Source organism: Mustela nivalis (genome assembly GCF_964662115.1).
Source record: "Mustela nivalis genome assembly, chromosome: 3".
NCBI classification, from domain to species: domain Eukaryota; kingdom Metazoa; phylum Chordata; class Mammalia; order Carnivora; family Mustelidae; genus Mustela; species Mustela nivalis.
The window spans coordinates 61,915,265-61,987,353 of NC_139022.1; the positions used below are offsets into that span (position 1 = coordinate 61,915,265).

A 72,089-nucleotide genomic window follows, 5' to 3' on the forward strand; every position below is an offset into this window, starting at 1 on the left:
ATCTAAAAAATATAAATTTGGATATTATTAATATACTGTGGCTCTTCCCATCATCGCTTCGACAATTACTGGTATTTTTATATTGAGCACAGAAAAGAGATCTTTTTCTCCTTGTGTTATCAACTGGAAAGCACCTGATCCCAGAAGCACCAATAGTCATGTATTCACCCTACGGAAGAGCCTGAGAAATGAGAGCTACAAAGATGTAGAAACTGAGAAATGAGGAAGAGAAAGAGAGAGAGAATGGAAGAAGGAAAGAGAGAGATACTCGCTAATGCTGCTTAAGTCTCTGGGTATACTGTCCTTGGCCAGCTCTTTCTTCAAGCTTCCATTACACAAACCGATATATCTCTTTTTTTCCTGCTTACGCTAGTTTCAGCTAGGATTCACCTATTTTCTTTTAAAACCAAAATAATTTTGATTCCAACAAGATGACTTTTGTTTTGATAGATGAAAATGTTGTATGTACCAGGTGATACTGTTATACTACTACGACTTGCAGCTGATTCAAGAGGAGGAGGTAAGTAATATGGGTAAATTTCAATTCAAGAATTAATACATTCAAATAGGGAGACACCTGAACTTGGTGTCAGAGATCACTGAGGAATATTAGAAAGCAGAATAAGGATCAGTACTGAAAGAGGGGAGATGCTCAAAAAGTCTCAGTTTCAAGAATAAAAAGAAGGAAAATTCCATGAACTCGATCAGTGGACTACCATTAATTTCAAAGCAAATTATTAAAATTTTGGCTTCTATGACTCACAACATAAATATTGATCACTGGCACCTAGCATCACATAGAGCAAGTTGTACTAATGCCAGTGAGAATTAGTCCTGCAGTTGCTATATATGGACCAGCCTATCATGTGACAAGGTCTTTCTGCTAGCCTTTTGATATTTTAATTAGGTAAATTAGTAACTGTCTCTAATGCATAATAATTATTAAGTAAGTTAACTTTTAGGGAAGTTTCTGGTGGCTCTATCTTCTGTCCTGTCTGCAAATCTTTTTATTAACAGCCTGAATGAAGACACCAATGGGAAACTGACTGTATCTGTATATAGCATAAAGCTAGGAGAGAATAACTGGATGATGAAATCAAGATTCAAAATATCCGGGTGCCTGGGTGGCTCAGTCAATTAAGCATCTGCCTTCAGCTCAGGTCATGATTCCAGGGTCCTGGAATTGAGTCCTGCACATGGGGCTCCCTGCTCAGTGGGGAGTCCGCTTCTTCCTCTCCCTCTGCCTGCTGTTCCCCCTCCTTGTGTGTGTACGCTCTGTGTCAATAAATAAATAAAATCTTTTCAAAAAGAAGATTCAAAATATCTTGAAAGGCTGAAATGAGTCTTATGCTTAGACCTCTGCCCCATACATACAGATAACAAAAAACACAAAAATTGTTCAAGTCTGGTGAAAATGTGACTCAGCAGCACATGTGACTATGAATAAAGATCCTAGTCGACTCTAAGTTCAGTAAGAAAAAATAAAGCACACTCAATTTTAGGCTCTAGTGGCAGAAGGATAGTTTCCAAAAAGAGGTGAGATTCTTGCTGTAATCGGCATGGATTTAGCCAACAGTACTACATCACACTTCACATGCCATGTATCAAAAAGTACATACAAAGAGATCCTATCCAGAGAAGACCAACTGGGATGCAAAATCGGTAAAAAAAACAAAAACAAAAATCCCTGAGGGTGTTTAACCTAGAGTAGAAAAATGTTAGGCAAGATATAATAATCTGTCTTCAAAGTCTGAAGAGCTGTCATATATAAAAGAGATTGAGACTTATCCGCGTGGTGTTATAGGGCAAAATTAGTATGCTTGACTGGAAGTAGGTAATGAGGGACGATTTATGTCGTTACAAGGAAGGACTCTGTAATCACTTGAGCCAGATCAAACCAAAGAAAGGACTGTTTTGGGAGACCATGAATTACCTCGCTCTTGACAGGAATATTCCCAAGGAATGTCATATATCGGGGTGGGGGGTGTTCAACTAGATCAATGCTTCTCAGAATTTAATTGCATATGAATCACCAAGGACTTATTAAAAATGCAAATTCTGATTCAGAAGTTCTGGGATGGGGGCCGAGAGACGGAATTTCTAACAAGCTCCAAAGCAATGCCTATCATGCTGGTATGTGGACCGCACTCTGAGAACAGAGGAACTCGATAATTTTTCAGAACATTTTACACTACTGAAAGTTTACAATTCTCGTCAAAAAAATGCACTTTAGGAACCAAGAAAGCAGTTACATCTTGGACTTTCCATAGGAAAATGTCAGTGTTTGAGAGCATAAAGGAAGTAGGAGTATGCTTGGAAATGGAAGCAGGAATGCTCCAAAACTCAGTCAGTAAATGCACATTTTAAAAGAACGGTTCTAGGGGCACCTGGGTGGCTCAGTGGGTTAAAGCCTCTGCCTTCGGCTCAGGTCATGATCCCAGGGTCCTGGGATTGAGCCCCGCATCGGGCTCTCTGCTCAACGGGGAGCCTGCTTTCCCGCCTCTCTCCTGACTACCTTTCTGCCTACTTGTGATCTCTGTCAAATAAATAAAATAAAAATCTTTAAAAAAAATAAAAGAACTGTTCGAAAGAAAGATTGCTGATAAACAATCTTGTATATAACTACGTTTAATTATTAACTTTCACTAGAAACAACTGATAGTTTTTTAATAATTAGAATTAATAGCGCTTATTTCTTCAATTTTAATAATTCAATTCTATATCAAAATCAAAACTCTGTCTAGTTTATTCAACAAAAGTCCTTCGTAATTATCCATCCACTTCAAAGTCTTTCAGTGTACAGGCTGCTTTATTTTTCTCTTATCTCCGTTTCTGTAGATCAGAGCTTTCCAAATGGAATTACAGATGTCCCTCAAGATATTTATCTTCTCAACCATTGGAAAGTCCAGGCATATAGCTTTATCCTGGGCTCCTGAGAAAAAGACCCAACTAGATTGGCATTTAGGCAATCGTGATTATCACTCATTGGTCTGGCCTTAGGGCAGTGAGCTCAACCTAGCTGAGTGTCTATGGCCTTGATAACTACTTCAGCAACTTGCTGCGAGCATGTCCCTTTTCATCATGAGAAAAGGATCTGTGGATTTGCTAAAGGAGTTTATGTTCGAAGTGCTTAATTAGCATAACATGCCCACCAAAATTTGGCCATAGGAGAATAGATAATGAGAAAGAAAACCAAGAGTTCTTGGTAGGTGTATCTTTAGGTATCTTCCCGTACATTAAATACTTTTACCCATTTGTGGCAATGTTGATGCATGATAGCATCTTTAAAGGACATGTATTTTCTAATTTAGAATTTCAATATTATTTTGTAATACTTGACATATAAAATTTAGGCAAATTTTAAACATCCAGAATCCCCATGAAATTCCAATGGTAAATTTGGAGAGGAAATAAAAGAATTGCTATATTTAAAATCAAATGTTGAAAAATTTTTAATGGTTGTAAAAGTTGTTTCAAAAATTTTATTCCCTATTTGTACAAATACAATTTCTTGTTGACAGCAGCCATGAACAAATTTGAAAAGATCATTGATAAAGTGTTTTGATTAGAAGTTATATATAAACTTTCAAACATAAAAACTGAGAAAAATGCTATATTGATGGAAGTATATTCATATTCCTAAATTTAAGGTTATCTACATTCACTTTTATATCTTTCCTTAAACATCCCATTTTATTTCTTTAACAAAATTGTATCCCTGGAAGGTAATGTAATGAATCATTACATTATTATGATTCTACAGAATCCCATACATTTGCCTCCAAATCTACTTTAGTTTACTCCAGTTTGTCATACAAATATTGTTATTTTCTATATTGGGAAACACTGAAATAGGTAGATTTAGTTCCATAACATGTTCTTTTACCAAATATCTTTTACTTAATTTACAGGCTAATTAATTACAAACTTGTCATAATATACAGTTAGTGTTACTCAAAGGAAACAAGTAAGTATACATAACAACTAAATAAATGTTAAACCTAAGTTATTTCCTTGCTCCTCCTATGCTGCTTGAAACTGAATTAGGATATTGTTCAGAGGGCTAGAAATGTTCTTTTTCTTGACCTGAATGGTTACATAGTGTTCACTTTGTGATAAATCATTGCACACATTATTTTGTGCCCTTTAGTGTACATATTTTATTTCATAGTAACAAAAGTTTAAAAATTTTTTCTTTTTTTTTTAAGATTATTTATTTATTTATTTGACAGAGAGAGATTACAAGTAGGCAGAGAGGCAGGCAGAGAGATGGTGGGGAAGCAGGCTCCCTGCTGAGCAGAGAGCCCAATGCGGGGCTCCATCCCAGGGCCCTGAGATCATGACCTGAGCTGAAGGCAGAGGCTTAAACCACTGAGCCACCCAGGCGCCCCCAAATTCTTGTTTTCTAATACTAAAAAGATATGGTGATTATAGATCTCTGAGTATATTCTTACTTGCTGTTTATACTAGCCTTGGTTTTATTATTCTCCAAGAAAACTTAATAAATGATTAACCTTATCACTTGGCAGTTGGAAGCAGTCATGAAAGGCATAACACTCACGTGATAATTCATAATAGAAACAGAATTTTCTTCAGTTTATAAATCATCCTGCTTTCTATATAAATTAATCAGATGACTCCAGTGCTATTCAAACCAACTTAAAGGTGATAATTGGCTCCTTTAATTCATGGTACAAAATATTACACCGATGGGCCTGGAGGTTATTACTATGATGCACATAGTAGAATAGGGCTAGCCTTTGATATGACAAAGATGAATTCTATGTCTATTTGCATCTTCAGATTTGGCAAACATTCATTTCTTCTGTATCCCAGAAATTGTGGCAAATAAAGTCCATAAGATAAATTGAGACAATTTCAAAATAAATTACTGAGATTATATATATAGTTTGGATGAGAATATTCTGCTTTTGCTGTCAAAATTTAGTTTAACCTATTAGGCATATCAGTCAAACGTTTACTCCAGGTTTGTATAGTGCTCCATTTAACACAAACGCCTCACTAATGAGACACTCATTGCCAACACTCTGCAAACTGATTTACTTGAAAATATATTCTTGCTCTAGCCATACTTACCGTTATTAAATATGTGCCATGAACTTCTTTTGTCTTCTAGCACACAGTTAGCATCTGTCTGCTGTGAGAATGAAGCACTCTAGAGAACTTGAGGCCACAACTCAGGCTGAGACACGAATGGGAATAAATGAAAGTTCATCCAGCCATCAACACTCACACATGCTAATTTACATGCGAATTTACAGAGCAAACAGAAGAGCCGTTAATCTCAACCAATTCCACAACATCTCAGGGATCATGTGGCTTATTAACAGTGACATTTGTTTTTGTTAAGAAGATTCATGTTTCGGGGTGCCTGGGTGGCTCAGTGGGTTGAAGCCTCTGCCTTTGGCTTGGGTCATGATCACAGGGTCCAGCGATAGAGCCCCAAAGGCTCTCTGCTCAGCAGGGAGCCTGCTTCCCTTTCTCTCTCTCTGCCTGTCTCTCTGCCTACTTGTGATCTTTCTCTGTCAAATAAATAAAATAAAATAAAAGATTCATGTTTAAAGAAATTATCAATCTAGTCTACACTTCTGCAAACATGAAAGCAAATGAAGAATTAGCACTACTCAGTCTCATCCTCCACCAAGTCTTATTTGCTTCCTGTATATCTCTCGCTTCCTTTCTCCCCAATCTCTTATGCCTTCTTTTCCAATCTTAGCCTCCTTCTTTCTCTATAATAGTCTGCGCCCCCCGGTGGTTTGAAGCTTAAAAAAAAAAAAAAAAAAAAAAAGAAGAAGAAAGGAAGGAAGGAAGGAAGGAAAGAAGGAAGAGGGAAAAAGAAGAAAGAAAAGAGAAGAGAAGAAAAATCTTCACAGACAAGACTTTTAAGCCTCCGCAATTTCACTTTTGGGTTGAGTCCAACACGCTCCTGGGAGCTCGACGCCAGTAGTCACGATCAAGAACGTAACCACAGTTCCTCCCAGCAGCAGTCAATCCCCAACCCCCCACCTTTTTTAAAAGAGGGGAAAGACACAGATCAAATGAGAAACAGCTCGGTTAGCTGCAAAAAGAGAGCAGTTTCTGAGATTCAAATGGAAGGGCAGCTCTGGCTGCCGCCGCGTGTGGCGCTGTCCATTCTTTGGTGCTGAATACTATACACTGGGGCTTTTCCAGCCAGGTTCAACTCTTGAGGATCCTGATAGCCTCAGTCAGCCAAGGTAGACTGAATCCATTTTTGGGTCTGTGTGGGGGTGGGTGGGAAGTGCGGGGGAGGGGCATTTAGACTTTTTGCTAATTCTATTCCCACGGGGGGAAAACATTCTTCCACAGAGTGACGCTGTGCATTTTATGGAAAAATAATGGTACAGCTTCAGCTCAAAATCCAAGAGAGGAGCTCTACTGAATTAAAAAATGTAAAGTTCAAAATTAATAAAAGCCACCCTTTCTCTCCCTGATCTAACACAAGAGTGTTTGGGTTCCAAGACTCCCTTGTTGATGATTAAAGAAAGTAATTTTCTTTTAAAAAATCATGTGATTGGGGCACCTGGGTCGCTGGCTCAGTCGTTAAGTGTCTGCCTTGGACTCAGGTCATGATCCTGGGGTCCTGGGATGGAACCCTGCGTTGGGCTCCCTGCGCTGTGGGAAGCCTGTTTCTCCCTCTCCCACTCCCTGTGCTTGTGTTCCCTCTCAGGCGCTCTCTCCCTCTCTGTCAAATAAATTTTAAAAAATCTTAAAAAAATTAAAAATGATTATTTTTCAGATAAACACAGTAAGGGGGTGACACTAGGCTTTGCAATATCTAGAATAAAATTTTAGATATTGTTTTACTAAGTTGAGAGACACAAGGAACTAAACTTATTTCTTTAAGGTGGTTTCAATGTTAGTTGAGAATACATTTTTTAAAAGTATCGCTTTAACAATGTCTTCCAGAGGAGCTTACTTTCTGAGGCAATTTAGATCAGGATCTGGGCAATAGACGTTTCTCTCCTCTCTGCTCAGCCTCTGTCCGATTTCAGACTTAAGACCCCTGTTCTTCACAGCAGGTGCTCATCTCCACAGGGCTCTTACAAAAATTCATCCCCTTCCCGCCCCCCAAACCACGAGATAACTAAGTAAATGAAAAGAATGCGGACAGAAGTGCAGCAAAGTGTGTGGTAACTCCCAGCCTTCGATTCTTGGTAGTAATATTCAAATAGGGGCACTTCTCTTTGAGAAGTGAAGGTGTTTCTCATGGCTACAGAATTTACAGTCAGTCAGGGAGCAGACTTAACTGATCCCCGCAATCGATTCCTTCCTTTCCTTAATCCTTCCCTGCTTATTTTAGCCGCTTCTCCACCCCGCCGGGAATACCATCCAGATCTTAGTCCAGGTAGATCTGACGTCAAGAGATGGCTTTCGTCGATTTGACGTGTAAACACTCATTTCCATTCCGGCTTGGAAGGGCTGGGGCTCCACTCAGCCGGGAGACCAAAGAGCGCTCGCCACCGCCCAGCCTCTCCTCGCGCGCCTCCTATCTCAGCAGAGCCACCGGGAGCGAGAAGTGGTCCAGAGTCCGTGGGAGAAAAGGGCTAGTGTTTCTGGCTTTTCTCCTTTCTTGCATCTTTTCTTGCTTCTTTCCCCCATCTCCTTCCGACTTGTGTGCAAGCGAGTGTGTGAGCCATGGAGCGAAGAGGCTGGACTCTGCAGTGTACTGCTTTCGCTCTCTTTTGCGCTTGGTGTGCACTGAGCAGTGTAAAAGCGAAGAGGCAATTTGTGAATGAATGGGCGGCAGAAATCCCCGGGGGACCGGAGGCAGCTTCGGCCATAGCGGAGGAGCTGGGCTATGACCTTTTGGGTCAGGTAAGAGTTTACACTTTACAGAAACTTTCTGGGGCCCATGGGGACTGGCGGGATTGACGCGCGATCTCCCAAGTGGGAGCCCCAGGTCGCACTCTCCTAAGCCCAGTGGCAAAGAGCAGAAGCTTCTGCAGCTCTTGCTCCTGGCGCGCTTGGAGAAAGAAGGCTTGCATTATTTATTGTTTGGGCTGGAAGCAGCTAGGCAGAACGAAGCCGCTGCAGCTGGGTAAAGCTTATTCTTGCTGTCGTCCGCGTTGGCATTTAAATCCATTCCCGCGTGGTTTGGGAGAAAAATCCCTCCACGCTTGTTCACCGAACTTGAGATGCATGCAGGATCGTACCAACCAAGAGCCCCCGGGAGAGGCACTGCGTTCTCTCCCCTGGGACTCAGCTGGTCTCTGCGTCAGGAGCCGGCTGTTTCCTTTTTTTTTTTTTTTTTTTTTTCAATATGGCAGCATCAGATCTAAGTCCTGATGCAAGGAGTCAGAGAGGCTTGGTGATGTCCGCCCTCAGCCTTTCGGGCACGCCCAGGGCATTGGAAGAGCGCCAGAGGCCAGGCTCACGATCTAGAGGCTGGGGGCCCGCCGAGTGGCCTGGGGAGCGGGCGGGGAAGAGGTGAGCAGAAACACGCGGGAACACTCCCCTCGTCTCTACCGGGACGTTCGGGTCTTCATCGGGAACTTGCAAAGTCTGAGCTTCACAACTTTGCTGGGTCAGTCCCCCTGAAGGGTCAAGGGGCTGGAATGACTGTGGGGAAAGCTTTTCTTTCTTTTTTGTTCTCCAGCCAAATGCCTAATAGCTTCCCCAAGGGTGTCAGCTTGTGATAAAAACTTGTCTGTGCAAGGGAGAGCTGGTTTCATAGATAGCTGGGAGAAGGGTGTTAAAGCATTACTAGAATGACAGCTTAGGTGTGCGATTCCCGGGGGAACCCCAGGGGGTGTGATTTCTAATCTAAGCTTTCATTTTCCTTGGCTCAGAATCAAGCCCTCGCCCCTCGCCTTGGAACTGTGCCTCAAAGCGGGGGAGGAGGGAGTTGTAAAACATTTTGGCGGGTTTTTTCTGGAGGTGGTTGTAGAGATGCAGCTGAAGTCACAGATGAGTAATCGGCGTGGGCGTTGGCGATTCCATAGATCGAATCCTCTGGGGAATACGCCTCTCCTTGCCAGAGGCTTCATTCCCCAACTTGATGAGCCAAATTGCCTTTAAATGCCCAGCATAAAAATCAATACGCAGTTTGACTTCTCCGTGTCCCAGGAGCCGACTAAGACTTTTTGCTTTGCCCATATGTTGTTCTGTGCCAGGCTCCCTGTTAGGGGCTGAGGACTAATAGGAGGAAAAGAAACTTTCAGGGAATCAAGAATTTAGAGGAGATTGGTTTAGTAACAAATAATTGGAATTGCAGGTAATTTGGTGTAATAGAAGTTGCACCTGGATTCTCAATATTTGTTGATTGAGGGATTGAAGAGGGACAGGAATTGAGGAGTGTAAAAAGACAGCCCAGTGAAGGGAACATTTGTAGAGGGTTTAGGAAGAAGAGTCAAGTTGCCAGGAGAACTTGGTGAGATTGTAGAAGGCACTCAAGGCACAGAAAACATTGTAGGAAACAAAGAAGATACAAAGAAAGGAATTTAGAAGAAACTGTAAGGAATTGTTGGGATCTGAGCAAAATGTCAGCTGTAGGTGGAATTGTACTGGTAGCTACTGTAGGCATCATGGAAATCTTGTGTATACTATGGGGGAATAACTGGGGACTTAATCCTATAACCTTTGGGTAGCTAAATAGCACTGGTAACTATGTGGAAAGAGATTGGGTAAGAGAGCAAAAATATTCCTTTTTCTTTTTCTCACCTGTTAGCCCCAGGCATATTTCCAAACCTGGCAATTCGTTATGGGAATTGCTTTTAAAATCACAAATCCCTTTGGGCTCCTGGATGGCTCAGTGGATTAAGACTCTGCTTTCCACATAGGTCATGATCTCAGGGTCCTGGGATTGAGCCCCGCACTGGGTTTTTTGCTCAGCAGGGAGTCTTCTTCCCCCTCTCTCTCTCTGCCTGCTGCTCTGCCTACTTGTGATTTCTCTCTCTGTGTCAAAGAAATAAATAAAATCTTAAAAAAAATAACAAATCCCAAACCAAAAAACAATAATTCAGTTTTCCTGATAAGATCTTCAAATAAGGGTTGGAATGGTCACAGGAAGCTTTAAGAAATAGTGGGGTGGGGGTGGGGGGAATCTATATTTACATATGATTTGCATATGCTATATTTTCTCCAGCTATTTCCAGTTAAAATGGCATTACTATAGAGGGCACAGATTGCATGGAGCACTGGTGTGGTGAAAAAATAATGAATACTGTTATGCCAAAAATAAATTAAAAAAAAAAAAAAAAGAAAGTTGGTACAAAACAATAAAAACTGTAGTTTACCCAGGGGGGAAAATGGCATTACTAACAAATATTTTAAAATAGTAATTCTTAGTAAAAGATTGATAGTGTTTTCTTGATTCTGTTTATTTCTCCCTTTGTTTACAGTGATTTAGCTTCACTACCCTGAGCTTCTGAAGGCCTCAGGGTAAAGACAGAATTAGAGAGGTGACCAGAAGCAAAACCAATTGAAAGCAGAGGAAGAGCTAAGCATTGATGACCTTTTCCCTCTCCCCAGCTCCATGTATGGAAAGTCTTGAACTAGTGGAAAGTCGAATGGTCTCTACTAGTAGCTTATAAAAATTATCACCATTGAGTCAATGGCTGTATTTTATAACAATGATAAATCATTATAGCTGAATGTAATGTTGACCATAGAGACTACCCAAAGGGTTTGCCAGCTTTCCACAAATTATTATTCTCTGACAAGATAAATTTGATGAAGTGGATATTTTTTTAAAGAAATGTCTACCTACACAATATTGTCACACAGAAACAAACTTAGTTCCTCTGAAATCTGAAAAAGAGGTATCATTAGCCCCCAAGTATACAATGAGCCCAAGTGATAAAATTGTAAGCTCAACTTACTCAATATAGTGACAAGAGAGCAAGGGCTTCCATCGGTCTCTTCCTTATAAAGAATGGGCTTAATAAAAATTGCCTGCCTCTAAGTTACATGGGTTTCAGTCTAACAACCCATATAAATTTATTTTGCATAAAGTGGGTTTTTATTTTAATATTTTTTCTTTTATAGATTGGATCACTTGAAAATCACTATTTATTCAAACATAAAAACCATCCCCGAAGGTCTCGAAGGAGTGCTCTTCATATTACTAAGAGATTATCTGATGATGATCGTGTAAGTGTTGTGCATTTGTCTTCAAACCAATAACCTGACTTATCTGACTTATGATTTCCAGCAAGAGCAAAAAGCACTTTGCAAATATGATTATTTTTTATTGTGGTCACAACTATCTGTCTGTAGTATTTCTTGTTATTTCTATAGGATTACAATTGCACATAATAACTGGATTGGAGTAGATAGATTGAGTTAAATAAATTTTACATATAATATATATATAAGTATATGTTTAAAATACTAGCTCACAAATCCAGCTGAAGAGCACAAAAACAAATATTAAAAATTAAATTGCAGCTCTATTAAAAATGCCAATACAATCAACTAACAACCTTTTTTATACGCCTATTATTTATCAGCATTTTAATGTCTAGTGTGAGGATGCCAAAGAAATTTACATGTGAACATTGATTTTAATAAATTTCAACATAACTGAAAACACCTTTTTGCATTTCTGTTTGGTTTAGTTATATGGGAAATTAGTATTTATGATTGAGTTTTAAATCTACATCTTTATGAGCCAAATGTTTCCATAAGTATTGTATTATTTTGAAAGTATAGTAATGTTTGAAAGCATATGATCTCTTTTTATACTTGTTTGTATACATATTTAATGGTGAGACAAGAGCAGGAAATGTCTTGAATGAATATAGGCAAATAGTGTGAGGACAATTTGAATGTATATCTAGTGTACCTATTAATTTTTGAAGTCTGTTTTCAAGATCAGCAAACATATTAATAGAAATGTTGACTATATTGGGAGTATTGATATTTGTATACACAATGTTGGCTTTTCTCAAGAATGTGATATACTGTTTGAAATTTATTGTGGCTGGCCTGTTTTCTGTTATCATGATTTCTGTTGCCTAGGACACTCCAGAGATTATAGAAGCTTTGTGAGAAATAGAATACATCCTTTCAACTTGCTAGAAAGAAAATATAAGTGACAGAAAGGTGATAAAACTATTGAAAGTACATGGAATTCATAAACCCTGTGAAATAATTTGTTATTTATATTATTTGTTCTGAAACTGATAGAATTTTAAAGTAAATTGGTAGAATTTTAAAAGCTGAAAGGAAAAATAAAAAGGCAAATTATCAGAGTAGGGAATGACTGGGCCTTGGTTACCAGCAATCACACCTAGGCAAGAAACACTATATCAGGACCATGGACAGCAGAACAACAACTCCGAGGCATCCATGGCTACCTTTACTCAGGTCAATGATTAGATATGTGAGACCAAATCAGACTCAACATTATTTGAAAGGTTTCTTGTCCAGTGAAATCTTCCTTTTGCCATCCCAAAGCAGATGACTCATTGTATGGTCTGTGTAAACTAGGACAACTTCCAAGACTCTGGCTAGGCTTAGTCCTTGAGCAAAGCAAGAAAGAGATTTCCTTGTCTGCCTAAATGCATGCCTGACATTAATGCACAAGGAAGTCAAACTGTCCTCTCTTATCATCTTCAGAAGAAAACTGGACAGAGTGGAGAAATACCTGTTATTATTACTAAAAGTATCTCACTAAAGTGAACAAATGACCCAGTTCTATTCTTTAGAGAGTTCTTGGATAGTTGATTTGGGAGCAAATATCTCAAGTGATAATGAAGAAAGACTAAGAATTTAATCCCTAACATAACTCATAAAAAAAGAGTCCATATAATCTTATGAAAAATTTATTTTAGAAAAATTTACTTTTCTAAACTTTATTTTTATTTTGTTTTAGAAAACATCCTAGAACCCATAGAAGGTAGCAGTGGGAAGTTGAGCTAGATGATCTTTAATGCTCTTCCCAAATCAAAAGGATTATTTACATTTAAGTACATACCTATTATATACATAAAAGAAGGATAGTCCTAATTTCCTCTATTCTATTTGGTCTGCTCTTAATAGAGATTAATGTGGGATTTGGAGTTAATGACATTAATCATAACACTGTTTCCAACAACTGAATGTTTATCTGATCAGATGGAGGAGTGCCTCTTCTTATATTCCATTTTTAAAAAATTGCTTTTGATTTTCACTTTTTTCTTTTCTTTTCTTTTCTTTTTTTGGATGGGGGATAATACTCTTTCAAAATAGCCTTCTGAAATGCAGCAATAGGCTATCTTTACAAGTATGTTAATGAAATCTCCAACTGTAAGTGACTCTATCAAGGATTAATACTTGTTCCCTAGCAGCCAGCTTCCAAAGACCAACTCAGAGGACAGGCAGTATATTCCAAGCATTGAGGTACTTTAAGCCAAAACAATTAAGCTTGAACATACATGGTCTTTAAAAATAAATTATAGTGACTAATGTCTAGGGTTTCAAGTCCCTCCCAATATTTATAATAGGTTTGCCATAAATTTTCTAATTGAAAATTCAGGACACTCTTAGTGGATGGTTTTATCCTTTAGTAACAAATTATTTTTTAGTTTTTATTTTTGGATCTGACTCATGAGTATTCTCACATTAACAACATCCCACCAGACACTGGACTGTCATCACATGTACAACAGAGAGAATATGTTTTGGGTAGGAAAGAGCCATGTTGCCCAGTGAAATAAGAGCATAGTATTATTTCACAATGAATATAACCACAAGGCAGTCCCTCACCCTCTCAGGGTCTCAAGTATAATAGGATTATGCCATCAATGTGGGAAAGGTAATTTTTGTATTGTCAGATCTCTCTGCATAATACATGAGACTAAATTAATGGTAAGTGTGCATGGTCAGTAGTACTCATTCATCACCCTGGATCTGTTTCTCATATTAAATACTCTTAAGCAGGAGCTTGAAGCACAGGGGAGTCAGAGTTTTCGACTTACAAAGACACAGCACCTCTCTTGTATGGCATAACATTTGCAATTTCTACCTTTTGCATGAAAAGAAAGAGAAATTAAGCTAAAAGAGCACCATAACAGCAGTCTCTGGAATATCCCAGCTTGTTGACTCATTCCATGAAAATGGACAAATTTTCAGTTACAAAACCCTAAGATGGCAAGAAAAAATCAGTCTTATGGTCCATAGGCTGATGAAAGGAGACTAAACTTTTACTTCCACTGGAATCATAGTATAAATAATTTGAGGGAATCATCACTTCACTGACTCCTTCTCCTCCCCCTAAAGGTACAGTTTACTGTAATAGAGGAAATGTTCATCTCCCCAGTGGGTAGTCCCTGCTTCTCACTGAGCTGTCAGTTTGATCTGCAGTCAAACAAAAACATTTTGAACTGCCTCAACTGTGATGGGGAGGGTACTGGAGCTAGTTAGAGGGAAGATGGTTAAACAGAGGTGACTTTCTGACTGCTGATTTTCTTGCTATAAAACTCCTTGTAGGTTATATGGGCTGAACAACAGTATGAAAAGGAGAGAAGTAAACGTTCAGTTTTAAGAGACTCAGCGCTAAACCTCTTCAACGATCCAATGTGGAATCAGCAGTGGTACTTGGTAAGTACTTACAGAAGGACTGAAAAGGATCTGGGCTATTATTTTGTTACATCTGCAAAATAGATTTCTTAAAAAGAGACAATTCGGTAGAAGGCCAATTTACCTGGAGATTAGAGCTGATGGGAACTTCCATGATCTGGATCTCCTGTTTCACTAGGTGGAAGTGTCTGAAACACAGCTATTAACTGGTATGAGAGGAAGGATTGTGACTTTTCTTTTCTAAAGCTTATCTGGAGCAAAGGCAGAAGAATCATGTCTTGCAAGAGTTCCAAAACAGTAATCATCGCAAAAATCACATTTGGTCAGTTACTCTTGAGAACCTTTAAATCATCCAAAGGGCACAGTGAACATGATTCAATATATACAGCCCTGAGTGGCAATTCTTACATGCCAACAAGTGAGAATTTCTGAACCAAGGAACACAAGGAGAGACAAAAGTCATCTACATCGCAGATTTGTAGACTTGCAAACTGCTTTACTTTTAAGATACCAAATCCTCATTGATATGTGGACATTGAGTAGAGAAATTTTTTTAAAAAGATTATTTATTTGAGAGAGACACACACACACACACACAGAGAGAGAGAGAGAGAGAGAGAGAGCACAAGAGGGGAGGAGGGTCAGAGGGATAGAGAGAAGTAGACTCCCTGCTGAGCAGGGAGCCTGATGTGGGGCTCTACCCCAGGACCTTGAGATCATGACTTAAGCTGAAGGCAGATGTTTAACCGACTGAGCCACCCAGGTGCCCCTGAGTAGAGAAATTTTAAATGCTCTTTCTTGCCTGCAGAGCCTTGCTCCATGCCTGTCTTCCTTCCATTTTAATATGAAGCTTCTATGTCAGTAATACATGTTGATGGAAGTGGTATTTTTGTTGAGAGTACTATAAAAGATAAATTTTCATGACAACCATGAGCTAAGGCTTAGATATCTTTGTTGCTTAAAGGACGGGAAAAGGGATCAATTCCTCTTGACATTCTCTTAACCTAGGCAATACTCACTCATTGCAGTAGAAGAGACTCATTAACATTTGTGTATTGACTGTATGTCAAATACTCTTCTAAGTGTTTGACATGAATGAACTCATTTAGTCTCACATCATATTGTAGATGCAATGATTATACCCATTTGGTAGATGAAGAGACAGAGACATGGGCAAGTTTAGTAACTTGCCAAAGTCATCTGGTTACCCATGGAAGGGCCATAATTCATGGCTCCAGAGGTCATACTCTTAACCACCACATTGTGTGATTGTTCTTGCAACTGACACAGAAGCCTTCTCTGGCTTTGGCCAGAAATCCATGTGTAGTTCCTACCTCCTAAATCAGTTAGTTTCATGTTGGCGTAGTAAGTTCTTTTAAGAGTTTTCACCTACTGGGGCACCTTGGTGGCTCAGTCTGTTGAGCACCCAATTTTTGGTTTCAGGTCAGATCAAGATCTTATGAGTTGTAGGATCAGCCCCACGTTGGGCTCTGTGTCCAGTCGAGAGCCTGCTTGAAGATTCTCTCCCTCTCTACCTTCCCTCATTTTTATGTGCTCTCTCTCTAAAGTGAATGAAGACGTCTTTAAAAAAAAAAAAAGAGTTTTCCCCTACTTTTTGAGGAGAATCAGTCAGGGGAAATTCATTCATTGATACTTTAAGCTGTTATTATTAATAAATTTCTTACTGTCCCTTTCACCAGATACTGGCACTTTTCTCCCTCAAACACTTGGAAATGTGCTCACCTCTCTATTTCCTTGCTGTCCAGCTCTTCTCCCTTAGAGTCCCACACACTGTAACTGTCAGAAAATTTATCTGAGAAAGAAAATTTCAAATCCCCTCTCATAGATACTTACTCTCTTGAATCACTCATACTTGGAAAAAAAAATACATCACTCATACTTGGAAATAGGCAATTAAATTGCAAGTCCTGGTGAAAAGTCATCCTCCTGAGCCTTCCAGGTTCTGCTTTTAGAAAAGTTTTTAAAACATCCATGAATGACTACGGACCAGACAATGTAAAGTAGGCTCAGTGTGGCAAGGGTGGCTCAGGATTTGGGGAGAGATGGGAACATGCAACGCCAAATAAAACTTTGGTAGATAAAAAGCTTGAGCATGTCATTATAAATGAATGAAACTTAGGGATGAACTTCTTAGAAGCTATGTAACTCAGTGAGAAGGGGCACAGAGTGATTCATCCTTTCAAGTGATTTTCCATTGGAACAACTGGGAAGAGAACAGCACTCTGATGAATCACTTGGCTTTACCATCAACTTTGTTTTTTATTTCACCTAATTGCTTTCTTCTAAAAGTAGAGTGACCCTGGGGTGGGGGATGGCGGGAGATGGGTCTCCAGACTTGAGCTTCGGTTCTTATTTTGCAGCAAGTATATCATGGTTTTACCAATTCTTTGTTTTTCTTTACCAGCAAGATACTAGGATGACTGCAGCCCTGCCCAAACTGGATCTCCATGTGATACCTGTTTGGCAAAAAGGCATCACAGGCAAAGGAGTTGTTATCACAGTCCTGGATGATGGCTTGGAGTGGAATCACACAGACATCTATGAAAATTATGTGAGTCTGGACCCTCCCATGACTACAACTTAGGGAAAGGTCTACAAACACACATAGTTAAGGCTTTCCTTTTCTCAAGTGGAAGACTGCTCTGATGTTGACCTCAGGAATTAGGGCCAAGGTCTTTGCTCTTTCCTGTAGCCTCCTGCCAGCAATATGAACTTTTTTGGTATCGTGAGCACTGAAAGAATTCAGTGAAGCCAAGGATTTCACAAAAACATGTGTGTTGAGGAAGTGGGGAGGCACCTATACCACCTAAATTATCAAAAGCCATTCAGACTCTACATCACTTGGTATTTGGGGGCATTAAAACAAGCAAATCAAGAATAATGCCTGAGATCATTTTCAGTCTTCTTCCTCACATCCTTTATAGGTGAATATCTCTGACATTGTGAAATTATGTGAATGAGATTCCTTCCATTCAAATTCAAAATGTACACCATGTGGTGTAAAAATGGCAAGCTGAGAAAAGAAATGTTTATTATGAACAGAAAATAAGTAAATGATAACTGCTTGTCTGTTAAGTACTACATGATATCTTAGGCCTTTAGATCAGTGTTTCATCTTTATGATTGTCCCTCGTCTTTCTCTCATCCTTTCTATTCCTTCAAAATTTCCTAGTTAAAGAGCAAAGGACAAGGGAAGAAAAAAAAGAGATAAAAAGATTAGTAGAAAGTAGGAGTTATTGAAAGATGTGGAAAATGTAGAGAAAAATACTGGTTAACAGAACTCCTATGTGGGAGATGTTTAAGTGTAGCAATCTGTTTGGAAAAGGAGGTGGGCCTAGAAGTTTGTCTCCTATTTCAAGAACACTCTTTTTAATTAAATCACATGTTTATTTCATGTAACTGGAAAGGCTGAAGGAGATTGCTGCAGACCTGAGCCCCACCCCACAGTCATCTATTTGCACCAATAATCGTTGCACCAAGTGTCGCTAACTAGCTCTAGAGCTTAGTTAAATCATCCAACCTCTCTGGGTCTCAGTTTTCTCTTTTAAAAAATGAGGTGGTCGAACTAAGTAAACTGTGATTCCTTCTGGTTCTAATAGCCTATGAACTTCAGAGAATTATATAGGTCTGCTAACGTTCACTGAGAATTGGATGGTTGCTCACTTTCTGTGTACATCTTTTATGCCTGGCTTATGGGTATAACAATTGATCAACAACTGGGCCAGAAACTGTGAAATTCAGATTTCTGAGCTATCCGCCAGGCTGGAGGGAGTAGAGGCAAAAGGCTTGGGAAGTGCTACTTTTTTTTTTTCTTTTTTAAAATGATGCTACAGGGTTATTTCTATTGTCTCTTTAGGATCCAGACGCTAGTTACGATTTTAACGATAATGACCATGATCCATTTCCCCGTTATGATCCCACAAATGAGAACAAGTGAGTAAATGTGGATTTGGGGGGAATATGTACTTTAAAATGCTTTTATCTTATTTGAGAAAATTACACTATAAATATGATCCATATTTCAGCTCTCAGAGAAGTTTTCATGCACACCATGCACACCACAATATTTTGTTGCTTTTAAAACAGAAACCAATGTTTCTATTTTTATGTTTCTTTTGGCTTCCAGGACCACATTTCAATTAAACTTTCTTCTTAGGTTATGCAATGCTCCTCTCAAATGGTGCTGATAGTTATAGCTTTAGAAAGAATGTTTGGGTCTTAAAGAGCAAAATCCTACATCCCATCTTCTCCAACATCAATTCCTTAATGAATCCTTTCCTATTAGCAATTCCTCTATGAATCCTTTCCTATTAGCAAACATATTTGATGTTAGTTGTGGAAATAAAAATAGATGACAAAGATAACAAATTCCCATGACTTCTTTTGGTGGCTACAGCCACGCTCACCATTTCCCTCCAAAAAGTATGGCCAGATACCAGACAACAGAGATGTATTCTGAGGCCTGGTCCTCAAATCCAACGCATTTTCTGGGGGCATTGGACAAGTCAGTAGTCTCTCCCCAAGTTTTTGCTGGGTACTGTAAAACTAAAGGGAAGAGAAAAAGAATATCTTCTGACTCCTGATTCTTGCTAGTAACCACAAAGTGTTGAGGGAGGCCAAGAACCAGAGCTGATAAAGCAAGAAGCCAAATAAAGAGCCAGAGGCAAGAGACTTTTTAACCATTTTTTCCTAGCTGCAAAGAAACTTTATCCTTTAGCCACATGGTCTCATGTGAGGAGCCTTCTTTCACAATATCTCCCGTAACTTCAAGAAGACTTCCATACTTCCTTCCTCATTTTCATTTTCTTCTTCATTTCATTTCTTCTTCTTTCATTTCTTCTTCATTTTCTCCACCCAGACTTGCCCCAGAGTTGATCAAAACCAAGGCAAAATTAGAGCTTGCTGTTACAATCGGGATGTAAAGATTCTACATAAAGGGGTTTCATTTTTTCTCTGTATGGCTTTCTCTCTCTTGGACTATTACCCAACTTGGGTCAACTGTATTCTCTCCTGCTTGCTCTTTTCTCCCTTCTTCCCTCTTCCTTATTCTCACTCAGAGTTCCCATGTGGCTGGTGGAGTAACGTTGACCTGAAGTTGTGTCTTTGGATGGTTTCCCCCTCTAGAAGGCCAACAAACACCAGGAAGAGAGTTGAGGCTCATGCCCTTAGCCTCAACTTCTGCATGTATCTTTCCTTCTTGGGGAGAAAGGGAAGCTTGGGGAGGGTTCCAAGATATTGCTTCTTTCTGTACCATTTACTTCTAGGGTTTATTTCTTAAAGGGGTTAACTAGAAACAATACATAGAAGTTAGAATACTCCAGTAACAGTACAGTAAGAACCACCAGGGCGTGCTTTGAAGGAAACTGGGACATCTCAGAACTTATGGCAGGAGCCCCAGACAAATTTTCAGCCATATTTCTAAGTCAAGGCAGTGCAGGGGCAGGAGGAATGTGTGCTCTTTTGGAGCATGACATTGTAATGTTAGCCTGGCTAGTAGTCATGGCTTTGCCAATGATCAGTATAGAAGGTGACCTCGAGGAATTCATTGACCTCTCTCCCTGTCTCTATTTTTCATTTTGTCTCCCCAAATGGGTGATAAGGCACTTGCTCTCTACCCTCTTGAACAGAACTTCTAAGGAAATGGGCAATAAGTTCTTAGAAGAAAGGGGGCAGTTTATTCTAAGAAGTTAGAATAAAGTAAAAATGACAACTCTCATTCTGTCCCCTTGGTCAAGACCAAAAGAGAAATCTGCTCTCAGCTGGATGGGTGCAGCTGAGGAGACTATTAGCTAGAGCCATCAGCCTTCTTCCTAGGCCACGTCCTTGAGGTCTGGCCCCAGGATCCAGTGTGGATGATAAATTGTGTGGGGGCTGCATGATAGCCAAATACTTGGTAAAATGATATTCTCAAGAGTTTCTCTACTCATGAGAAGGAGGGGCTCAGATTTCCCTTTTTTGTTCACCCCCAAAAGGGGAGTCTTGTATCCAATATTTATAATACTGGATAGCCAATGCAATAGCCACATTTCCCTCAATTTATAGAGCTCCAAAGCCTTCAGAGAAGTAGCTCATATAATGGTACTTACTTTGTGCCTGAATACACTGAGTTTCCAGAACAAAGCCTGCCATGGACCTCCCACATAGCGTCCAGTTAGTGTGACACAGACAAATAGCTAGGAGTATAGGATATACAGCTGGATTTGGGTTAAATATTAGCTCTACCACTTTAAAGTTGGGTGACCTTGAATAAATTATTTAACTGCTTTAGTGCCTCAGTTTTATCATTTATTAAAAAGGGATAATAATAATAGCTACTTTGTTGGGTTATTATGGAGATTAAATGAGTTTATATATGTAATTAGCTTGTATAGTATCTAGTGCATAGAAAAAGTTTTGTTTGCTATGGTGATTATGATGATGACGACCAAGTCTCTTCATTTAGCAGCAAAGACAGACCTCCTTTCACTAAGAAATCAACATGACAAGAATTACAACATTTGAGAGGAGCAGTGACAGAGACAAGTCCATTTTCTGAGCCAATTCAGAATCTGCTCTTTGAAAATTACACAATAAGTAACTACCTCTCAGGGTCCTCTTGACTATCAACCAAAAAGGGAGCATCCCTATCATTTAACAAAAGGTAAAATATAAAATAGAGTTGCCCTTCTAGCATGTGTCAGAAATAAATCCCCTAGGTTTAGAAAATGAATGGCTCCATTTTGTCTTGGGCTTTATAGCAGTTAGAGACCTATTATCTCCCAATTCCAAGGGCATTATCTCTCCAAAGTATCTGTGTTGCTGCTGTTCTTTATTACTATGTAAATGAGATTAATAGAAGCTGCATTTGAATTCTCCTCTGCAAATCAAAAAAGGAATCACTAAATAATAAAATCTCAAAAGTGCAGGTAACTCTTACTATTAAGCTGGCATGAATCTATATTCAGAATTTCAATACCAATTACAGATTATTTTTCTAGTTAAATAACATGGGTGACAAGGGTATTTTAACTAGGATAATAGTAGTCTTTAAACTATCTTGTGGAATAATTTTTTAAAAATCAATTTGTTTAAATGCCAGTTACTACCATTGTTCTAAAATAATAAAGGGTTCTTTTATCTCAGATCCTAAGTTAAGGAAAGAAAAAAAGCTGTAGGTCTACAAAGAATGACATAGTACCACTTTGATAAAGCCTTCCGTTTTTCTCAAGGTGTGGAGGTGGGAAGTGAGGGTAAGAGGAGGGGAAAGTATCAATCCTTTTTTGTACCATGATCCTACTGCACCTTTCAAGAACATAATTTTCAGTATGCAAGGAGAGATAAATCATAGGTGTTGTCACTTTGCATCATTCTTAGGACAGAGGTGCTATCTGTCAACAGTACGATTCTATTGGCTTAGGCTGGACATTCTGCTATCCTGGCCCTAGGGAAATGGAGATAGAGGTGGTGGTGACTTCTAGAAACACAATTTCTGGAGGGTGACAACTCAGTTTCTTCTTCTACAAAAGCAAAGAGAGCTAACCCATCAAAGAAACATAAGGCTCCTTTTATGAGCTCGATGTACACACAATTCTCAGAGAATGGGTGTGTTGGTCAGGGCATCTTAGGCTGCAAGTGAGAATCCTAATTCAAAGATGAAGTAAGGTGGGGATTAAAAAAAAAATCATCCAAGGAATGGTCTAGCTTCAGGCTTTCCAAGATCCAAGAGCTCAAATAATATACTAGTAGGACCTTAATCAGTCTATTGCTTAGCTGCTTGCCTCCAATTAGCTACATTCTTAAAAAGAAAAAAAAATTTTTTTTTTTTTTTTGGCTTGGCAGCAAAATCCGCATGGGTCACATGGAACTTAAAGCTATACATTCTAGAGAAAGAATAGAATTCTCTCCCCCAGAATATGCAATAATCCTTGAAAGCTGTCTGGGAAGAGGAGACTCATGACAGAATCACAAGGAGTATGAGAAAGTACTTCCCTGAAGGAGGAAATGCTAGGAGAAAAAAGAAGAAGAAGAAGAAGAAGCAGCAGATGTCTGCTACATTAGGAAAGACCTTGAATTAAAAATAATTACATTGTTCTGACTTAGGATTCCTCTCCAGTATTAACATGAAGAAATAGACACATCATTTAGCAAAAGGAGACCAAGAAATCATCTTTAGTACTTTAGGAAAAAAAAAAATGAGAGAGAGAAATGAAACAATTATTTTGGGTAGTCAATGTAGAATTTGTATATTCCTGCTGGGCTAAATTAACAGATGTCTAGCGTAGTAGTGCCTAAAACTAGGTGGCTGGCAGTGCTGCCGAGAGCTAACTCTTCCCCTCTTTCCTATGGCGGCTCCTGCAAAGCACCAACAGCCTCTACACTGCTCTCAGGGGCTTCCACTATGGGATGAAGCTATTAAATAAATTCACATTAAAGTTCTCTTGACTTATTGACCCTCTTAAGGTCGGGGGGGGGTGGGTGGGAAAAGATGATTATCCTCAGATTTTCAGAACTGATGTTTTGATGGTGGACTCTGCTCTGTTTTAGAGATGGACTTTTCCCTCCAGATACTCTGAAACCAGCAATTATCCTCTTTGCCTGATGGCAAAACCAGTCTTGTTCAGGCTTCTGGCTCCAATCAGAGTTGCAGGACGACACTGGTTTCCCAATTAGCCAGTAGTATCCTGTTAAAATTTCAAACTCCCCCCCGGTACTAGAAAACCCTGTTGCTTTAGTTTGGTGGAGGATGTTTAGGGGGCGGGAAGAGAGCTTGAGAGGAGAATTTTGTTCTACTTATCCTACTAGGACTGGTCCAGGATAGCCTACTTCAAGGAAGTCACTAGATAGGGCTTAAAGAACAACTTCACCAAAACGTATGGAGCAGAAGCCATTTCTCTGAAACAGTACACTAGCCACCACTCCATGTTCTGTACATGCAATATGGCATGAGTTGTCACAAACCCCCGAGGACAGGTGACTTACTCAAGGTCACACCACTGGTCAGGGGCAGAAGCTGGAAAGTGAATCACATATTTCAGCTCCAGTTCCTGTATCATCTGATACCTACACTTCATCTAAAACTATCAGGCCGGAGACCAGCAACAAGGTTGACAAAAAATTAGTATGGCCACGTACCAGGGACTCATGTGCAAATGACAGTTGCACTCATTCCTGCTTTATAATTCCTATTTTTCATCTTCAGACATGGGACCAGATGTGCAGGAGAAATCGCCATGCAAGCAAATAATCACAAGTGTGGGGTCGGAGTTGCATATAATTCCAAAGTTGGAGGTAAAGCAGAGGGTTGCTCCTACAGTTTTGAACTTTAATTCGAGTCTTGCAACACCTGGTGTAAATGAGGGGGGAAAAAGGGGGTTTTCAACAACCAGAGGGAGAAATGAGCTCCATGTAATATGTGCTGTAGGATTTAAGTGTGATTTGAAAACAAATCAATGGCTCTGGATTCCTAAAAAAAAAAAATGATAGCTGAATTTAGCCTATACATCTTCATGGGGAGAAAAATGGAAATGTTGAAAAGCTTTTGAACCAAAGCTAATTTTCTCTGTGTGCTAATTTACAAGGGTTTGTTATTGAGTGCTTGTAAGGGAACAGAAGGAGGAGGTAAATTTAGACAAAGACTTTCCCTGCCTCGCAATTCTCTCATTCTTCATTTCATAGCAAATAATGGTCTTAAGAAAATAAAAGAATGCATACTGGTTACATGAAGAAGCCAAAGGTTATCTCTGACAGCACAGATTTAAAATCTAGTAGTTGCAGTGAGAGTCTTTGTGGAGAAACATATGGTAAATTCCATCGGGGCAATTAAATAGAGGAAATATTTACAAGCCTTCAAAGAAATTATCACAATATTATACACCTGAAACTAATATAACACTCTATGCTAACTAACTGGAATTAAAATAAAAAACCTTAAAAAAAATAGTAAAGGGAAACCAACAAGGGCTAACAAATGAAAACAGACGTAATTATCTTTAGGCCTAAAGGAGCAAGAGGAAAGAGAGGTCAGTGGCAACAGAAGAAAGTTGGGGCCATGGGAAAGAACCACTGGACAGGAGCTATGGCCCTGAGTGCAACGACCGGGCTTCCTCTAGGCGACGAGGATCCCGGCAAATGATTGCCTCACTCTCCTCTCATCCCCCACCCTCCTGCTACGGTCTTCAGTTGACTGATGCCCACGGGAAGACAAGAGAACCCATTGACCCAGTCCATCTTCCTGTGAAGATGGGTGGACAGTGGACCAGCAGGGGCTCACATAGAATATAATCATTGTCTCTCCTCTTTTCACTATCCCTAGCTTGGGCTTTTACCGTTATGCTAGCAACTTTGCGTTTAGTTTGTCTTCCAAACTACAATAAAAGAGATCGATTGTACAATATGCCAATGAGAGTAAAACTCCTTTTAAACTCTGCACAATTATACATTGGGTTTGGTTATTATTTCCTTTTAAGAGATCAAATAAACACATCGTGGCACATACAATGAATCTCTCCCTAATACACCATACTATTACATTTTGTGTCATTCCTGATCTCTCTGATACCAGCATTGTCAAAATGCTGTGTTTTTTCCCTTTTTTTTTTAAAGCACTATGTTAATTTAAAAAAAAAAATGAAGGCAGAAGCACAAATCAGGTAATCACCTAGAGAAATACTTCACATTTTAAGTCATGATGAACTAGCTATAGTTTGCAAGAGAATCTTCTGATCCCTTCATTTTATAGAGAAGTAATCAGGAACAAAATTCTCAAGGTAACAGCTGGTTTGTGGCAGTGTAGAAGTAAAACACAAGACATCTGATTCCAAGTCCACTGAGATTTTTCTCATTACTCCACCCTTTGATGGTCTAGACCCAAATGCATTTTTTAATAATACGTTTCACTTATTAGGCACCACTGACTCTACAACACATTACACATGGTGTACTCTAAGTTAACAGGCGAGATTTGGTTGTAAAATTTCTGGGATTCAAGTTCGAGCTCCCCCGTTTCAAGCTGGGTGGCCCTGAGCAAGTCATTGTCCCTCTCTGGACTTATAGTCCACCTGTAAAATGGGGGAAATTATGACATCAACCTCAAATCATTGTCCTAATGATAGAGGAATCTGTATGTTTAAGGCCTTAGCATGGTCACTGCTTATAGTATATCCTCAATGCACATAAGCTGCTACCATCCCCATAAAGACTGAAGAAACTGAGGCACAAGATTTTAAGTGGCTTGCCCAAGATCACACAGCTAGTAAGTAGAGCGCGGATTTTTTTCTTTTTCCCAAAGTAAATTTTTAACCAGTTTTGTTTCAATCAATATGAGTTTCACTAATTATGTTAATTACATGTTCTTTTACCCATGCTCCATAGTAAATAATAGCATGCAAATATGAGGCTGTGCACTCTACTACATGATCAGTCTGGAGCCAGGAATGACTGGGTAGCTGTCCGTATTTGTCTAAATTGCTTTTGCCTTCCTGGCTCTTGAATACATGAGTCTGATGACAGGTGACAGCCTGTTAGAAAGTACAAAGAGCTACCGCGTCTGCCTTCTCCTAATGAAAAATGATTCCCCCTCAGGAGAAAAATCCACAGCAATGATTTCATCCTTGAGATTATTTAGAAGAAAAGGAAGCATGTTCCTTGAAAATGTGTCTCACAAACACATAAAAGAATGGCCTCTAGGTTATTTTTAATCAGGGCTCAGAAACAAGAGTTCTTTCCCTATTTGCTAGTTTCCTATTGTGGATAGATCTTTTCAACCCACACAGTGTCCCAAACAGAATCCTTCGTGTGGCACAGGCTAGGCAACAGACTTTCGTGGTATAATCATGAACAGACAGGTCAAGGGAGGGTTGTTCGATGCCTTTTTTCAAAAGCTGTCTTGTCATTTTCACGCTGTTGGGACAACAAAGGGAGGGGAGACATTTTGTAATCAGTACCAATCATGGTCACTGCTTAGTGCATAGCGTTATCTCTAAAGGGCAGATACCAAAGCTTATGGAGGCAGTGACTTGCATCTTCCTTCTGTGCTCATAGCAGCCCTGATCATAGGCACTTGAGATCCAGTGGTTACCCTGTTTTTTACTCTTTTGAGAGTCTTCTGTAAAATGAATATTAAGAAAAATAAAATTAAGAGCATTACACCATCTACATGTACGTGCTGACATCCACTTACGTGTTTTTTGTCTGGTTTACTGTTCAGGCATAAGAATGCTGGATGGTATTGTGACTGATGCTATTGAAGCCAGTTCAATTGGCTTCAATCCCGGACATGTGGATATTTACAGCGCCAGCTGGGGCCCTAATGATGACGGGAAAACTGTGGAGGGGCCCGGCCGACTGGCCCAGAAAGCCTTTGAATATGGTGTCAAGCAGGTAAGGTGCTTAACCCAGAACCGCCTGACGTGAAACATGACCATTTGGATAGCAAGGAAAGGGACGAGCCTTTAGCTCATATGGAGAGAAATGGCTTTGAATTTCTTGTCATTATTGACAATTTGCAATGCATTTAGAGAACCAGATCATTCTTCAGAGGGACAGAAGTTAAGGGTCCAGAGAGTTTTACCCATTTGGGTCTGACATGCAACATAGATTCTTTACTCTTAGAATAGTTACTTTAAAAAATATTCTGGAAATAAAGTGTTAAAAAACTAAAAAAAAAAAAAAAAGTAAATAAATCAGAAAAAGTTTAATAAAATAAATTTAAAATAAGAAGTACTCTGGATAGGTCCTTTCTCATTTTCCTGCCGCTTTCGGATTTGTACACTAGGGAAACTACCACCCAGACTTCTTTCCAATCTTTGGAAATGCATCCTTAAATAAAGCTAGGTGCTAATTCCCATTTTGGACATGCCAGGTGTGGACTTGTGCCTGGGTGGTATTGCCCTGTTTACTCCATTCTTACCAGGATTCTAAGGCTTCATTCTGCACAGGATCAAACAAAAGTAGGAACTTCGGAGAGCACAGACTGAGAAGTCAGAGAAAGAGTAGCCTTGACGAGCTACATCCAGCTGAAGAGTCCCTTTTAATGCAGCTGCAAAACAGATCTGAATAATGCCTGATTTTTGTCATTCTATCAGTCAGCCAGAAGATGCAAGCAGCAAGAAAGGGAGGAAGTTCAAAGATTCAAACACAGTGACATAAGCCAAGGGAGAAGTGCAAAATTATGAGCAAGTGCTAAGGGCCAGAGTGCTAAGGGCCTGCACAGTGAGGAAAAGAAAGAAAAGCTCTCACTCAGACCCATGTCAGAGAGGGCCCAGAGGAAGGTAGCCTGATAGAGTCCCAGCCTGGAGGCTTCTTATATGCAGCCTCATGGGCTTTCCCACAGGGAGGCTGGAGGACCCGACGTTGAAACCGACTCCAAATATCTATCTCGGAGAACCTCTCTTGCATGTATTTGTGGGGGATTTCACTGGGGCGTGCAGCAATCCCAAGAGATGACGGATGTGATCTAGTCTGGCTTTTCCTTTAGGGGAGACAAGGAAAGGGCTCCATCTTCGTGTGGGCTTCTGGGAACGGGGGGCGTCAGGGTGATAACTGTGACTGTGACGGCTACACGGACAGCATCTACACCATCTCCATCAGCAGCGCCTCACAGCAAGGCCTGTCCCCCTGGTATGCTGAGAAGTGCTCCTCCACCCTGGCCACCTCATACAGCAGTGGGGATTACACCGACCAGCGAATCGTACGTTGCTTTTGTCTGACTCCTCTGCTTAGGTAGGAGAGCGTGGCTCGTGTCCCACAAGATCCTTGGGTCGGTACCTTTGGTAAAGTTGATTTGCTTAAGCTTGAGGGCTCAGCTGGAGACTCGCACCATACTCCCCTGAAAGGCTGGTGTATATCGGCAAGTTTTCTCTCTCAAGGATAATGACATCTCTGCCAAGACGATGTTGCCTGCCGTTTTTAAACTTGCCCCTGAGAAGCCACTAAGCTGTCATTACATACAGCCAAGAATCCAAATGTCTATTCTGCTTGTGTGATGCCTCCCCGAGAATAGCCTTAAAGAAGATTTCAGGGTTGTAGGGCCTGTCCCACCCTTGGACTTGTTGATCTTTAATAGCAGGGATATGGTCTGTCTTGCTCTTTAGCAGATGATAAAAATACAGAGCACACCCTAGTTCTATCTCCTAATAATGGGTGACCTGCAGGAAAATAACAGTCTCACTTTCCCCCAAGATTAACTTCTTAGCTGCTGAATAAACAGCTCAGGAAGGTTATATACCCAGAAAGCATCTCTAGCTCACACTTGGCTGTGCCTTCTCTTCCATGAGTCAGACTGCCAAGGGCAATTATTGGATTTCCCTTGAAGGGCACATTGATGAAGGGCCATTCATTCAGGGGATCTGAGAATGGAGAAAGGTACTTTTAATTCTAAAATGTCCCAAATTTAACTCCTGATACAGAAAGAACCAACTGGCTAAAGCATGTAGATTGTAATCTCAGTGGAATAATAGGTCATGGTCCAATTAGAGTGTGAGTGAACCCCATAATAGTTAGACGTTGGAATGTGTGTAAATTCCTATGAATGGCATCTCAAAACAAACAAACAAACAAAAACCAACACCTGTCAGTGCTCTTTTTTACAGAGGATCACTATTCTGGAACTCTGTTTCTGTAACTTTAGTTTAGATGGTAAAACCCTAGGCTCAACTTAGAAGCACTGGTCCCCCTCTCATACTCTTATACTCAGTTACTCAAATGATAGATGGTGATGTTCTACCCAGGAATTGTTTACGGCAGGCCTATTTGATAGCCTTTGAAAGAGACATTTGCTCCCCTTGTGCTCAGAGCCCCCTGGCTCTTGTTGTCCCTGGGGGTATCTAGAGTTGATTTTCTGAAAATGGCCTGGTAGGCATTTCAGTCAGCATTTCAGAGACTGGCCCTCAGCAGAGCTATCGCGCGTTGAAGCCAGAGGAAGTTTCCATCTTGATAAAGCTCTCTCCTTAGGTAAATCAGCCAGCGCAGAAGACAGCTGGTAGATTCTATTTGAGACGCTGGCAATAACGTAGCCTTTGTCTTACGCAAACCAGGTCCTCAACTCAGTCAGCTCTGGGGGCTTACATGCGTCAGTAGGGAAAAAGGGCGGCCTCGCTTCCGCAACCCTCTAAGGAGCAGTGCCACCATAACTTGCGAAATTCAGCGACTCCAAGTGGGAAGCCAAAGGAGGTGATAATAGAACAAATTATTTTTTTACACCTCCCTCCCACACATCGAAATCTCTAGCTAAAAATGATAACGCGGGAGCCGGGGTGGGTGTCTTGTTAGTAATCCTTTGGCCCGACAACTCGCTCAGCCAGCACTACTGCGGTCCTTAAGGCAGTCTGATTGGAAGGCTTTTTGGTTTCTTGCCTTCGATTTCATCAACCTCTCCATCAAGCTAAAATTAGCCGGGTAATTCCTTATGTGCAGTAATATTGTGTAAGAAAGCTTTCACAGACAGGATCTCATTTCAGCCTCAGCATCTGAGTCAGGGTACGTCAGCCTCATTCTACAGATGGGGAAACCGAGGGACGTGCCCGTGGGGACACATCTACTGAGTAGCAGTTTTATGGTTTGAAACCAGATCAGAGTCTAACATACTTTTCAGCTGAAAAACCCCATTCTCGCCGAAGTGCAAATATGGACGCTAACTCAGGGCCATCAAACTATGTCAACAGTGAGTGCAAACTACACACAGAACACATTTTGTGCAAGTAGCTCAAATGGCCCAAATCAGAGGCTTTCCATCCTTGTGCCGAAGAGGTAGTCAAATGTCAATCTCAAGGCAAAAGGGAATTTTGCATGAGGCAGAATTTCTAAATATGCCAGACTAGACACAATGGACCTGCTGATTAATGGGCCAGCATGATTCACAGCGATTTTGAAACTGTCCCTTCTTCGCAGACAGCAATTCGTTTGGGAATCTCAGAAGAGAAAATATTCATAGTGGGAGTACTTCATCCCCAGAAAAGGCAGCCTGATGCCAGAATTATAGACAAGTTGCATATAGAGGAGAGGGAACTAAAATATCAGCAGATGGCAAACATCCGCCTGTGGTTTAGAGGAGGAAGTAGGGAAGACAATCAGCTGAGTTTCCTGATCATAGCAGATGCGGCCATAGGTAGGGTTAACCCCCACGGACAGGGTACATTCCTCATGTGTTCTCCTGCATTTCTTTCCCTCCGGATGCTACCTAGACAAGTGCTGATCTGCACAATGACTGCACAGAGACCCACACGGGCACCTCAGCCTCGGCGCCCCTGGCTGCTGGCATCTTCGCTCTGGCTCTGGAAGCAAAGTAAGGCCCAGGAAACTTGTAATCACCTTTGCTGCCTTTCCTTCTTCTTATTAACAGCATATCTTGTTTGCTGAATTATGCTTACAATAGAAAACTTAGGACACTATAAAAAATAATCATAAAAACAAGTTCTCTTCCTGTTAAAATCTCAATGTAGATTTAACACACATACCTTACAAAGTAGGGACCTCAGCATACACATTATATTGTCATTTTTAAATATCTATCCTATAATCTTTTAAGAGCATGCTCTCATGGCTAAATCAGTGTGTCTTGACCTTTACAAATTCACGATTTCCTCCCAATTTCCCTCCCACACAGCTGCAAGGCCTTTTCAATTCTGTTTCTTCCCACCAGGGAAGACTTTGTGCAGATAACTTCCTGTGGGTAGTATTGGGAACAAAAAAGCTTATAGAACTCCTTTTCTTTTTTTTTTTTTTTTCCAGATTATATAAACTCAGTCCTAGAGCTGATTTAACATATCAGAGGACAGGAAAATTAAAAACAGAATTTTTATCTTTTTGTAGTATCCCATTATATAAATGCAAATTATATTAAGGTCTTCAAATCATGATTAGATGCCCACTCTTATCCATAAACATTGGTTGTCATCTCTGATAATTTCCTCAGGACAAACACACCTGAATAGAATTTCTGGTTCAAAGGGTGTACATGTTTGTTTGTTTTTTTTAAAGATTTTATTATTTGACAGACAGATCACAAGTAGGCAGAGAGGCAGGCAGAGAGAGGGAAGCAGGCTCCCTGCTGAGTAGAGAGCCCAATCCCAGAGGCTTTAATTCACTGAGCCACCCAGGAGCCCCAAAGGATATACATCTTTTAATGATTTTGGTACTCATTGACAAGTCACTGTTTAGAAAGATTGTATCATTTTCTTTTCCCAACAGAGTATATGTGAAAGCACAAGTTTCCTTACCAAAGTTACTTTTGTCATCTTTTAAATGTTTGCTATTGATAGGGGAAATGGTATCTCAGCTTTATATGCCTTCATTTCATTAGCAATGAAGCTCAGTATCTTTTATTCTTTGGTCATTTATCATCTGTGATTGCTCGTTTATGACCTTGATTTTTTTTTTTAATAGCCTTAGTTTGGAGAAGCTACTAATGCTTGTTTAGTTTGACATTTAACTTTTTTTTAAAATTTATTTTTAATTTATTTTCAGCATAACAGTATTTATTATTTTTTCACCACACCCAGTGCTCCATGCAATCCTTGCCCTCTGTGATACCCACCACCTGGTACCCAATCTCCCACCCCACCCCCCCGCCATTTCAAACCCCTCAGATTGTTTTTCAGAGTCCATAGTCTCTCATGGTTCACCTCCCCTTCCAATTTCCCCCAACTCCCTTCTCCTCTCTATCTCCCCATGTCCTCCATGCTATTTGTTATGCTCCACAAATAAGTGAAACCATATGATAATTGACTCTCTCTGCTTGACTTATTTCATTCAGCATAATCTCTTCCAGTCCCGTCCATGTTGCTACAAAAGTTGGGTATTCATCCTTTCTGATGGAGGCATAATACTCCATAGTGTATATGGACCACATCTTCCTTATCCATTCGTCCGTTGAAGGGCATCTTGTTTCTTTCCACAGTTTGGTGACCGTGGCCATTGCTGCTATAAACATTGGGGTACAGATGGCCCTTCTTTTCACGACATCTGTATCTTTGGGGTAAATACCCAGGAGTGCAATGGCAGGGTCATAGGGAAGTTCTATTTTTAATTTCTTGAAGAATCTCCACACTGTTCTCCAAAGAGACTGCACTAACTTGCATTCCCACCAACAGTGTAAGAGGGTTCCCCTTTCTCCACAACCCCTCCAACATATGTTGTTTCCTGTCTTGTTAATTTTGGCCATTCTAACTGGTGTAAGGTGGTATCTCAATGTGGTTTTAATTTGAATCTCCCACATTTAACTTTTAATTTTATTTATGTCTAATTTTTATTGCAATGAAGTTAGTATATATACGGTTATATTTGTCCATACTTTAAGATGTTTTCCTTTGCTTTCATGCTTAGGAAAATATTTATAATCTCAAATTTGATAAACATTTATTTATATGTCTTTTATTATGCTTCCTTTACCATATTTAAGTTTAAATTCCCCTGGAATTTTAGTGTATGATGTTAAAGAGGGATTTAACAGTATATTTAACAGTATTTTGTTCCTCATCTTGGTTACCCAATAGTCCATTTATTGATACAGAGGAAAAAAATCTAACTGCTGCACACTGTGTATCCACAGCTTTCTATTTGTCCTTGTTTTTGCTTTCTGGTGGTAAGAACACTAAACGTCAAGTCAGGCGTTATGTTTACATGATAGAGGAAGTGGTCAAATTTGTAAGTTACTGTTATCCTTCTTAATAAGAAGGTTATCCTACAAGAACATCTATATTCTTTAGAGAGAGAACAAAACATTCTTTCTCCTCTTGTCATATTCAGAAGACGAGGTTCGTAAGAACAGAAAAGTAGAACACCTTAGCCTCTGCCACAGGTGGAAAAACCCTGAAGTTGCTAACTCTTTGTTCAGGAGAGTCCAGCATAGATCTAAGAGCCCTGGGGCCACCTGTGGAGTTGTAGTTTGTCCTGCTGTCTCAGCTAGGAGATGGCCACAATGGCTAAGAAAGACAGACCGAGCAAGGTTTGTACCAAGAATTTACCTCTTTGGAGGGGCTGGGAAGATGTCTGGTAAGAGAAGAGCAAATCCAGTGATGCAGTCAGAAACAGGGATGTTGGCAGCTCTGGCCCATCAGTAGCGAGTGAGTTCATTTGTAACAGGAAGGGAATGGACGGGGGCAGAGTTTATGAACACAAGGGAAGATGGCGTCAGCAGATCCTTGAATTTGGATTCAAGGAAAAATAACCTAAGCACTCAAAAATGTGAGGAACAAATGACTTCAAGTTGTTCTAGGCATATCACTAGCTATGTGACCTTAGGCAAATTAATCTCCAGCTGAGGGCTTAATTTTCCATCTGGAAAATGGAGGGGTCAAAGCAAACCACTTTTTTCAAACCTCGTTGCTTTATAAGATTCTCTGATGTGAAATTGAAGATATCAGTGAATAAAGGTCATCCAACATGAATTGTTGAGTTTGGTGGAGAAAAGTCCCTAGTAGAAGAAAATAAGTTTCACTGAAGGCAAGCAGATTCATGTAGGTGGTTAAACAGTCTTATAATATTTATGATTTGAGGATATAAGCTGTTACTTCCAGGGAGCTGTTAAAAAAAAAATCCTTAAAATTTTAAGTCTACTCTACCCAACACTTATCAGATGCATGTAAATATAAGTAGCCAGGCCTAAGCGATCCTTGTCTAGTGACCAGAATAATAGAAACACCCATCTCATGAACAGATGGAATATTAATTTCGTATAAGAACTGAAAATTTGGGGGCACCTGGATGGCTCAGTGGGTTAAAGCCCCTGCCTTCAGCTCAGGCCATGATCCCAGGGTCCTGGGATCGAGCCCCGCATTGGGCTCTCTGCTCAGCAGTGAGCCTGTTTCCCCCTCTCTCTGACTGCCTCTGCCTACTTGTGATCTCTCTGTCAAATAAATAAACAAAATCTTAAAAAAAAAAAAAGAATTGAAAATTTAAAATTGTAACCTCTGATTTCTAAAATTTCAAACATTTTTCTGTGCAGGGAGAAAATGAGCTAAGAATGATCTAGCCTCATTAACCTGGTTAATTTTTAATAGGTCGTTTTTTAAGCAGGAGCTTCATGGATTGCCCTGAAATAACATGGATGATTTTCCAGCGGTTCATGAGCTTCTTTGAAACCAGACGCAGAAATGCTTGTGTGCATGACATTTTTCTGAAGGAATGGTCTATAGGGCCTATCGGATTCTCACACTGTTTAAAATTTAAGAGAGATTAAGAATCTGTGATCTCTCTGGTACATATGATAAGAATTCCTTTCTTTTTGATTTGAGCATCAGTAAGATAGATACAATCTAGCTTACATTTCATATACTTCATGCCAAAGCACAGAGAAATTCTTGAAGTGTCTGTTCTCAAATAGAGGGTTTTCTGAACACTATTTCAATTGTTTATACGGGAGATGACTATTCCAGAAACTCTCAAAGCCACTTTTTCTAAAAGTGCCCCTAGATAATGAAGACTGGGAGAAATCATTTAACCAGGTGCTGCTCAAGGAACAACTATGGAGACTGAAGAACAATGGTGGGCTAAATTCATCAAGAATAACAATGTTCAGGATTTGTCAGGTTCTTCCTATGGGCTGGACACTGTGCTAACCTCTTTGTGTGCAACACTAATTCAAATTCTTACAACAGCCCTGTGAAAAGGACATTATTATTATTATTTTTATTTTTTTTGTTAACATATAATGTGTTATTAGCCCCAGGGGTACAGGTCTGTGAATCGCCAGGTTTACACACTTCACAGCACTCACCGTAGCACATACCCTCCCCAATGTCCATAACCCCTCCACCCTCTCCCTACCCTCCTCCCCGATGAAAAGGATATTATTAGTTGCATTTTATAAAAGAAGAAATTGAGGCTAGAGAGGTTGAAGAATGTAACCAAGATCCCACAAAGAGATGCAAATTCAGGTCGGTGTCACCCCAAACCTGAGCCATGAGCTACTGTCCCCCATTGCCTCCCACAGCCCTGCAAGGGGGAGGAGATGCTAAAGGGCTGTCTATCATCCCCGCAGAGAAAGGGGCCCTAAGAAGATCAACGCTGATCAAGGACTGCCATGACTCGTGTGCTCCTGAGTTTCTCATAAGCGGTTCTTTGTCACAAGCAGATTACTTATTGTGCTACATTAAAGAAGACATAGCTGGAATGCAGGGCAATGGGAAGAGGAGAAGGAAGGAGAAAGAATGGGTCCTGGCTCAAATGTGTAGAGAGGAATACTTTTCTTTCCTGGAGGAGTGATTCTTAATACCAGCATAATCAATCACCTTAGGAGTTTAATTAGTAGACAGACTCCCAAATCCAGTGCCAGCCACTCGGATTCACAAGCGTCTGGTATGTGGCCTAGGAATCCCCGTTTTTAGCAAGTATCCCAGCCAGTTTTAATGCTGGTAGTACTGTTACTAAATTTCAAGAAACAACTGCTGTAGAAAGGTTTTTCTATAATCTCCTTCAGCTGTGGTTAAGATGCTCGATAGGGTACTTAATAGGCATATTATATATATTTATAGATATATATAATGAGAGACAGGAATTCCTTGAACTAGTGACTCTGGCACTATTATTATTAAGTGGTCAGGATACTTAAGAAGATAGCAATAACCGTATTCTTATTGTACAGATGAACCAATTTTCTGTTTCCATGAAAGTCTAGAGGAAGGGAAATAGAATTTCAATGCTGCATAAAACCTTTGGATAAAGCACATCAAAGAAATCCTTGACTCAGAGTTGTGCAATGTTGGCAAATCTCCAGTTTAGAAAATCTTTAATATCAAGGCTTACTTACAGGTGTTGAGAGGCTGAACCAGGTAGCCTGTAAGATTTTTCACGTAAGAATTTTGTCTCCAAATTACTTTACCCACACTAATTAGAAGCAATGCTTAATTTCAATGTTTAATTCCATAACCCTTATTTTCTATAAACATATCCTTGATTAGCAAGCTAATGCAGTTTTAAAAAATTTAATTATTGTGGATGCTGTTGAGCACTAATTAACAAAGGAAGGCTGTCAGGAATGAGATGCACTATTGTTAGTAGCTCCTTTTCATTTCTGAAATGCAATCACACAAATGAAGAATAACTCTGTTACGAAAACAAGCTTAATTTTTCTAATTGCATAACAATGACGCTCCCTTGAATATTTTGCAAAGAATAGGTAAAAGAAAATAAAAATAATAAAACCTGCTACTGAATATAAAGTAAGTGTTCTTCTATAGAAAGAAGAAGTGTTCTTCTTTCTATATTACTATTTCTATATTTTGGAATATAAAGTAAGTGTTCTTCTATAGAAAGTCTATGCTTTGTGTTTGATTATTATAACTCTGCTTTCCTTACACCACCTTAGTACAATTCCTCTTCCCAACTTCCATATACACACCTGCTCGCCCTGATGGTCCAAATGGGAAACTGATGTGTTTCCCATTGACCACATTGATTAAGAGGCTTTTACCTAAAGCTTCCTTTAAAAAACTGGAAGGAAGCAAGAATTTCAATAAAATGCTTCATAGAACAGAATTAGTTTCTGCATTAAGAAAATAGCCATTTCTGCTCAGCTAGTTAATTATTCCTTAATGTGGGCTGGCCAGCATGGAAACACAATCTGAATGAGGTATTTATGATATTGGGCAAATAGAAATCTTGATTGTGAAGAATTCTGAAGATTATCATACTCAACCCCCTCATCTTACAGAAGAGTCACCTCAGGCCAAGGGAAATGAAGTGATTTGCTTAAGATCACATAGGTCTTTGGTAGGATATGGTTTGCTGTGCTTTCTATTACTCCCTATTCTGGCCTCATCATTTGAAATCACTTCTAATTGTCTGAATTACTTATATGCCTATATGCTTTCTTCTAACTCCTATCATTTTAGATATGATGTAGAATTGGCTAGACAGTTTTTTGAAATATAAAAATCATGCTCCATCCACAGATGTTTTGACACAATAGATTTAGGATGGGATTTAGGAATTTTCACTATTTACATGATTAACAGGTAATTATGATGCAAGCCATCTGGGACTCTCAAGTCTGACCTATAGTCTCTATGCACTCCATCAGTCACCCCCCCAGAGTTAGCTGTTATGTCTGTCAGGGGCTGAGATAGAAGAGAGAGAGAACTAGCCTACCAAGTATCAGAAGAGCCGATTAAAGCAATAAATCAGAAATAAAAAAAAAAATTAAGCCTTTGTTAACTGCAGTGTTTTAAGCAAGAGTCAAAATAATAATAATAATGCTGACCTCCCCCACCCATTCCATTCTCCCCCATGGAAGAGTGTACAGTTGAAGGGGAGGTTGAAACAGTGCAGACATGGGGGTCATGTCACTGTTGAGGGAACCCCAACCGAAAGCCCTGCTAGTTGTATTTACTCTGGGGTGAGGCAAGAGTGAAGAATGAGAGGAAGGTACAGGGTACTGAGTCAGAGTGGGTAAAAGTGCCTTCAAGTTCTCTTCTTCCTTTCCCCATAAAGAGGCTTAGGGCACAGGCAGACACCTAAAGAAAACCTCTGTCCATCACCTTAGATAAGGTGACCTAGAAATGAAGGCACAAGGGGTGGGAATATAAACACGGGAAGAGCTTGACTGGGGAGGGGGCCTAAGTCCTTGATGACAACTCCTTCCACAGACTTCAGTGCATGGGCAGAGCAGTTTCCCCAGAAAGCCTCCCAGGTAGAGCCTTTGTCATGCTTCTGAAGAGATCTGAAAATCACATGGGGGATTTTAACCAGAAACCCGACTCCTCAATGTTTAAGAAGGTACACTGCCTCTTTTTTGTCAACAGGAGATTGCTTAACCAGCACATTTTGGGCTCTGGGGGAAGATCGCAAATTGAGCCAGATTCCCCTGATGGTTGTTACACAACTTAGTGCTAAGATGGAAAACCTCAAGACTACACACTTGGGTATTTATTTATTAAATAATACTTAATTGGCTTGATGGAAACAACACAAGTCTCAAAGCTAAGGAAAAACTTGTCATCTTGAAAGAATCTAATGACAGATAGTAAAAAGTTTTAAAATTATTGGGGCCACCTAACTCTCAGGCATATTCAGTCATTCAACCAACCAACGTTGAATTCAGCATATACCCTGGGCCTGGCATTCTTCTGAATGGTACACACTGGAGAACTGGATAGATAAAAATCCCAGCCCTTCTTACAGCAAATTCTAGGAGAGACGGATGTTACTAATATAGGAAACATATATATGAGTTGCACAGTAAGTTGAATGGTGGTAAATACTATAAAAGAAAAAAAAAAAAAGAACTAGGATAAGGGAGCTCAGGAGTTTGTGAGGAGAACTGAAATTTTAAATAGAGTGATCTGGGAAGGGTGCATCTTCATTTTATCAGATCCAACATTCCCAAGTGTCTCTGATGTATCTTATATTGCTGATAAATAAATCTTACCAAGATTTCTGATTACACCATTTCTTGTTCAAAAATCCTTGATTCCCCATTGCCCAAGGGATACAGTGTAATCTCCTTTTCCTGGCGTGCAAGGTCCTCACCATTGGGCTCAGTACTCTAGCACCTTTTCCCTGCTCCCACCAACCTGACTACCCACTGTACTCCAGCCATAGTCTACACTTTCCCCCTTGTAGGTTTTGTTCTCTCGCCCCCATCCCTTTTCCCTCTCTCCACTCCCTGACATTCTACCCAGTCTTCGAAGTTCAGACAGAACACTTCCTTCCAGCAAAGCGTTCCCAGCAAAGTGTTCCCAGATCTTCCACCCCCAGAATTCTTCCTTCTCTCAATTCCTGTAATATATGACATCATGAACACAGCAGTTAGCAGATACATTAGAGTGATACAAAGGCTTCATTCCTTTGCTGGATTGTAAGCTTCCTAAAGACAAGGAAGAACCACCTCCTTCAATATCCTCAAAGTATTCAGTGTAGTACCTTGCAAGAGTGATCTCAGGTAGCTAAGAGTTTCTTGACAATTTGTTTAAATTTTTAATTACTGGAATTAGTTGTAGTCTACATTAGAACTACATTAGAATGTCGTTGATGTACAGTCTTATATGAGTTTCAGGTATAAAATATAGTGATTTGACAGTTCCATGTATTACTCAGTGCTCAAGATAAGTATATTCTTAATTTTTATATATAAGGAAAAGAGGCAAAAGGATTTAAGGATAGGTAACCAGACTGTGTCTTTAAAATCTGAGTTTTCCTAAGCAAAATTCAAGGCCTCCTCTGTGGGTACATAATGTTGAAAGTACCAAGGCTGTCAACAGCTAGCAGAAGACTGAAGACATAAAGGAAGTGTTGGCATTTAAAATTTTTGTTCACTTAAATTTAAGTAATTAAAAATCAGGGGCCAAATCCCATATTTCTACTATATTGAAGACCAAATTTTACTCATAGTAGGAGCTTAACTTAGATGGGAGAAGTTTTCAGTATATATTTTAAATTCTGAATGAAAAGACATTCCAAAAGGAATACATACCAGAATTATACAAGTACACTTGCGAAAGGCACTTTATAATCTGTAAATAGAAGATGCTTGTTTCTAATACTTAATTTTACAAGGAAACATTATTTTTGTCCCTGAAAAATATTCTGGGTCACTTCCCCTCCAGTCCAAATCTCACCTGGCGAGACATGCAGCACTTGGTTGTCTGGACCTCTGAGTATGACCCACTGGCCAATAACCCCGGGTGGAAAAAGAATGGAGCAGGCTTGATGGTGAATAGTCGATTTGGATTTGGGTTGCTAAATGCCAAAGCTCTGGTGGATTTAGCTGATCCCAGGACCTGGACCAGTGTGCCTGAGAAGAAAGAGTGTGTGGTAAAGGATAACAACTTTGAGCCCAGGTGAGTGTTTCCAGGATTTTTAAAGAAATGTGTACTATGGCAATATTTGATTATAATGTTTGTCACTCTATGTTTTTTTCTTACCTACCCTACTGAAGCGGATGGAGATAGTATTTGCCATAGTTCCCTGTGGGTCCACGGGAATCACTGAGAGATCGGAAATCTGCAAATTATGTTAGCATATTGCCCTTTTCCATTTCCTGGCCTACCTATATTCAGGTTAAGATGTATCATTGTTTTATATATCACTAAGAAAAACCACTGCCAATTAAACTGTTACCAATGATCAGTTTGAAGACTGATCCCAAATTCAAAGATATTAAGGTAATTTTTTAAAAAAAAATGCATCTTAGAATTGACTAAATGCAATACGTGCCAACCAGCATTATCCCAAACCTATTTCCAGAAGATCCTCACTTCGTGCCACAGTACTATGTGATTCATGATTTCTCTTCTATGAGATATCCTCTACCATACTGCTTTTATGGAGATTATATCCAGCCTACCAGATCTGGCCACAGAAGCAGAATCTAGAGTGACTGTTTTGTTGATTCCATCAAGGCCACCATGATTTTACTAAAGACCCACTCACACAAAATGCCTGAGGGTGGGAGCCCTGGGGTACCTTCATTATGGACATAGTATCATTTCTGAAGAGGGTCGATTAGAGCAGTAATGGACCCCTTTTTGATGGGTTCAAGGCAAACCTGCCATTCAACCCCACAGCAAAAAGTATGGTATTCTTGTATCTGTGTTCCTTAAAACCTTCTTTTCTATTCTATCTTACTGTGGTAAGAACACTTAACATGTGATCTACCCTCTTTAATCTTTAAGTGTACAACACATTACTGTTGATTCTAAGTACAGCTGTTATAAAGCTGATTTCTAAAACTTATTCATCTTCCTTAACTAAAATTTTATGTCCATTGATTAGTAACTCTATTTTTCCCTTCCCCTACCCCCCCGAAACCACAATTCCACTTTTTGAATCTACAAATTTGACTATGAGATACCTCATGTAAGTGGAACTATGCAGTATATCGCTGTCTGTGGCTTATTTTACTTAGCTTAATGTCTTCAAGGTTTATCCATATTGCTGCACATTGCAGAACATCTTTTTTTTTAAAAGCTTATGTTCCATTCCACATCTTCTCTATCCTTTCCTCTGTTAATAGACACATCTTAGCTATTATGAATGGTGTTGCAATGAACACGAGATCCTAAGATCCTGTTTTCAATTATTTTGGATAAATATCCAGAGGTGGGATTGTTGGATCTCTTTTTAATTTTTTTGAGAAACCTCTGTACTGTTTTCCATAGTGGCTGTACCACTTTGCTTTCCCACTGATTGTGCAAGGGTTCAAATTTCTCCACATCTTCTCCAACACTTGCTGTCTTTTGCCTTTTTTGGTAAGAGCCATCCTGATAGGTGTTTGGATTTGCATTTTCCTGATGATTAGTGAAGTTGAAATTTTTTTTTTCCATCTCAACCATTGGTATGTCTTTTTTTAGAGAAATGTCTATTTAAGTAGTTGGCTCACTTTTCAGGCCGGTTATTATTATTATTATTATTATTATTTTTGCTATTGAGCTGTAGGAGTTCTTTATATAGTTTATAAATTAACCCTTTATCAGATATATGGTTTGCAATATTTTCTCCTGATTTGTAGGTTGTCTTTTCATTTGGTTGATGGTCTTCTTTGATATGCAGAAGATTTTTAGCTTCATGTATTCCCAGTTGTTTTGGTTGCCTGTACTTTTGGCACCTTAACCATGAAATCACTGCCAGGACAAATGTCATGAGGCTTCTTCCATATGTTTTCTTCTATACTTACAATTTCACGTCTTGTGTATAAGTTTTTACTCCATTTTGAGTTGATCTTTGTATGGCACTAGATATGTGTCCAGTTTCATTAATTCGCATGTGGATATCCAGTTTTCCCAGCACCCTGAGCTGAAGAGACTCCTCTTTCCCCATTGAGTATTCTTGGCATTTTTGTTGAAGATTAGTTGACCATATACACATGGGTTTAACTCTAAGTTCTCTATTTTGTTACATTGGTCTATATGTCTGTCTTTAAGCCAGTACTATACTGCTTTGGTTATTGTAGTTTTGAAATATATTTTCAAATGAGGAATTGTAATGCCTCCAGTTTTGTTCTTCTTTTTCAGGGTTGTTTTGGCTATTAGTAGTCTTTTGTGAACCATAAAAAGTATAGAATTTAAAAAATTTTTTATTATTTTTTAATTTTTTAATTTCTATAATAACCTTTTTTATTTTTATTTTTAATTTCTGTAATAACCTTTTTAATTTCTTTTATCTTTTATTTTTTAATTTCTGTAATAGCCTTTAGCATTTATACTTTATAGTTACTTCTGATTTGGGTTCTAGTCATTAACAGAGAGAGCTTAGCTGAGTATCTAAACAAGACTAATGTGTATATATTTGCCTAAAATGCAAAGAAGAAATGATGTACTTTATTCAGTGATTTTAAAAAAATGTATTTAGAGCCCTGAAAGGTAATGGAGAAGTTATCATTGAAATTCCAACAAGAGCTTGTGAAGGACAAGAAAATGCCATCAAGTCCCTGGAACATGTGCAATTTGAAGCAACAATTGAATACTCCCGAAGAGGAGACCTTCATGTTACACTCACTTCTGCTGCTGGTAAACCTTTTTAAAATATCTCGTTTATTCTAAAGCATTTGTTTCCATTTTTAAGAGTATATTGAATGAATTTAAATCCATGGTTTTCTTTTTATTTATATTGCTGAGTTTCCCAATAGATGTTTTTCAGGACTTAAAAAGTATGCCTATTTTTCATTTCATTTCATTTCATTTTTCTTGGCATCAGAACTCTGCCTACTCATTCCCACTTGTCCTTCAATAAGCAGAGAATAAGGTCTATTCAAATAATATCAATTAATCTTTCTGGAATTATATATTTTAAAAATGTTCTCATTTTTACCATTCATTTAATATCATTCATTTCTCTTAGGTAACACATTAGTGAAAGTTACTCTGATAGTTAATAATGCTGACAGATATATCAGACACATCCTAGGTATCAACTGAAAAATTAGGAATTCTGATCCACGAAAGAGGACTGAGAAAACTAACAAATAGTCCATGATGATATTGTAAAAGCCATACGATATTATATACAGGCAATTACCCTTCCCTGAGAAAGTACTAACTCAGATGAGATCATGGATGGGGAAGAGCTTGTGAACCATGAACTATAATCCAACCAGGAAATGCTTCCTAATCCTCTTTCATGTTTTAGTAGGATTCGCCTAACTAAATTCGATTGCTATAAGCTATGTATGAGGAAGGATGAGCTCTTGTTATCATCTCCTTCCAGGATATAAACTTCCTAGAGGTTTGGACAGGACTCTGTTAATTTTGGAGTAATGCTTTCTAGATATATTGAAGTTGGCCTGAATTATGGGTGGGATGTTTTCTTATTGGTGGCCCTAGTATGAACTTGACCGTTTCATTTTGAGATCTATAGAGAGAGCTGAAATTTGAAAACTTAGGTTTAACAATTAGTACTAATACTAGACAGGAAATTACAAAGTTGATATAGCTTTATTTTTTTAGGCCTACACTAAAACGTATTTTAGATCTTTGACTCTATAAATGTAGTTCTATGGGTTCTCCTTATTCAAATAAACCTTAATCAATATATTCATTCAATATTTTACCAAAATATTTATTGAGAACTTATTATATGCCGGGCAATATGCGAACTGCTATGGATAAAAACATTTTTTTTTTAAATGAATGTCTCTATCCTGCTCTTCTACAAAAAGGGAAAGTTGTGGGGGCTAATCTCTCCCATTTTTCATTTTTAGTTAGCAGATGCTAGAGTTTATCCTATTTTCAGAGTTGTTAGGACATTCATTAACTGATGTTTGCTGTATGAAAATAGGGACCAGCACTGTTCTGTTGGCTGAAAGAGAGCGGGATACATCTCCTAATGGCTTTAAGAATTGGGACTTCATGTCTGTTCACACGTGGGGAGAGAATCCCATAGGCACCTGGACTTTGCGAATTACAGACATGGTAAGTATAAATGAAAAGATAGAGGACCGCAGGCTCACTTTCAAACATTTTGAAGTCCTTTGAGTTTCGTATCATCATTCATCAAGGCCGTAAGGAGCTCTGGTCACTCCCTAGTAACGTAAGGAAAAGGTGTAGAGTTTCAATCTCAGCCCACTTAGCTCTATAGATTGGTTGGATCGATTGACTAAATAAATAAGATTTATGACAAGAAAGAAAAGAAGACACATTGGTTAGTAATACTACAGTGTGACAAATCCAAGTGTTCCAAAGTCAGAATGCAGCCAGCCCTGTGACATGCTCAGTCACCAGAATCACCTATACTAAGAACGATAGTGAAATGCTGCAAAACCTTTGCTATGACTTTCTGCTGAGGTCACACGAAGAAATTCTTACCAATATTTACTGCAGTGCTATTTACTTGTTGGACAAGATATCTTATTCAACATGACGTCTTTGTTTTGTTTTGTTTCAGTTATGAAACAAGCTGAAAAGCATTTCTCATTTCTCTTTCACTCTGTTTACTAACACTCTTTGGTATATTTCTAAAATTGTAACTCACAGTGACAAAAATAGAGTAAGGAATGTCTGAACAAAAAGCCAAAAACATCTGAATTATCTACCTTTGCATCATTTCTCCAGCATTTTTAAGAGCCTGAGCACATTAATGAATAGAGCTCTGGTCTGACCTTTCCCAAGATAGAAATGTTACAAGTATCAGTACTAGATTTCAAAATCTAGATAACTATTTAAAAAGAATTGATTTTAAATTTCTGAAGATATCCATTTAATTAATACAAAGTCTATAGTCATTCTTCCTTTTTTTATTCGAGAGTATCTTTCTCCTAAAGACTGCTAAAATTGTAATTTAGAACCAGAATCTGTAAAATTCCTACTTCCTTAGAGAGAGCAAGAAAATATTCTTAGGAAGTGGTCCTATTCTTGAACTTGACCTCTGTTCTTCAACTCAGTTTTTTTAAAGGTTACTTTATTTATTTTATACAGAATGAGTGAGCAGGAGCAGGAGGGGCAGTGGGAGAGGAAGAGGGAATCTCAAGTCGACTTCTCACTGAGCATAGAGCCCATTGTGGGGCTTCACGCTGAGATCATGACCTGAGTCAAAATGAAGACATACAAATGGCTATCAGACATGTGAAAAAATGTTCATCATCACTAGCAATCAGGGAGATTCAAATTAAAACCACATTGAGATACCACCTTACACCAGTTAGAATGGCCAAAATTAACAAGACAGGAAACAACATGTGTTGGAGGGGGGGTGGAGAAAGGGGAACCCTCTTACACTGTTGGTGGGAATGCAAGTTAGTACAGTCTCTTTGGAGAACAGTGTAGAGATACCTCAAGAAATTAAAAATAGAACTTCCCTATGACCCTGCCATTGCACTCCTGGGTATTTACCCCAAAGATACAGATGTCGTGAAAAGAAGGGCCATCTGTACCCCAATGTTTATAGCAGCAATGGCCACGGTCACCAAACTGTAGAAAGAAACAAGATGCCCTTCAACGGACGAATGGATAAGGAAGATGTGGTCCATATACACTTGGAGTATTATGCCTCCATCAGAAAGGATGAATACCCAACTTTTGTAGCAACATGGACGAAACTGGAAGAGATTATGCTGAGTGAAATAAGTCAAGCAGAGAGAGTCAATTATCATATGGTTTCACTTATTTGTGGAGCATAACAAATAGCATGGAGGACATGGGGAGTTAGGAGAAGGGAGTTGGGGGAAATTGGAAGGGGAGGTGAACCATGAGAGACTATGGACTCTGAAAAACAATCTGAGGGGTTTGAAGTGGTGGGGGGAGGGGTGGGAGGTTGGAATACCGGGTGGTGGGTATTAGAGAGGGCAAGGATTGCATGGAGCACTGGGTGTGGTGAAAAAATAATGAATGCTGTTATGCTGAAAATAAATAAAAAATAAATTAAAAAAAAAAGCCAAAATACACACAGAAAAAAAAAAAATCAAGAGTCAGATGGTTAACTGACTGCCACTGAGGTGCCCCAACCCAATTTTTAAGAAAACTAAGAAAATATGTTTATCAAGATGAGACTATTTTATATCAAGTTTATAAAATCTGACTTTACACTTGCAGACTTTTTTTTTAGATATTTTACATTTCAGCATATTATTTTTAGCATAATGGTTGAGCTTCTGAAAATCATTACTGTTCCATAAATATACAGTTTTTAAGGGCTGGTTAATACTGAAGGCTATTCATAATGCTTGGTAGAGGCTTTTTTCCTCCCCACTGGAATGTTTCTACAAGTTGATAATTATTAAATATAATATTATTTATAGAAGGTAAAGTCAACTTTCCAAGAACAGAATAGAAAAGAACATTCATGTAAAGAGTTCTGCTTTTTTAATTAAATGAAGCAAATAATCATGCTGTAAATCCTTAAACCTAGAAAATGCCATTTTTCATGGCAACAGTGAATCCGGTGACTTGCTTCTTTGTACATAGCGCTCTACCCATGGAATGTTCTGAATTTTTAAAATTAGATCTTATAGTTATTTTGACGAGTTTGACGTTTCTTAGAACACATCCTAAAATCATGTGTATGCTTATTCCTTAGTCTGGAAGAATGCAAAATGAAGGAAGAATTGTCAACTGGAAACTGATTTTGCATGGGACCTCTTCTCAGCCAGAACACATGAAACAGCCTCGTGTGTACACTTCCTACAATACTGTTCAGAACGACAGAAGAGGAGTGGAGAAGATGGTGGATGGAGGGGAGGTCTGTGTGGTTCTGTTCCTGAGGGTTCTTGGCACACTCTTCTTTGAACCCTAGTCAAAATGTAGTGAGGGGAGCTAGATCTAACTTTCAGGCAGGAAGTAAGTCAAACATGGGTGGGGAGGAAAGGGAAGGGAGTGCTAATCCATTTTCCATAAAGGTCTAATATTTCTTAAGTTTATTCTTTTGTCCAGAATTTAGCAATTAAAATTGCTGAATTCAAAATGATGAAATCCTCTGACATGACTTTTCTCCGTTTATGACATAACAAATTGTAAAGACGGCTCTCTTTATGCACAATCACACATGCCTAACATCTGTATTACACTTGATTTTTAAGTTTTTGATTTGTTTTGTTTGTTTCTTTGGCACTGTGCCATTTCATCAGTGGTCCCTCTAACCTAGAGAAGGTAGGGATTAGTATGTTCATTTTCCAAAAAGAAAAACAAGGCTCAACTAACCAAGTCTTGTAGGCTTCTCTTTGCTAATTCCTTACCTGACATTTCATGGCAGCTCCAAGGGAAGCTACTGAATCACAATTTCTCTGAGAAAATTTCATAGGATAGCTAGTCAGTCATTCCCATTCCTGTCAGTGTCGGCTCACTGAGGTTGCTGGCTTCTCCCTTATCAGACAGTGGGCAGGGACCCCATTTTCTTTATCTCTTAATCGCCCAGCATCTAGCACAGAGCCTCAGATGTAAGAAGTAGGTTATCAGAATTCCCAGAATGAGTTTTCCTGGTGTCTGACTCAGTGATGGGTGTTTTGGAAGATACAAAGACATAATATTTAAGAAACTTATAAACTAGCTGTGTGAGGTCATGAACTCAGGTTCTGCCTCCATTTATATTCTGCAGAGTAACTCCCCCTCCTCCACTCCTCCCCCCCTTTCCAAGGACCTTCTCTTCACAATCCCAGAGGCAAGCAGACTTTGTGGGTATTTCTCCTTCCAAGATTCCTTAAGGGCTATTAATAAGACATAGTAGCTGTGAAAACATTGAGAAACTTCCATGATGGTTGACAAAGAGCTTCTTCTTTGCTCTATCCAGTTCTGCCCTAGCCAGTCCATCACCCTAGTCTCTCCCAAGACCCCTTTTTAAAACTCAGGGCTGAAACGGTAGTTCCTAACAGAACAAGGGGCCTCCAGGAAACTTCTTCCACATGCAGCACTGTTAGTGCCTTCTCTGGGACTTATTGAATATTTTAATATCATCCCAAAACATGGGCAGGGAGGAAAGGGAGTAGGAATGGTCAACTATTTACTTTCCATAAGATGAAGCTATATTATTTAAACATTTTTTTCCTTTCATCCAAAATTTATAAATTTAAATTAACAAGTTCAAATTTATTAAATACCCTAAAATGAATTCTACTATAGCAGGCTTACAAATGAAGGAGAGCAATACATACATCATCTCATTCAGTCTTCAAAACCACCAGACATTGAAGTATTCTTGGTCCCATTTTATAGGCAAAGTTCAGAGAGGTGAAACAGGTGTCAGGGGTATATCAGTAAGCACAAAAATTAAGACTGATCCCTGAGTTAGTATGTTTCTAAGCTTCATGCTCTCTCTGCTTCTCCAATGGTCTCCCATTGAGACCATGGAGTAGGCAGTAGGCATGGGCCAAATCTGGCTTGCTTCGCTCTAAAGAGGACTTTTTTTCCTTTTGTCGGTGGCATTCTGTGTTTCAGGAGCAGCCCACGCAAGAGAACCTGAAAAAGAACCCCCTTGCATCAAAAAGCCCCAACGGCAGCAGTTCCGGGGGCAGAAGGGATGAGCTGGTGGAGGCAGCCCCATCGGAGGCTATGCTGAGACTCCTACAAAGTGCTTTCAGCAAAAACTCACCCCCAAAGCAATCACCAAAGAAGTCTCCAAGTGCAAAGCTCCACATCCCTTATGAAAATTTCTATGAAGCCCTGGAAAAGCTGAACAAGCCTTCCCAGCTTAAAGACTCTGAGGACAGTCTATATAACGACTACGTTGATGTTTTCTATAACACGAAACCTTATAAGCACAGAGACGACCGGCTGCTCCAGGCTCTTGTGGACATTCTGAGGGAAGAAAATTGACATCCGTGTGTGGTCCTGAGTTGGAAATATTCATGCTTCCTCCTTCCCGTTAGATTTTTGCCTGTGTCTGAAGTGGTTGTTTTTGCCATTGGTTCTTATGCTTATAATATCCTTTGGTGGTACTTTTGCTTTTGCTTCCCAAACTAGACATGTAAAAGAAACGAGCTCAGGTTGAAAATCCCACTTCCTGAATTGATCATGGCTCCTTCAAAACCTATCTTCTCTGCGTGCACAAGTGAAATATTGTGTTCTTTGTGGAGCCACAGTTCATTTCGCTTATGGTCCTCACACTGCACTAGAATGCCTCCTTGAGCCCTCCCACTTCATTTCTCAAAAGAAAAGGCATCACCTAGACTAGAGATTAATTTGAAGACGTAATATGCCAAGAATGAGAGCAAAGAAAACTGCTCTTATAACTTGTCCCTTGTCTTTGCCACATGGTTCTTTGAACTGTGATGCCCAAGAGGGTTTAGAAAATTTCTAAGTGAAAAGAGTTCACAATTAGACCCATTCCCTTGGCTTTTCTACCTCCTAGTTCTATGCATTCAGGGAGTGGTCATTTGGCCATTTTGGGAAGAAGGAGAGTCATCGAGATCCAGAAACAGCCCTCGAAATCTGTGTTACCCAGTTTGAGCAGTTTTAGACCATTTTTCTTTGCTTATTGAGCCGTGTAGAGGGCTCTGTGACTCTAAAGGTGTCCAGGACCTGTGTGTGCTCTGTCCCCTATGGAGGTTTCCCCTTATGAAGGTTTTTGTTACCTATTTCCTTTCTCAGCCACAAGCTGCATACTGAGAGAACTAATCCATATTACTTTCTTAGAATAAAACTTACCCTTGGGACTTGGCAAATTCCTAGTCATATTTTTTTTTTTTAACAATACTAACAGGAAACCACTCACGACACAGAGAACCAACGTAAACAGGAAAATATTTATAATGGGGAGAGTCAAGGGGAGATTTTTCTTTTAAATTATATTCATTGGAACAAGTTTTTCTGGCTCTTTAAGACTGAGTGTTCATTCCTTGCCACTGAAGGCTCTTCCCCAATATCACAGCTGATAATATTAAATTGTTTACCAAATTGCTTCCAGGATTTAACTCAAGAGGCCACAAACTCCAGTCCACAGGTCCTATTTGTCCCTCAGGTAGATTTTGTTCGGCATGTCAAATGATTTCAAAATGTGAGTGATTACTGAAAATATGAAATTTCACATAAAGTTTGATTCTCAGACCCATTTTCCCTCCTGGCAACAGTTGGCTAGTGCTGCATAGCAGCTGCCCAGCTAGATTTGAGTGCGGGGTCCCCGATGTGTCCTGCTCCATGTTGCTCACTGTAGCAACCCTACCAGTCAGCACCCAACAAGCATCTCATTTTTCCCACTGCTGCATGAAACAACACATACAAAATGTAAATGCATTCAGGAAAAAAAAAATCATCTACTTCTTTCAGGTAAGATCTGTATAATCAATAACTATAAGAACTTGCCATGATCCAGTTAAATTATAGGTGGGGGAAAACGGCATTTGAGACCCCTAAAAGTACCTCTGAAATCCATTTCGATATATTTGTTTCATCTCGCCTCCCCTGGACACCGTTTATACTGAATTCATGAGCTGCCAACCCCTAGCTTCCCAATTTCTAGGCACTCACAAAGGCGCCTGTCACCTACAATGCCGGCACTCTCCCACTGCATTTGTTGTTCGTAATTCTTTCGTAAAGTTGCGACTTCAGGATGCTACAGATGAAGTAGCAGAAAGAGGAGACTAGAGTCTGTCACTTGCTATGGTTTGAAGTGTGGTGGGTAAGACCAAGCTTCACCTCCTAGTCTACCATTTGTATTTGTGCACAAGCGGAGTATCTGCAGGGCAATCCCCATGATGCTTCAAGGATGTTTTTCTCAAACAACTGCAGTATCACTCTATCCTTAGAAGTTTCACATGTTGTTGGAGACAGAGTGTTGGACAGAATTTTGAAAATTGCAGCACATCAAGAAGTATTAAAGCCAGAAAGAACCAGAGAGTTATTAGTTAAGTTGTCAACTAAAAAAACAAAGCTAGGGCCCATTGGTTTATTACCAATGAATGGTAATAGAAAAAAACTCTTCTTTTCCCCTTTCCTACTCTCATTCTCACTGCTTTCTTTTTTATCCTTCTAACATATCTTTTCCCGGTTAAGATGCCAACCAACGCATTGGATTGTAGCCAAAGTTTCACTCCAGAGAAGCTTTAATATTTAAATAAAGTCATGTTTGAATGTTTCCAACCTGGAGTATATTGTTCAGGCATAATATATTTTTGTCAGTCTTTCTCAGTGCCTGTGTGGATTTTTGTGAAAATGTAAAAGAGGAAACTTATATAATAATTCCCTCGGAATTTTAAACTCTATTTTCTTTACAGGTATTTATAATGTACCAATGCTTTTATCAGAATTTTAAAAGGCATAATAAATTATATTAAAGAACCAAAAATTTCCTGAGAATAAGAAAGTTTCATCCAATAAAATATTTTTGAAAGGCATGTTCCTCTGTCAGTGGAAAAAAAAGTATAATATGTATGTGTTGCGATATTAAAAGTGACATTTGTCTAATAGCCTAATACAATGTGTAGTTGAATTTAACATGTGTTGTCTTAGCATTTTTAAGGGAACTCCCACATTACACACTTGATGTATTAACCAGAATATGTAAAATATGCTTATACATAAGAATAAATGGTTTCTCACTAAGTCAAAAAAGAAAAAAAGCTCATGTTTCAAACAAAAACAAGATCCCCTTCTCTTACTGTGTTTTCCAAATGAACTGTAAAAAAAAGAAAAGTTGAGAGTTTATATTAAGATGCTAATTTCTTTTGAGAAAAATGGGCTTTCTCAAAGGCAATTTAAGAATTTACCTTAATAAGTATTTTCCTTCATAGCTCAGTCTTTTACTTTCTTCACAACATCCAAAGTGATAGGACTGAGCCTTCACTGAAGTGTTGAGGAAAAAAAGAACAAAAACTAAAGGGACTGACTATGTGTGAAAGGACTTGCAACAGTTTGTAAAAAATGATTTCTTTATAGGCCAGCTACAGTAGCTCAACATTCGACTCTCCCCAGAGGCCACTTCATCAGAAACTTCCGACTTCCAACTTTGATCCCCCATCCTCAGGTCCACATCCTTCTGCATCAAACCTCCATCGCTAGAATGACCACCCTACTACTTCAGAACCTGACCTCTTCCTCCCAAGGAGGTTGGTTTTTCCCCAGACTCCATTCCTTTCTCCAGAATCATAAATACTCAGTCAAACCAAAATAATTTTTTCAAGAATTCCAGAAGAACACTTCTATCTGGCTTTTGTCCTTGAAATCCAGCCATCTTCAAAGTCTACCCACTAGGAGAGCTGAAGATAGCTCTCTATTTTGCTTTGAATGCCCATGAGGTAATTTTTTAGATTAGCCATATGCAGGCTGCAAGTACAAATCTAAGTACATATGAAGATAAATGTTAATTCTTAAATATAAATTTCAAATCCATAAGGAAGAAGAATAATGTTTTCCTAACCGCTTCCTAATTTTGCAAGGCTACAGTACTAATACACAGGATGATGATTATTATTTTCTCCACTCCCTCAACCCCTGTGGACCGGGTGTAGTTTCCTGGGCCATCTCCTGTTGAGCTTGACCCAGTGATTAATTTAGCCAATGGATGTGATGCAAGCAAAGACCTTCAATTTGCCTGCACAGTTTGGCTTGGCTCTTGCTTTTCAGTGTTCTAGTGCAATGAGAAGAGTAAATGCCTCTGGGAACTACTGTCCTTACAGCCTGTTTCCAGAACAAATGTATATAGAGCAGATTCACATTATGGAACCAAATCCAGCCAACTCACAGCTGCCTAAATAAGTTGCACTTATCACCATGGCAACTTAGGAGCAGGAGAATAAATACTTGTTGTAAGCAACTGAGTCTTGAGGTAGTTTGTCATGCAGCCTTACTGTGCCAACAAAACTGACTATACAATAAAAGTTCCATTTGTACATTATATTATCAATACCATCAATCCCTTTCAAATTGTGCCTTCCTGAGTCTAGAGCACATGCACAAAAAAGAGCTAATATTAAATCATACACCTTTTAATGTTGATCCCATAGCTAAACAAAGATCTTGCCCAAATTTTAAAATTGTCATTTTTAAAGTTATGCCTTAGCTTAGTTCATCCTGAAACCAGAGCTAAGATAATGAATGATTTTTATATGCGTAATTTATTTAGGAGGTAACAGTAGAGAGCAGAAGTGACTCACACATACCCGAGAGTCACATAAAGTGACACTGATCCAGCCCAGGACTTCCCAAAGACTAGAACTGATGTTTCAACTGATAATATCATTGGTAGAAGATAATTCAGAACAGACACCTATGCTCTCCTTAATCCCCCATTTCTACCCCATCCAATGTCTTGATACTTCCATTAACCTCTCTCAGAAGTTAGATGCAACCCCAGGGCAAGGAAAGAAAACTTGATTGGCTCAGATCAAGTTTACACCACTTATTAGAAAGGCAATGCTTAATAGAAACAAAGATCTCTCATAAAAAAAAAAAAAGAAATAATTTTTGCATTACTTTTTGGATTGCAATCTGTGTATTTGTACAGTCTGCTTTACCTGAATATTGCTATGTATAGATATTATGAAAGCATTACTCTATCATCAATTAATGACAAGGAGTTGACTATAGTTATTAGAGATAGCATGTCTGAGGGAAGCAGAAATCACTTTCCTGGTTTCTTTTTTTTTTTTTTAAAGATTTTATTTATTTGTGAGAGATTAAGACAGAGTACAAGCAGAGGGGTGGGGCAAAGGGAGAGGGAGAAACAGACTCCCCACTGAGCCACGAGACTGATGCAGGACTCCATTCTAGGACCCTGGGATCACAACCCGAGCTGAAGGCAGACGCACTGACTGAGCCAGCCAGGCATTCCCACTTTCCTGGTTTCTATGCTGAGCCTCTACCAGGTGTGTTATTTCCACACAATCCGCAGCCTGGAACTCCATAAAGCCCTTCCACTCTCCTCCAAAACCTACGCACTCTGTACCTTCATCTAAGCCCATATTGCAAGTATCTTAATTGAATATTTACCTGAAGAGGGGGGCCACAAGTTCAAAAGGAGCTCTTGTTCATTGAAGAGGATAGGGGAAACCTTCTCGGATTTATTTCTGGAGGGTTGTTGTGATTATTCCCTTCCACCCTCATCCCTTCATCCCTGTGCCTAGGAGCCCTGTTGACAAGGGATTTAGAAATCTAGATGATGTTTTGAAGTTAGCAAGGTAGTCTTTAGGCTTTACCTTAAATCCTTTACAGTTACTTGTTGCATCATCACTTTTTTAAAAAGATTTTATTTATTTATTTTAGATAAAGCGAGCACGAACTGGGGGACAGAGGGAGAGGGAGAGGGAGAAGCAGGCTCTCCACTGAGCAGGGAGCCCAATGTGGGACTTGATCTCAGGATTCTAGGATCATGATCTGAGCCAAAGGCAGATACCTTACCAACTGAGCCACCCAGATGCCCCACATATTCATTTTTTTTTTTCCAGACACCACCAGAACCCACCCTGAAACTCGTTCTTGGAGAGGGTCTAGCACTCTCCCTACTTCATGCACAATTTTCAGTTTACAGCAGGTGTCACTTGAGTGTTCCACAGTAGTGTGCCAGTTTGTTTTGGAAGCTGTAGTGATTTTTGGATAGTACAAATTTTGAACCAAAATTTTTAAGGGGCTAGAAGTGAAAGAGAAACATATGGGCTATTTCTAGATATCTTATCAGAGAGATTCAGAATGAAGAAAATGCACTGTTGAGATCTTATCTTTCCCAACAGATACTTCTCTCTCCCACAGGTAGATCGAGCTAATCCTATTTATCTGAACGTCCACTCCGTGGCTCTGATCATTCCTTACCAGCATCTACTAAACATGAATGAATGGTCCTGAATCTGTTGCCACTTTGTTAATGATGTTCTTTTAACTTACAGAAACCACAGGGCCCTATAAGCTTATCAATTGGTTGCTGTAAAGGATGTTATTCTAATCATTAAAGGGCCCCCCAAAAGCCTGAAATTGTAATACCAACCAAAGTGGTGAGAAGTGTGGGCTCTTGAGACAGCCACAAGTGAATCTGAATCTGGGCTCTCCCATCTCCCAGGTCTGTGCTCTTGAGCAGGTTACTTCATCTCTCTGGGTCTTATTTCCTCATTTATAACAAAGAAGTCTACCACTTCAGGTTTGCTCTTAGGATTAAATAAGGTAATGCAGATAAATAATTTAGCATAGCTCCTGGACCTAGTAAAAGTTCCATAAATGTTAGTTTTTATTATTAGTGAAACTGCTGCTCTTATTATTGTGGTGTCATGAAAAGAAAATGGACTTTAGAGCCAAACAGATTCGAATTTGTAGTTCTTATCTACAAATTCAATACAGAAGAAAATATTGGAATCAATGAAAAAGAGAGGAATACCATAAATTTTCACTGGTCTAGATGGTGTTGTCTGGGGAACTGCCATTCTGATGTGAACCTTCTTCTCACACTGACATTGTAGCCAATGTAGAGTAGACTACAATGACAAGGAGTGCTCAGAGTGACAGCTGGCACTAAAAGAGCAGTTACCTTAGGCCAGGGAAAGCCAGAGATGACAAGTAAAGAGCAAGGAGGTATCAAGAAAAGGAACTCATTTGTTTAATTGTGTCTTGTGTCCAATCTTCTTTTGTGTAATGAGTTGTAATACCAGTTTTCAAATATAAACATTTTATCCAGCATTGAACATTAGTATTAAAAACAATGAAAAGCAATGAGTTTTTAACTATATGCACAGCACAGTACATTTTCTAACTGAATTTTCTTAAGGATTATACAACAAATAGGAGACAAATAATGTTATTGTCCCTGCATTGTAGACAAGGAAGTTGAGGGAGTGAGAGGTAATGTGGTTTGTTCAAGGTCACACAGATACACAGTGGTTGAGTTGAGATTTTTAACTTGGCAGTTATTCCAGAATCCAAGTTGTATACCTTATATTAGAAAGACAGAAAGGTGGCATAATTTTAAAAGGTATTTATAATATGAGAATCTAATGAGCTCTGTGTATCTTATATGATCAATTCTTTTCTGCTATTTGAAATAATAGAAATAACTTTTATTAGGTTATCACTACAATATAGTAAACACACACATTATATATTTTCACAGGATGAGTTAATTCATAAGAATAAGACCTACTATTTCTAATGTTTGTATAATTCTGCAAGTAAAGTGCTTTTACAGATACAGAAACTGAGATCCAGGAAGGTTAAATCATCTGCCCAAAATCACATGGATAAGCCAGGATTTTAAAACTAGTCTCTCTGACCCCATCTTTTCACTATGCTAATGTGTTTTTAACTTTATATCTAAATTGTTTGAATTGATATCTTAATGGGTAATTTCATGCTTCCAGAAACAGCTAGATAGATTTGATATTGCTTCCTTACCTCCAATTTTAGAAATCCCAATAAATCTGAAAGTGGCACAGGGAGTTGTCCTTGTCAGTCATCACTCCTTGACCTATCTTGGAATAAATCAAATTTCTTCTCTTAGGGGGACAACAGGCCAGCCTGACAGCTCAAGCATCCTTTAAATCAAAAATCATCCTCATGAATTTATGTGTAGTGTAGACCCAGAGCTGCTAAACCATATTGAGAATTAGGACATTACAGTGTAAGCACAAACTCTCAGAGTTTTCTACTATGTTTGGACATTTTATTTGCCTTCCAATTCCTTGGCCTTCCTACATTGATGTTAATTTGTCCTTTGTTTCCCTGAAGTGTGTTAGTGTGTTCTGCAACATATTGATCAGTGGGGTCTGTGCGCAGGTATATGGGAGTGAGAGAGACAGAGAGAGAGAGAGAGAGAGAGAGAGTATGTGTGTGTGTGTGTGTGTGTGTGTAGAAAAAGGATTTCCTGGTCATGTACATTTGTAAAATGCTGAATTAAAAACTGAGGTTTTCACATTTCTTCATTGTATTTTTCAGAAGTCTTTTTAATATACTAGAGTCCACTGTAACTCTCCAAGATGTGGATGCATTTCTCCAGACAGATTCATTTTTTTCCTAGACCATCTTCCAGGACCAGTGTTAGTTCACTTGGGTAGACATTATCTTCTAGCTTAGTTAATAACTTCCCAGTTGGATTCCAGGTTCTTTCAGAAGTAAGGCTTATGATCCCCATGTGCCTGATCATTTCTGTAATAAAGCTCATAGCTCGTGCCTTCTCCTCCTCTTAGTGCAAAATGCTGCAGTGCCAGTCAGCTGACAGAAAACAGGTGCCAACTGTTGGCAAGAAATGAGTCAGAGCCCATCAACTGGTAACCGAAGGACAGCTGGAACTCATCTTCTTTGAGGGGCGACTATAGACATGTGGGGAAAAGAGGGAAACTACCAGTCATTTGTGTCCATAATACAGAGTGGCCACGGCCCCAATTTTGTTGAGGACAACTCAGTTTATCTCTGCGACAGAGCAAAAATTAGTATTTCAAAAGTATCTTGTTAGACAATAATTGTATCTTATAATAGTGCATGGTATGGACGCTCTTCTTAACTTGCAGATAATGAATTTACCTAAATTGTTTTCTACCCGCCATAATCAGAGAGTCTCCAAATTAGAAAGCAGTTATCTATTTTGTCTACCTACTTTCCTACACTTCAGAGTGAATGCTGGGAAGGATTCTGGACAAAGTATTTTCCCTTTGTAAAAAGGAACGCAGACAAAGAAGCCTTTCTTTCTTCATCCAGACCTCATTTGCATCTTCATACGTTGTCCTGGATCTCCCCAGGTATCTAGAAACTTTTCCTTATATAGTAAGTCCATTTCTAGAGGAGCTCCCTAATTCCATAAGCTTTGGGGTCTCATCAAATCTGGACCTGCCTACTGTTCATCTTTCAGATCTAAGTCACCAAGTCTATAAAATCAGTTTTGACCCACTTGTCTCCATCTCCAATGCCACTATGCTGGTCCATACTACCATCTTCTTTCAACAAAGTTCTCATTGATCTCCTTTCATACTGTGCTATTTCGAAATTGTGTATCTTATCACATTACTCTCTTCTCTAAAACCCACTGCACTTAGGAAAAGGCCGGAAAAGGCCAACATTGACTTGGTTTTGAAGCCCTCTAGGTTGTAGCCCTAACCTGTCTCTATGGCTTCATGTCATCATACTGCCTTAACTCACTCTCTGGGTATAGCACACTGGCCATTTTCCTTCTACTGTAATGCCCCAAAGAAGTCTTGGGGACACACTATTCTGCAAGAAATGAACCTTCTCCACTTCCTTTCTAGTTAATTCTGTTCTACTTGCCTTTCAGAGCTCAATTTATTTTATTTTATTTTTTATTTTTATTTGACAGACAGAGATCACAAGTAGGCGGAGAGGCAGGCAGAGAGAGAGAGGAGGAAGCAGGCTCCCCACTGAGCAGAGAGCCTGATGTAGGTCTTGATCCCAGGACCCTGGGATCATGACCTGAGCTGAAGGCAGAGGCTTTAACCCACTGAGCCACCCAGGCACCCCTCAGAGATCAATTTAAAAATCCCTTCATTAGGGAAGCCTTCCTGACCAGTGTGCCATACGCTCCTATAGAGTATTCATCTCAAGGGTGATCTCGTATCTCATTATTTTCGTGTCTGTCCCTCTGGTTGAAATGCAAGTTCCACTAATATCTCTCATGTTAACTGCTCCAAACTCCTTAAGAAGATGGATATTCAAATACTTAGGGAATATTTTATTAAGCATTGGGTTTATCTGCAGGCAATGGTATGCCTTGAAAATTAGGAACAAAGGAACCAAATCCACACTTCTTGAGCAGCATGGGTAGCTAGTGCTAGCATTCCCTTCCTGGAGTTGCATAGGTGCTAGCTCCAAGGTGAATCAAACAGAGGTGGTTTCAGTTCTGACTCTGTGACTTACTACCTGGGTGACACTGGATGATTCTTCCTTTCCAAGTCTCAGCTTATTCATCCATAAAATGGTGAGAGTGATTACACTTACTTCATACGGTTGGTTGTTTGCTTATTGGCACATACTTGTTAAACATCTACCATATGTCAGGCACTCTGAGAAAGACTAGAGATAGATTAATGTACTACAAGGACATAGCCTCCACCCTCATGGACATGTTTGTATCCATCTTTGTATTCCGAGCATTACTAGCACAATGCCTGGTATATAATAGTTCAATATGCAATTGTTGAATGATGTGATTGAGTTCTTTATTTTCCCATCCATTTAATGCACAGTTGAAATGAAACTGCAAGGAGTAAAAATAGAGAAGAATCATAGCTGATATTCATGGAGGATTCAATAGGTAGCAGGCAGAACACTGGGCATGGTCCATGCATTGTTTCACTTAATCTTCATTCAATGAAATAGATCCACTTATTATCCTCATTTTATAGAAAGGGAAATAGAGCACAAACAGCTAAAGTTACTTGATCAAGGCCAAGTAAATGGTGAAGATGAATATGAGCACAGGTAACTTTACTCTATTGATAGCACCCTTCAGTTATATTAAACTCTAGCTGAGAAAAGAGAGTCCCAGGGAAAAAGGAAATGAGAAGAGAAATTTAAAGCTCACAAAGCCAAACACTGACATCAGAAAAGCAGCAGGAAGATATCTTTCTTTCCTTTCTCTATTTTCATCCAGCGGTTTACTTATCAAGATCTTTTACAACTTTTTACTTCTTTTGTTTTTATGTTCTATATTAGGTAATAATACTTAACTATGTTATAGTGTAAAGTTGGATAAAACATAGTCTAAGATTCAATGCTTCAACTGATGACATAAGAATGCCAGATAATTCCACTTATTTTGATAAGGAAATGCACTTAAATCCAAACTATAGTTTGCTGATCACTCCCCATACTGATTTCAAAGAATTCTGATGCAATCACGTGGTAAAAAGTAGACAAAGAAACAAGTAATATGTCAGAGGCATTAAACACAAGCAAGTCAGACAGACGATGAGTATCTGAGATCAAAAAAGTGTGCGTGTGACATGGCAAAGCAAACAGCCTCCCTAGGAGACCAAGGCCCATTCACTGCCACAGGTCAGTAACCAAATCCTGGAGTCATCTGTGCACATGAACAAAGTATTAAGTAAACTTTTCAAGCTTTGATTTTCTTTTTGATTTCTCCTAATTATTTATGTGACTGTTATTGGTCATTATGCCTAATTTTACATTGAAATCTGATCAACCTAATCCACGGCTGAATATATTAACTTGCTTGGTATAGCTTCATGGTATTCACATGCAAAATTCCCCAGGAATAATTTATTAGGGTAGTGATTCTTAAGGTTTTTTTGAAATCAAATCAAGTCCCCTGTACATTCATCATTAAGCACCCCAAAGAGTTTTTGTTGATATGCATTATATCTATTGGAAAATTAAAGTGAGAAGATCTATTAATTTTTAAGTTACAATAATAAACACTTTGCAAATTAATATAAATAACATTTTTATGAAAAATATTTCCAAAACAAAAAGTTACAAGAATGAGATTTTATATTTTTGAAAATCTTTTTAATGTCTGGTTTAAGAAAATAAAATTAGACTATGTTATCTACCTTCAGCATTCAATCTGCTACAAAATGATATTTTGGTTGAAATATATAAAGAAAATGTAACCTCGCATATACATAACTGGAAAAGGAGAGTGTAGTCATAAATATTCCTTTTTGATACTACAGCATGTCTCAACAAGTAGTTCCTAGAGAGGAGATATAATGAAGTCTCTGAAATCATATCAATAAACTTTTACATTTTCTCTCTCGCTCTTTTATTTATTTAACAGAGAGAGACACAGTGAGAGAGGGAACACAAGCAGGGGGAGTGGGAGAGGGAGAACCAGGCTTCCCAGTGGCTGAGCAGGGAGCTCTATGGGTGGCTCAATCCCAGGACCCTGGGATCCTGACTTGAGCCAAAGGCAGACGCTTAATGACTGAACCACTCAGGCGCCCCTTTACATTCTCTTAAACTAAAATCTAATGGTCTATCTTGAACTTTGAATAATATTTTTACCTATGCATAATTCTATAATATGATGCATTGTTATTTGGGAAACTGAATCAATGAATAATGCAAATATTCCAAATGTTGACACATTTCATCACACTATGATATTTTTTTAAAAAGTGCACTAGGGGCATCTGGGGGGCTCAGTCGTTAAGCGTCTGCCTTCGGCTCAGCTAATGATCCCAGGGTCCTGAGATGGAGTCCCACATCCGGCTCCCCACTTTTCCCTCTCCCACTCCCCCTGCTTGTGTTCCCTCTCTTGCTGTGTCTCTCTCTGTCAAATAAATAAATAAATTCTTTTAAAAAATGCACTAGTTAATATCATCACCAGTCTCAGACAAGTCTTTAAGCATTAAGAATTTGTCAAGCACATTATGGTAGATATAAGTTTTCTAAAATTTTAATTTCCTCTGAAAGTTTAAATTTTATCATTAACAACAAATCCTACCAATTGTTCTTTTTGAAAAGACAGGCTCTCTCTTTAATCATTTGCAAGAAAATTTCTGCCTCATATCAAGGTCAGAGTAACCTCATTTTGTCTGTTGGTCATTTTATTCGAGTAAAAATAGCATGCCGTGAAAATAAAACAAGCCCCGAGTAGTATAACTTGCATCTCAAACAACTGCACTAATTTTGTCTTCGTGACAACATGATAATTTGGTATACAGCAAAGCGCTTTATATAGATTTCCCATTTTGCCAACTGAATTATTGAAAAGGCATGGAATTCAATGGTCACTATTTTAGCCACCAGAGTATTCTTCATTGTCTTTTTTATTTTTGTTTTGTTTTTAAACTATGGATGTGTGATGGTGAAGCATATAATGACTATTAGTACAGTCTGGGCCACTGCCTTGAATCTTGCTACTGTGTTGACCATTAGCACAAATGTGAACAAAGTGGAAAAAGGCAAATAATGTAAGGATTATTAAGAAAATAGTTGTGACTTTGCAGATACTCTTAAAGGGTGTCAAGAGTTTGAGGACTGCCTGGTGTCTGTGGACTATATTTTGAGAGGACTCCTAGAATTTCCAATATTATGCTGAAAAGAAGTAGTGAGAGCAGATACCCTTGTCTTGTTCCTGATCGTAAAGGAAAAGCTTTCAACTTTTCACCATTGAGTATGTTGTCGGTTGTGGGCTTCTTACAGTTGGTCTTTCTTATACTGAGGTACAGTCCTCCTATACTCAATTTGTTGAGGTTTTTTTTTTTTTTTCATGAAAGGATGTTGAAATTTGATAAAAGCTTTCCCTGCATTTATGGAGATCCAAAATTTTGATCTTGTGATCTTTCAGTCTATTAATGAGATATACAATATTTATTGATTTGCATATGTTTAACCATCCTTTCATCCCAGGAATAAATCTCACTTGATCTTGGTGTGTGATATTTTTAACATATTGTTGAGTTTTGTTTTCTAGGATTTTGTTGAAATATTGGCAGAAACACAGCTAGAGGCATCACACTTCCTCGTTTGAAACTATACTCCAAAGTCACAGTAATCAAAACACTATAGTACTAGCATAAAAACCAGATACACAGACCAATAGAATAGAATTTAGAGCTCAGAAATCAACACACAAATATACAGTCAACATATCCTGTTGGAGGCCAATACTCAATAGGGAAAACACAGTCTCTTCAATAAACGTTTTTGGGAAAACTGGGTTTTCACATGCAAAAGGATGAAACTGAACTCTTATACCACTCAAAAAATTAATTTGAAATGAATTAAAGACTTAAATCTAAAACCTGAAACCATAAAACTCCTGGAAAAAAAAACTAATTAAAAAGTTTTTTGCCATTGGTCTTAACAATGATTTTTAGGATAGGACACCAAAAGTACAAGCAACAAAAATATAAATCAACAAGTCGGACCACATTAAACTAAAAAGCTTCTGCACAGCAAAATAAATGATCAATGAAATGGAAAGGCAACCTAAAGAATGGAAGAAAGTATTTACAAATCACATATTTTCTAAGGAGTTAATATCCAAAATACATAAGAAACTCATACAACTCAATAGCAAAGAACAAAATATCAGAATGAAAAATGGACAAAGGAACTGAGTAGACATTTTCCCCAAGAAGTCATATAAATAGCCAACAGGTATAAGATAAGATGCTCAACATCACTGATCATCTGCAAAATGGAAATTAAAACCACTATGAGATATCACTCCACACCTGATAGAATGGATGTTAACCAAAAAGACAAGAAAGGACAAGTGTCAGTGAAAATGTGGAGAAAAGAATCTTTGTACACTGTTAGTGGGAAGGTAAATTGATGTAGCCACTATAAAAAATAGTATGGAGTTTCCATGGCTCAGTGGGTTAAGCCGCTGCCTTCGGCTCAGGTCATGATCTCGGGATCCTGGGATTGAGTCCCGCATCGGCAGGGAGCCTGCTTCCTCCTCTCTCTCTCTCTCTGCCTGCCTCTCTGCCTACTTGTGATCTCTGTCAAATAAATAAATAAAATCTTTAAAAAAAATTAAAAATGGAACTATCATACAATCCATCACTTCCACTTCTGGGTATATATCTGAACAGAGTGGAATCACTGTCTTGAGGATATCTCTGTACCTTCATGTTCCCTGCAGTATTATTTATAATAATCAAGGCATGGAAACTACATAAGTATCCAGTAAGAGATGAATGGTTAAAGAAAAGATGATATATGTATATTCAGCCAGTATTATTTAGGAAAAAAGAAGGAAATTGTCATTTTTTTGATATTAACATTTTAATAGATCCACCTGACAAATATAAAATCATGGAATATTTTAAATGTTCCCTCCTTAAAAAACACAGAGACTGAAGAAAAGTCTTTATCATTAAAATCATCGGTCCTCTTAATTATCCCTTGATTTCTAATGGTGTGGATGCATTCAAACACAGTTTGCATTTTACACAAATATATGGCCTTAATCCATTATTCAACTTCACTTTCAGATTGGGATACCTAGGAAGACCAAGTAGCCAAATATTTTATGTCAACCAGATTTCTGGCATCTCTGTACTAAACTGCAATCCTTGATCATTCTTTGATTACCATCATATCTAAACAATGTCATACCACTGACAATATAAACAAGACTTAATGCTTGGAGTTATGGTTATAGTCTGAATATTTTATTTCAATGATGGTACAATAGACTGAATATTTCTGTGACCCCAAAATACACATGCTGAAGTCCTAAGCCCCAGTGTGATAGCATTAGGAGGCATGGGCTTTCAAGGGTAATTAGGGTCATGAGAGTGGACCCCTTATGAATGGGATTAGTGTCCTTATAAAAGGACCCCCAGATAGCTCCCTAATCCACCATGTAAGGATACACTGAGCATTCTGCAGTCCAGAAGAGGGCTGTCACTAAACCCAACCATATTGATACCCTCAGCTCAGTCTTTCATTCTCAAGAATTGTGAAAAATAAATTTTCATGTCATGAGCCACCCAGTCTATGGTTCTTTGCTATAGCAACTCCAACTGACTAGGATAGGAATTTCTACCATTAAGTGGGGGGTGGGAGGGGTGCTACTGTAACAAAGACCTAAAAATCTAGAAGTAGCTGTGGAACTGGGTGTTAGGTAGAACCTGGAAGAGTTTTGAGGTGCATGTGGAAATATGGACATTAAGGGTGATCCTGGTGAGATATCAGAAAGAGAAGACCTGAAAGAAAAGCTATTATCTTTCCAGATACATAAATAATCCTCTAGAGAATGTTGGTAGTAATATGGATGACAAAGGTCATTCTCGTGAAATTTTCAGTGAAAATGAGAAACATGTCAAGGCAAGAAACAAGCAGCAAATTCTGCCAGTTGAGAGGATATGGATGAACTTTGAGGCATTGTGTTAAGTAAAGTAAGTTAGAGCAGGGAGTCAGTAAGAAGAGGTGGTTAAAGTAGTCTTAGAGGTATAAACTTCCAGTTATAAGACCATAAGTTCAAGGAATCTAACATGGTGATTATAGTAAATAATAACTATATTTTATACTTAAAAACTGCTAAGAGTAGGTATTAGAAGTTCTCAACACATGAACATGCACACATGCACACACACAAAGATAAACTATGTGAGGCAATGGATGTGTTGAATAACTCTATCATGATAATTGTTTCACAATGTATACATCTATCAAACCATCACATTGTATACCTTAAATGTAAACAGTTTTATATGACTATTATATCTCGGGGGTGGGGGCAGAAGGAGCCAATAATAAGTTACCCCAGATGATGATATGAGAACAATTTTTAATTTCTTCTTGCTATCTTACAAGCTCTTAAAGATACTCAAGAATTTCTCCCCATTGTCTTTCTTTTTATAACTATGGAGAAAGTGAAGGAGGGAGAATCCCATGTTTTATCAAGAACAAAACAAAACAAAACAAACCTTCCAAATTTGAAGACCTCTGAAATCTATCAGATTCTTTTATTCTGTGGACCCTGGAAATCTTCCATATCCAATACCCATCTATCGCAGCTGAAGTTAAATTACTTCTCTATTACCATGTTTTGTTTCCATTGTTCTGGTCAGGAGTTTTTAACTGCAAATCACAGGATAATTTCTAACTAATCTAAGCAAAAGAGGATATATCAATGTACATTAGGAATTGATCATCAGAATCTCAAGGACCACCAGAGAGCTATATTTAAAATGCTAATTAGCTAGTGATAAAATACACAAGAGCCATGCACATTACCTGTAGGGGAATTGTCCAAGTGAAAACACCAGGCACTGAGCACATGTGGTACTGGGTGCTGGACACACCACCACTTAAACCCAGAAGACCCAGAAGCTCTTGCCCTCTACCAGGAGATGGATCTCTGTGTGACCGTATCTTAACACTGCTCCCTTCCTCATCCATATCTTGGTCTGGGTTGCATCTAAGTAGGGGGTAATCTAGGTTGTATGCCTTTGTGCCCTAAGGAACAAGGGATTTTATTGTAGTCTTTTACATCATAACAAGGTAAGACTCAAAATGTGAAAGCTATCAAGACCTAAGAGTGTTTTCAAAAGATGTTGAGCAGCCATAGGGGCCTATTGTATTCACTGACACAGGGATTACTCAGATTGAAGTAGATAATATGGTGAGTCACAAAGAAGTCTTGGGACAGTGTTCTCATTGTGTAGCATTTCCACTTGTCCTCACTTGGAAAGGGCAAATCAGAAATTCTTTCAGTCCACAATGCTTCCCCATTGTATCTTCTCTATGTCGAAAGTTCCAGCATAGATTCAATGTCCATATCCATAGGCATATAGAAGTTTTTCTACAACACCCTTTTCTAAAGGACTGGCTTGTTTTCTGAAAATAGATCTGTGTTACATGGTACTAAATATTTCCCTCTGTTTTCTCACTTGTAATATCAGCAAAAATCAGATAAATATAGGGGGAGAACATTCTGAATCCAAAAAATCCTGCATTTGGATTGGAAAACATATGGTTCAGGCAGACATTGCTTTGGTGCCATGGAAACTCATCTTTTTTTCCACCAAGTATATTTGAATAGCTGGCAAGCATCCAATTTTGTGGAACATAATGGGTTCTCTACATGAGGTGCCCCATCTTAGTGTTTTTACTTAAGTTTTACTGAGGTTTCATTTCAACTTCATTTGCTAAATTGAACAGCACATCCTACTATGCATACTCAGAATAGGCAAAATATCCATGCTTTTCAGCAAAAACAACCAATTTAAGAATATAGTGGCAAGACCAATGGTTTCTGGTATCCTGACAGATTGAAATTTCATATTCAGGCTTCTTCCCACCACAAAAATAGGAAAATAATCTCTCAAGGTACTTCCTCCAGTGAGTCAAAGAATGACAAGACTCCAACAATTCAGATTCCACCGATCTGAAATCACATGTTCCATGTCCAATATAATCAGCCTCATAAATGACAAACTTTCTCCTGTTATGCTTTCAAATATTACAATTCCTTTCTCAAATGTGAAGTTACTCACAAGTCTTGTCTTCAAAAAAAGTAGCTGTTCTTATTCCCTTTGGAAATGTCCACAGGGTTGCAAATCTTCAAGTATATTAAACAATTTTCTAAAAGCCCTCTACCTTACTAAGAGAAAAACCTGCTGTTCCTGAAAAAGACAAATAGCTATACTCTCTGTGGAATATTTTTGGACAAAAAGAAAATATTAAGTTAGAGAGTTCTATTGCTTTGTCTACCTGTTTTGGCAGAGAAAAACAACTCATTGTTATAGAACCTGAGATATTTCCTGTCCTACCCTCTGCCTTACTTAAAGAGCGTATTACCCATTATAAACAGCTCCTCAGTGTTCTCTGCCATCTCATTTCCAGCTCACAAGTAGAAATGATCCTGAAGCTTTAATTGCTTTTCATAGGTCATCATCACTGTCATCCAGTCCTCTTTTAGGAGCAAAATTTTAAAAGGCATGTAACGTAATCAACTGTCAGAGTGCTCAGCTTTTCCTTGTAAGACAATCCTGCCTGTCAAATACAAAGTATTACAGTGGAAAGATACACATGCCTGAATTCAAGCAGATGTTAAGGATTTTTTTAGGAGACAGAAAGCAAAGAGAATAGAGGACTAGCTCAAAAGAGGCGGTGGGGGGGGGGCGGGAAGAGTGGTTCATGCCCCAATTAGCAAACTATTTCCTTTCTAGCTAAGCCTGGAAATTTCACTAAATAAATTCAAAATGGAACACCAAAGCCAGTAAGCGAAGAACTGCTGCGTTCAGTTTAGGAGACAGATCAGAAAGAACAAAGAGAAGGATGGGCTGAAACTGGGCTTTCAGAGATGTGGGGAACGGAGAGTAACTGTGAATTTACAGGAAGCATCATATAGTGACTCCATTCTTGTTACCCAAAAGCTGGGTAGAGACATAGACTGTCAGCAAACCAGTGAAGTTCTATTTCACTGGGTTGAGTATACATCTGTCAGACATCCAAGAGCTAATCTTCTAAGAGGATGATGCAGAAAGTGCTTTCTTTAGTATGCATTGAAACTAAAATGAAAAAAAGAAACTAATCAAGGGCAATTTCTTGAAAGAAAAATCAGAAAGCGAGTTAGAGGAATTTATATACGTGATAACAAAGGCAGCTAGGTATAATGCCTTAGTATTAGAATATAAAGTACCTTTTACCTCTATCTCAATTATAAATCCTGTTGTGTTTAAGGATTTTGTTTCTGCTTGTCTTCATTTTAATTGTATTTTTAACCTATATAACTAGTGTGTTATTAAAAGACAAATATGGATGAGAGGGAGGCAAACCATAAGAGATGATGAACCCTTAGGGAACAAACTGCAGGTTGCTAGAGGGTGGGGGGATGGGGTACTTGGGTGATGGGCATTAAGGAGAGCACTTGATGTAATGAACACTGAGTGTTATATGCAACTGATGAATCACTAAATTCTACCTCTGAAACGGAAATTAAAAAAGACTAATATATATTGACCATTTAGACTTATGATCAAAATTCCTCACAATACATATATAAAATTTATTCATAATTTCAGCCAGAGGGTATTTATTGAGCACCTACTACATGCTAGATAGATGCTATGGTAGGCAATAGAGACCCACTACTCAAACTGGTTCCTTCCTTCCTGAAAAGTATAGTTCAACAGATGAAAGAGACACAGAGCCTCCTGACCTCAAGATGAGGTGACATGCTATTTCACACCCCAGGAACCTGAGAATCTGGTCACCTTATAAAATATTTCATCAGGATGTCACTGGCAAAAATGTTTCTGGAAGAAAAAAAGAAAAGATAGAGAAGATACAGTGTACCATGAGGAAATAAAATAAACGAGAACACGCTAAGTCTCTGACCCATACCTCATTGACATTTGACAGCAATCTAAGTAGACCTACCCTCTCCCAAAGAATCAGTCAAGTATCTGCAGGCAGTGGGGATTTTATCGAACAGCCTTGTTAATGACGACCTTCCTGGAAACTTCGCCAGAATGTCTGAGGGTTTTCCCCCCTCTACCTTTTGAAGCAATCATGCTTTTTCCGCTTTTCTACATAACAACCTATGGAAATGAGCCAACCATGGAAAACGACTCCATTTACTTAGCTCTGAACTACAGATGGCCTGGTGAACACAGTGAGCTAATGGAAAACTAACACATGACGGTCCAGGTCAACAGCTGTTTCCATTGTAACTGCAGCCTGGGAGACACAGGTGTATTTCATGGACCTTTAGGTAGACTGCCATCTGCTCAATAAATGTTTTACATTTCCTTTAAATACGAAGATAAATACCAGGAATTGGAAGAGTAAGTCAGTGTATTATGGACATCAACTTTGTTTCTTTTAGGCCTACATGGGTGGAGAGCCCTCCAATTTGATTTATATCATGAAGGTAAATCTGTAGTTTAACGCTTCAAGCTTTCTCACTCTTCTAAGGGAGAAACAGGAATATAGGCTTCCTTTAGTCATTTTGCTTGAAGATTGATCATTCATATGCTAATAATTTTAGCACAACAAACCTATCTGGAGTAAGAGTTGCACCATGTAGTAGAAGCAGCCTGGGTGGGCACTTAAAATCCAAACTCCCTACTATACCCCAGCACAAATACAGAGATGGCACAGACAAAGCAATGGTACTCTCCATTCCTGGGTCTACACCTTACAGTGAACCAGAACCCCTCTCCCTGTGAATTTCAGTATTGTGCATACATAGGCTAGAGGCAACTATAGAGGTGAGAGATGAACCAGTCTGGCCCTGGAGGGGTTTGGTAGTTCCACATTGTTCTCTTTAGTTTATGGAGGTTCATATTGCCTATTGTCTCCAGTTTGGAGCCTTTTGCTAAAACTGAAAGGTAATAAAAAAAATTCTATTCAATGCCCTATTATCCATCTTTTCTCGTTTCCACCCTCTCTTGTTCCAGAAATACCCAGCAGAGACCAGGTCTATCTTAGTCACAACTTTAACCTCAGAGCCTTGAATAGTGCTGGTATCCAAAAGATTCTGGTCCTGGTTCTATTATAGCCTCACACTCTGTGTTTTGGGGCAAGTCATTTAAGTTCTCTGGTCTTGAGTTTTCTCACTATTAGATTACTTTTATACAACAAACTATAAAAGATATTTACTACCTCCTATAATCACTTCCATATCATTAGGAAAATGTTGATAATCCCTAGCTGTTTGGCTCCTCTTTTATTAAATTTGAACTATATGGGGGCGCCTGGGTGGCTCAGTGGGTTAGGCCTCTGCCTTCGGCTCAGGTCATGATCTCAGGGTCCTGGGATCGAGCCCCACATCGGACTTTCTGTTCAGCAGGGAGCTTGCTTCCCCCCCGCCTCTCTCTGCTTGTCTCTCTCCTTACTTGTGATCTCTGTCAAATAAATCAATAAAATCTTAAAAAAAAAACAAAAAAGTTTGAACTACATGAATTTGCATTTTAAAGGTCAAAAACAGTTGGATAGCAGAGCAGACATTTCCTATGATTTAACCTAACTTATCACATAATTTCTTATGGAGCATCTTCAGTGTACAAGGTATTTTCAGACATTTGGGGATATGGGAGTGAACAAAAAGAGATAAATCCATGTTTTCATTAACCCTCCATTCCAACTGGAGAAGACAAAGAATAAACAAATTAACAGCTGAAAATAAGATGGGTCCTACAGTAGACCTACAGTAGAGTGCTAAAAAGGAAAATAAAGCAGGACAAAGAGACAGAGTCACTTGAGGGAAGGAGCACCAAACTGCAAAAAGGGGGAATTGAGGGAAACTGACCTACTGAGTGTTAAGTAGTTGAGATTCTCAGCTCTCTTCCTTTACTCCCAGATTTTTGGCAGTGGTGTAATTAGACCTCAGAAAGGAGATTCAAAGGGAATTTTTCTATGAAGAATATGATTACCCCACAAGAAAAGATCTAAAGAGATGTATGTTGTGTGTTCATTGAAATGGCTCAGCCAGGTTATAGTAGAATGAGGCGCAGTCCCACAGCTTCCAAAAGAGCTTTTCAGTGACCAGCACTTAAATATGAGCAGATATCTGGGACTGATAGATATTTGAGGGGAGCCACTAATCTCAAGTTTAGAAGAGAAAACCAACCAGCAGAAACAGTACTTAGAGGAAACAAAATCTTCACAAGGAGAAAAAAAAAGTCAACAAACTTCAGTGTTCTCAGAGATAAAAGAAACAGATATGTAACTGTTTAAAAACACAAATGGATAAGACAATTCTAATAAATAAAATATATGTTATAAAAAAGGAAATAATCCAGCAAGAAGGTTAATGATAATCTTCTAGGAAATTAGAAGATAGAGAGAATCCAGAAAAGTAAGCAAAGATGAGAAATCAGAAACAGAAAAAAATATATAAAATATATATGTAAAAAAAGACAATAATCTACAAGGTCAATATTCTAAATAATAAATAACAAAAATCTAAAAAGAAAGAGAAGAGGATATTGAAGGGAGATGAAATCATTAAGTAACTCAAGGAATTACAGACAAGTCACCATGAAGTTTCAGAACCCTGGCCACAATGAAAGGAGCACTTTCAAAAAAGGGAGAAATCAGAATTCACCTAACAGCAATACTGGATATTAGGGGGAAAAAATGGAGCAATAGTTTCTAATAGTAGGAGAAATTCTTTCTAGCTTGAAATTTCATACCCAGGTAATTAAATATAGCGGAGAATAAAATTATTTTTAGACATGCAAGCTTTCAAAACATTACTTTGAAACTTTCCCAGAAAAGTAATACAATGAGCATTCTACACAAGGAAGAAAATTAGGAACAAACATGTAGGATCCAAAAACAGGGATTGTTGAGAGAGGGACTGAGAGTTCCAGGAACATAGCAAAAAAACAAAAA

At 38.8% G+C, this 72,089-nt stretch overlaps 1 protein-coding gene across 1 annotated transcript; it reads left to right on the plus strand.

The window, feature by feature from the left end:
* Positions 1-7,401: 7,401 nt before the first annotated feature.
* Positions 7,402-50,201, plus strand: PCSK1 (proprotein convertase subtilisin/kexin type 1). The gene is made up of 14 exons (XM_082724523.1): positions 7,402-7,857; positions 11,029-11,133; positions 14,455-14,565; positions 16,970-17,116; positions 18,422-18,498; positions 23,744-23,832; positions 26,750-26,922; positions 28,019-28,231; positions 30,723-30,823; positions 40,083-40,316; positions 42,826-42,983; positions 44,251-44,384; positions 46,984-47,145; positions 48,834-50,201. The coding sequence occupies exons 1-14, from the start codon at positions 7,678-7,680 to the stop codon at positions 49,209-49,211; spliced, it is 2,262 nt and encodes a 753-aa protein (XP_082580649.1). The 5' UTR covers positions 7,402-7,677; the 3' UTR covers positions 49,212-50,201.
* Positions 50,202-72,089: the final 21,888 nt, after the last annotated feature.

Coding starts and splice junctions, on each gene's coding strand:
- PCSK1 (XM_082724523.1), top strand. CDS start 7,678: ATGGAGCGAAGAGGCTGGACTCTGCAGTGTACTGCTTTCGCTCTCTTT. Junction 14,566..16,969: donor GGAATCAGCAGTGGTACTTG/GTAAGTACTTAC, acceptor TTTCTTTACCAG/CAAGATACTAGGATGACTGC. Junction 26,923..28,018: donor TTGAATATGGTGTCAAGCAG/GTAAGGTGCTTA, acceptor CTTTTCCTTTAG/GGGAGACAAGGAAAGGGCTC.